We start from the raw sequence: 71,179 nt of genomic DNA, 5'->3' as shown, positions 1-71,179 counted from the left end.
GCGTGGTCTTTAAGCAAAGATGATACAAAGAGTTCTGAAGAAATGAACCCTGATGGCAAACAACTGAAGAAACAGAAGCGTAGGAAGTCTACCACCACTGCAAAAGAAAGTAACAAAGCCGATGATGAAGCAGACATCCCGAGTTGCGTACCGAAGAGACAAGATCAAATCGAAGTACCAACCGAACAATTTGGCAAAGAAGCCAAGGGCACGAAGAAGGAGGCAGAGAACAACTTTGCTCCAGAAAAGAGTGAGTCGAAGAAGGCAGATACACCTAATAAGTGCGAAGTTGAAGAGCACCTCATAATGAGGACTCAAGTTACACGACAGGAGTTCCGTCCAACTGACAGCACGGTCTTGTCTCGAAACACCTCAAGTAAGCCAACATCTGCTGAGTTGAAGACAGAGGAGTTGACAAGCGAGGATGATCTTGATGACTTCTGCACCAGCATGTTCTCCAATTCTCAGCGGGATGTTCAAGGCAGTGGGAAAGAGCTTGAGATGGAGATCGGAGCCGGCCTACAGAAAAAGCCAGATTTACTCGGAGATGTAATTGAAGACACTGAACAACCTCTGACACTTGGGGGAACTCCAGGCCACAAAAACACTGAGGTTCAGCCAAAGGAAGAAGATTCTACAAGAAAAGAGAAAGAAAACGAAAAAGTGGATGATGACAAAGAGGCACCTCCCACTGATGACGCTACCCTGGTCGAGAGCGACCAACCCAGTACCACAGCCAAACGATCTTCCGTCTGGAAGAAGATCACAAAGAAGCCAGCTCTGTTCAAAAAGAAGAAACACCATGCATCTTCAAGCAATTCAGATAAGACTGGTGTAATGTCGAAAACTGATAGTGAGCCAGACTCAACGAATATGTCAACCGCCTCTGAAAATGAAACAGTGACTGACACAGTGGCTGAAAAGGACACAGAGGCAGACGATGGACGGAGTGATGAAATCAATTATCCAGATGATGTCCAAAAAGCAAAGTGCAAGACGCCTCATAAAAAGGAACAGACGAAGCAATCCGCATCGCCAAAGGAAACTGAGAATGAAGCAGGCCAGAATGACATCATCGGCAAGGAATCTCCGTCTCCAAATGCGACAATGAATGACAAGAATGACACCTGTGAGCAGGCGGAGGAATTGAATGACAACAGCACCGAGCAGGAACCCTCAACAAAGCAGGCTAAGAATTTTGAAGGAAAGAAAGAAAAGAAAGAAAAAAAGACCAAGATCAAGATGGAGGAAAAGGAAAGGAAGGAGAAAACGGAGGAAATGACGGAAAAGAAAAAGGAGAAAAAGCTGGCAAAGGAAAAGAAAAAAGAGGAAAAGAAAATGGAGAAAGAGGAAAAGAAAATGGAGAAAGAGGAAAAGAAAATGGAGAAAGAGGAAAAGAAAAAGGAGAAAGCGGAGAAGAAGAAAAAAGCAAAGGAGGAAAAGAAGGAAATGAAAGAAAAGAAAAAGGAGAAAAAGGAGGGACAGAACAAGGAGGAGGAGGAAAAGAACAAGGAAAAAGAGGAAACGAACAAGGAAGAGGAAAAGAACAAGGAAAAAGAGGAGAAGAAACAGGAGAAAGAGGGAAAGAAAAAGGGAAAAGGGAAAAATAAGGAAAAGACAATGGAGGAAAAGGAGGAAATGAAGGAAAAGAAAACACAGAAAAAGGAGGAAAAGAAAAAGAACAAAGAGGAAAAGAAAAAGAACAAAGAGAAAAAGAAAAAGAACAAAGAGGAAAAGAAGGAAATGAAAAAGGAGAAAAAGGTGGAGAAAAAGGAAGAAAAGAAGGAAAAGAATAAAGAAAAGAAGGAGGAAAAGCAGGCAAAGAAGGATAAAAACAAAGTGAAGGAGGAAAAGAAGGAGAAGAAGGAGGAAAAGAAAGAAAAGAAGAAACAAAAGAAGGAAGAAAAAAAGGCAAAGAAACTCATGAAAGGCGATGATGGCGAAATCGCTGATGATGCCAAATCAACACCTGATGGCAAAACGAAGAAGAAAAGAAAAGGACTTGGCAAACTCCTCAAGGGCAAGAAAGTGAAACAGACCCAGAAATCATATCCCACGCCACCGGCATCCGATGTTGAAATACCAGCGGCACAGCCTGTGGTAGCACGGTGCAGAATGGTCGCTCCAGTCCCAGCTACCGACATCAAACATGATCTGCGTTTGCCTGCTGCACTTGTCAACAGTGATTGCGACGCAGAACCAATGGAGCAGGAGACCAGTGGAAAGACAACCTCCATCCCAGCCAGTGCAACTAGTGAGCTGAAACAGAGCAGCCCTGAGATGAAGGCAGCTGATGTGACGGCTGGTTGGTGTGAAGCAGTGACGACCAACAAACACAGGTAAGTATGAACAAAACAATCACTCAAAGATGGAATTAAAGTAAAGAAATATCGCTTGCCACATTACTCATTATGGCTGTTCCACGCAAATCGTATGTACAACCTCAATATTTTAGGTGGGTCAGGTAAAATGCTCCGGATGTAAAGTGTCTTCCTTACAACTGTGCATCTGTATTTTTCTATTTACAGGACAACTGGTGTCCAGCGCACTCTTGATGGCCAGACCGCCATCAAGCATGTGAGGTTTGCTGATGCTACGGGAACCAATGATGTTCAAGATGAGACGAAACAAAATCAAGTGTCTCGTTTTCAGAGTGAGCTAACTGAAGATTCGGATGAGTGGTATGACTCGGATGGAGACACCATAGCAACAGGAAGGTTATTATCTTTCACATCATTATAATTCTTTTCTTAAAACCTTGCAAAAGTTGTTTTATGTTTCAGTCTGAAAGTCATTTCTGGGTTAGAGGCTAAATATGTTTTTTTCTTGAAAAACTCAAACAAAAAAGTACTATTAATACGGTCTTTGTCCAGTTCAATTCAAAACAGCTTAATTTGACAAGACTTCAAGCTCTTATTATTTTGAACTAAAAGACCATACTCATAATCAACCAATTTGGTCAAATGATTTAAAGCTTCATTTCACTCGGCGTGACAGAACCTCCTCCCCCACTTGCAATGTCTTATTGAATGTCCGGTTTCTTGTGTAATCTCGCAGGAAAGAGACCAAATCAACGAAATCCAATTGCTCGTCCTCATCGCTTCGAAGTGATAAGTCCGCATCCCTCCTCGAGCCGAAAGACCACCCAGACAGCAAGAGAGATACAGAGAGACCGATCGTTCCCAATAAGCAGTCACTGGATAGTCACGATGACAGTAGCAGCTGCGCTCGTTTATCACGGCACCAGCAGAGAAAGCAGATGTGGACGGAGATCCTCCAAGAACTCTCCTCACCGGATGAGAGCCCCTCTCAACCCGACAAGGCCCACGACATTCTCAAGTACGACACCGAATCCAAGATGGTCATCCCACCGGGGAACACCCCAGTTCCCTCCAAACCGTTTTGGTTGGAAACTTCCTTGGAAGACCAACCCCAGGTTGACCGGGATGACGATTCGAAGGATGACGGTGTCCTTGAGAAGTCTGCGCTCACTAGCCTGCCTCAGAGTACATCCAAAATTGGCAGGGGCGCCACGATCAAGAACACCCAGCCTTGTCAGATTGAGAGTACAATTATTGAGAGCATCAAGGAGAGGGCGAAGGAGGTATCTGCTCCATCTGCTGAACATGACATCATGAAGCCAAGCCGTGATGAGATTGCGCCGACACCAGCCAAAGTAACTGCCGCTGATACTGTCATCGAAGACATCGAAAACAGCGACTCATGGGACGATGATGATGAAGGAGAAAATATCAAGAAGATCGAAGTGAAGGAAGAGGTTGTGAGCAAACCGCCGTCTGCATCCAAACAACTGGAAACGGATTACAACTCATGGGACGAGGAGTCAGATCAAGAAGAGGAAGATAAAAAGCAGAAGAAAAGTGGAAAAACATCGAAGGAGATTGATATGATGGATGAGCTGCTCAGAGAACTTTCTCCATCTGATGATGAAAATGAATTTGGAGGGCTGGATGGCCGAATGAGTAGAAGTGCCTTCCACAGAACCGATTTTATAATGGACCAAGATGAGGAGACAGACGAGCCTAATGAGAATACTTCTGAGTCAACCAGAAGTAAAACTTCACACAAGCAACAATCACCCAAAAAGTACAAGTCTGATGAGTTGGACACCGTTGACCGAGCGCTCAAGAGCCAAGTGTCATCAAACAGCAAACATGATGCTTGTGTCGATAGCAGCATCTCCACGAAGATAGAAGAAGTGTTGGAAGAAATGGAGAAACATGAAGAACAGGATCTGACAGAGATGGATGCCATTGAGGAGATGTTGCGACATTCTTCTTCGGATGACTTATTTGGGATCGTGGACAAGATGCCACAGTGCAAGACCAGCAAACCTACACTGGCGTCAAAGACAGCTACCTCACCTGCTAAGCAAGAGGAGACCATCTCAGAAACCAAGCAGGAAGCAAATGACAAGGCTTTGGAGGATGGGACTCCGGCTATAACCTCTACAGATGATATTCTTGCAAAACCAGCAGAGCAGATCACCAGAGCTCTACCCCTCACTTCAGAGCCAAAAACCACCGTTTCAGCGACTAAGGAAGAGACAAAGCCGATGGATTCGTCACAAAAAGTGTTGAACTCCAAGACCAACCGTGAAGAAGGTAGCGCAGATTTGGAGGCCAGAACGAGAGATGAGAGTTCTATATCTGATATTGTTGAATCAGCAGACAAGCCAAGTCCACTGGAGGAAACGAGCTCTTTGACACCATCACATGTTCTGGAGTCAGACAAAAATGGTGAAGTGACCAGGAAAAGAAGGATAACTTTCAGCGATGTTCCTCGTGGACCGACGACTCCAGGACAAAGACGAGGTCCGCTGAAGGGGGTCTTGAAATGGAGACCTGGGGAATTTCTTCACGATCTGAAGGAAGCCAAAGCTGACCACAAGTGCGATGTTGTAAATAGAGATGCGCTCTCAGAATTGGCCGATACTAAGTCTCGCCAAGTTATTGTGATCTCAAACGTCAAAGGGGAGGAGAGACTTGCATCGTACGCATCAATTGAGGCTGAGGGACAGTCTTGGCTGACAGAGATGTATCCTGAAAGAACTGATCTCTACTCCCCAAAGACAAATGAGGAGACGCAGAACCGTGAGCAGAGTCCACCAGAATCAGAATCCGAAGATTCTTCGACAACTACCATCGACCTAGATGCGGACATGGATGACATTAAATGGTCCGAGGCCTTCTGCTCAGATGAAGAAGCTGACGTCTCACCTACAAAGAAGGCTGGGACATCAAGAGACCATATTCGAATTCAATCCCTGGAGTCTTCCTCTGAGTCATATGAGGCTCCAAGTTCTTCAACACCTCGTGATCTAGACGGGGGAGAAAGGAAGCTGTCTCGGGCTCTCCTGGATGGCGAAACGGACGTCTTTCCTCCAAAGAATGCTGGGACAGCAAGAGATGATATCCGCAGTCCATCTCTGGAATCTTCTTCCGAGTCCGACGAGGCTCCAAGTCCCCCCGTTCATCTCGATACAACCGCAGAAGAAATGAAGCCGGCTACGAATCTTTTGGACGCAAGAACTCAGGACAGTCTCAGGGACTCCTTGATTCGGGCCGGGAAGCCGGACAGCGCCTCAGCATTCCAAGAGGCTGAGATTCCACGCTACCTGAGAGACGATTTCAGCCCGGCTCCTGAGCAGAAGCCGTTCAAGAGATGGGATCCCATGACCGCTAAGAAAAAGTTGGAGAAGATTACCAAGTCCAAAAAGAAATTACCTGAATCACCCACTCCGCGGTGGCTGAATACAGATTTCAGTCCGGACGGGAGTGCACCGAAGCGAGAGGTCTGGAAAGCCCCGAAGGATAAACCCGTGCTCTGTTCCACTCCAGAAGCGGCTGCTGATAATTCTGAGTTTGATTACGCTTCAATGACTCCAAATGAGAGATACAACGGGAGACAGCAGATCGCGAACGAGTCTCAGAAGATCATAGACTCGATGAGAAATCAGGACAAGTTCCAACAGTCCTCCAAGACGGCGACAACTCCTCCACCTTCAACTCCGTCACAGGATGACAAAGATCTCCCACGCTTCCTGCGGGCTGACTTCAATCCCGCCCCGGACACGAAGCCCTTCAAGAAGTGGAATCCAGTCCAGGCCAAGAAGACATTCACCAAAATTGGCAACAAGGCCAAGCTACGGGATGCTGCAAAGAAGACAGCGAGTCCAGTGTCCGGAACTCAATCGTCTGGTGCGTCTGCTGACACTCCTCGCTGGATGCAGCCGGACTTTGACCCGTCGAAGGCTGCACCTCCAACAGCTAGGCCTCCACCAAAAGAGTCCTACCAAGTACCGCCACCACAGATGAATACCTTGCCCCAGTATGAGTTTGAACCACAGGTACTTTTTAAGCTCCATGTAACGAAATTAATCTTAGCAAAAAATACCTTACTAAGACATCAGTAGCCACAACACGGAGTGAATCATTGAGAAGATCACAAAGTAGCACATCGAGTATTCTTATTACAAAATAAGGCAGTTATCTTCATCAATTGAACTAATCTGGGATAAGTTGGGTTTCAGGAAATAAAGGCTGTTCATAAACCGGTAGATTATTTAAAGACGAAAGCTGAAGAAAACATTCGGACTCAAATATCATGGTAACAAGGTCATACAAATGATGTTTCTTTTCTTCTGGTACCTTCGCCAACAGATTCCCGAAGCAAGTGCAGCCATCGCTTCACAATCAACGATGGATCATCAAAACATCCAACCAGAGGCGGCACTCGACCAGGAGTATAGAGCGGCGATGGCAGATCCTTACGCGGAATATCCCGCTACGAATCACAGCACCGGCCTGGTGGACTATGCCACACCTGCCTGGATGCAGCAGGGATATGATCAACTTGCTCCCGACCAGCACTTGGCTCTGCATCAAGCTGAGAGGTCACCCCGTCAACAACAGGCCCAGGAGCAGAGTGAGGTCGTCGCGCTTGGATCAGCCAGCGTGCCGGCATGGCTACAAAGCCAACCACCCGAGCCTCAGCGGGAATGTTTGGGACGCATGCCTGCACTGCCTGGTATGAAACCAAAGACCCTACCATCGCAGCACCGTGACAAGCAGGCGAGACAGACTGATCAACAGACTCATGAGGTCAAGGGAAATGGGCTGCAACCAACAGCTCCTCCATCGCTTGTGCCCGGGAGGAACTCTGGACCACCTGCTTTCACCCCGAAATGGATGCAGCCCGGCTTGAACTCATCACTCCCTCAAGCCACGAGGCCAAGACATCGACCTCCGCCAAACTTACCCAGTGACGTGCAAGTTCTTGGCTCACCGGGTATATCATCCTGGCCTGAGATCAGCACACCGACTGCCCCACAGAGAACTCTCAACAAAATGCCCGCGCTGCCGGGAGTCCAGGCCAGCAACAGGCGAGCGCAGCGCCGTGAGACTGAAACTGTTGGGACAATTCCGAGTGACTTGACAACCGTTGGTCCGATCGCTACTCAGGGGAGATTCCGAAGTCGCATCGGGCACGCTAACCTCTCAAACAATGCCCAGTCCAACATGGCAGCTCAGGTTTTGCCCGCTGCCCGCACAACAAAGCAGACAGAAAAGCCAGAGGCCAGCCTCTCATCGGGCTCACCCAGCCCGGAGCCCCCTAGGTACAGCTGGATGAAGCCCGAGTACGGCTCGGGCAACACAACGTGGCAAGAATCAGCCACCGAGCGCAGGGCGTTGCTGAACTCCATAGCGAGAACAAGGGCCGCGAGCCGGCCACGTAATGTGTAGAATGATAGAGGCACAACTGAAGTCACAGATGGCTGAGATTCTTAGCCTAATTTCCATAATGTCGTAACGCATTTGTATGGCATTGAACAAAATGTAACTGTATGCAAAAGGTCTGACAATAAAAGGCCGTTAATGTCTGTGATGCAGTCTGCGATCATCGGTAACATAATTTACGACATTACGGAAATTAGGCTTATAACAAAACTGTTTGAATTTTTTACAAGACTCGATCTCTCAAAAATCAAAACATCAATTTCGCATTGTCACTGCTTAGCAATGGACAAATCTGTTACAAGCATTTGCAAAAGCAAAACATTGGCGACGATTGTATGATTTTCATGACAGTTTTGTTCAGAAATTACAAAGCAAGGCAAAAAATACATATTTAAAAAATCTACATAAAAATGGTCCAGGTTGTTTTAATTGAGTTAATATGAAAAAAATCAACAACTTAGTGCGATCCGTTATGTACTGCTCTTCTTTTCTATTAGTTCAACAATCAGAACACTAAAAATTGGGAACAGGATCGAGAAACAAAATATCCAACGACCTTAAAAAATGAATTGATTTTTCTGCTAACGCATGGTTTTAATACCAGCCAATCTGTGACTTCAGTTGAAAAAGAAAGTGTACATAAAGGTGTTTTCAGAATGCTTTGGATAAACAATTACAGTCTATGAAACTGGATAATATGAACGGGTATTGATGCATAATAATAGTTGATATTCAACTTTGTAAATATTGTATTAAAATACAACTGTGATATATACTTAATGAGTATCATTTTAAATCTGTTTTGAAAGTTTAAAAAAAATGTTGACCAACAAAAAAATTACAATGGATTATTTAAACCGAAAAAAAACGTTGTACAATATGCCATGCGATATTGACATAGCTGGAATAATAATTATGCAAAAATTCGGTGGGAAAATATTTTGGCTAGGTAACGATTGCGTCATTATGAACAATTTGTGACGTCACTATTAAAATGGGCGGGATCGCGTATTCAATTACAATGTAGATGGAAAACATAAAACAGGGTAAAGACGTTCTAGACAATTTTGTCAAATGTTTCGTCTACAAAAAAATAACAATAATTAAGATAAACATACAAAAAAATTAAAACAATTTAAAACTGACTGGAATAATGCAAACAATAATGTGTTTTTATACTTTTTATACTTCAACAGAATCGTCACTGCTAAGTGGTGTTTGAAATTTTGCACGAATGGATTCATTTTGTATATTACGCATTACATTTTGTAAATGTGTTCATAAATAGTTGTTATTTATGTTAATATCTTTTTTTTTATTCAGCAAATGACAAAATGCCGATTCAATCATGTACAGATTATATAACAGCAAATTTTGATTCACGAAAGAATATTTAATTTTATGAGGCAAATTGTGAAACAAAAAAAATATGAAATAGGAAAAATCTTAGTGCCACTTAATTAATGCGCTGGGTGGGTGGGATGGCGCATTCACCTCATTCAAATTCGACTGAAGTCAAAACTACCACAGTGAATCTTTGTTAACCATTATTATCATGAAATACTGAAGAAAGATTCTGAATTACATCATGTATAAGAAAACTGGTTTAATGAACTACAAGTCTCTGAACAAGAAAGTCACCTGGTATTTAACAGCCAGCAAACTGGGGACTTGCGTTATTATCATCATTTAAAAAAAAAATTGTTACTTTATAAAAGTTGAAAATAAAAAAGAAAAAAATAATAAAAACACAATTTTAAATATTTACATTAAGTAGTTATGCATTTTGATTATTATTGTTGTGATTCCTCCGAGAAATTACCTCCTTCTTTATCTGATTTGATTTATTAGATTCCCAAATGCGTTAATTTCATTATTTAAGGCTCACTTCAAAAATCGCAAAATAATAAATTCCAATTTAAGAGGTTTAATTTGTTTTCCTGGAGGAGTGCTCTTGAAGATAGCCCCCCCCCCCTTTATTTCCCCAGGGACAACAGTTTGAAATATTTTCTTGTGGACTTGATTGTCAGCTTAAGACTCCGGACCGACAACTTCAGTCTGCAAATCTAAAAAAAAAAAAATCACGATTTTACAGTGGAATAACTTTTTTTCTGTCAACTTACTCATAGGCGGTTGCCGTGTGGTCTGCGGCTTTCCTACTGTAGATGTAGTGGGCTGTTGCGAAGCTACAACTATTGGAAAAATGAGGGTTTTTTTGTTTGTTTAATATGCAACCTTTTCCACTTTTATATGTACTGGATTATTTTCCTCCAACCCCGAGAATTCTGCCCTCGCATCCACCTCCCGGCAAATTCACTCACTGCTCGGAATTGCAGAACTGGAGCAGAACCGAGGTTGGACAAATTAAATTCAGACTCTCTTCGTCTGGGCCCAATTTCACGGCACTGCCAAGACCCCATGTGATTTCCATGCTAAGCAAACAACAGCTGAATTACTAATCACCAGCAAAATACATCACGTAGAGTTTTGGCTGGTAACCTGCTTTTATAAGCCAGACTTTTGTTGTGCTCAGCACATTTTTGTGATTAACAGCGCCGAAGCTGGTCGTCAGCTTTAAGATTCAGCACCAACACTTTAAGCCTTACAATAAAAAAAAACATCAAAATTTTAAAGTGCAAAAACTTCTTTCTGTCAACTTACCCTGACGCGGTGGAAGAGCGGTCTGCAGCTTTCCCGCTTCTGTGGGCTGTTGCGTAGCTACAATTGCGGAGAAAGAAATTTGGGTGAAAAAGTTAGAAAAAAATCGGAATGCTCCTTCCCCCCCCCCCCCATATATACATGTACTGGCGTGTTTTCTTCCAACTCCGAGATTCGGGCTCATACCCGTACAGCCTCCCCGGTAAATTTGTATACTGAACGAAATTGCACAACCGAAACAAGGGCGAGGTTATACAAACACACTACGGGGTGAGTAAAACAAATGTCGGGACTATTGTTTTGAATAAAGTTCTGCGTGTAGCACTTTCAAAATCTAGGATATGAAAGCCCAATTCATAAGCTTTCTTTTAGTACAAGAATCATTCAAATCACTTATGTACTTTTGAAGTTATGGAATTTTTAACACAACCACCGTATTAAGGTTCTGTTCACGGATCAAAAAAAAGTTCAGTGTTCTTTCAGCAAAACGAAAACAAATCACATTGGGATGTGTGTGAAGTGTTTTCGTTTTGCTGAATGAACGCACACTTCTTTTGTGATCCGTGGACAGAACTTCAAAATGGTGGTTGTGTTTAAAACTTCGTAACGCAAATATTCACAATTTCTGTCTAAAATTGATGTATACAAAGTGCAGATATGATTGTAGCGCCAATGTTTACTTTTCCTTTATTTTATTTCGTAACACGGAGCGTGCCATAATAATTACGCTTTATCTATCTGTAATCTGCTAAATCTATGTAATTACAAATTAGCTTTCAGTGGGTAATGATCCACTTCTATGTAAATGTATTGCTGAGATATGTTCTCTGAAAAAAATATTACACGCCAACAGGACAAAGAAGTATAATCGTTGCAATTGGGGCATTTGTTTTTTAGGGGTACATGTTTTTTTTCTAACGATTCCAGAATGTTCCCCGATATGAGCGTTGTATGAGTCAGAGAGGAGAGACGGTTTGCATCAGACATGTCCGAATTGAGGAGGTTCTAGCGAGAACGAATATAACTTAATCTTATATAATAAAAAAGGGCGAATTCCGTAAGTTAGTTTCCTAACAGGGTGGGAGGGGTCACGCTGCGGGATCATGGGGGGGGGTCCCATCAGACCGAGGATCAGGCATTCACGTGTGCAGAGCCACGGTCGGACGCCTGATATAGCCAATTCTAACATGCTATTTGTATGCGACCCCGCGCGCCAGGCCAATCGGAGTCGACTTTAGAAACTGTGACGTCATTTCGATCAGAAACGTGGACTAAGCTGTTGATTGGTGAATGTGGATGCCATGTTTTTGTAATACAACGGATTACTCAAGACACGATGTAGTGTGCGCCGGCTGAACGGTCAGAATTTTGAGGTCAATGCGCAATTTCTTGTTTTGCATAATTAATCGTGGAATCTGCTCACATATCACAGACCTTTGCAAGGAGATATTCTATAGACTGTGATCCGATAGTGCTGGTATGGCGTTTCTATTTCCAAAAAAACGGCTAAATAAAGACAGGCTGATATCACATTCAACAAAATAAACCAAACTAAATCAGACTAATAAACGCAAAGTCAATCATTCTGTGGACTTGCAACACAGAACCTGGCCCAACCACAGAGCGAGTTGTGTGTAATATTCAAAATTATTAAAGTTAAGTAAATTCAAACTTACGCACTGGTGTTTCCGGCACACTACTGTTAGTATTGGTGCCGTTGGTACCGTGCACCGACGTGACGGCTGTAGGTGCACCGAGTGGCGGTCCGGTGGTTGTGACCATGTCTGTCGGGTTAGACGTCACATCTGTAGGGGTTGTTGTAGGCATCCGAGTCTCAAAATTACCATTCACCGACGTGGCAGCTGTAGGCCTGTGGTGGAGGGTCGATAACAGCACGGTTTTTATTACCGCGTCTGCCAGTGTATGGGCAGAAGATGTCGAATTCATAGCAGCAGTTTTGTCCAACAACAGAAAAACGCACAGCAAGCCAAAAAAACGCGAGGAAGTCACATTTTCCATGGCGGCTGGTTTCTTTCAGCAGTTGGAAGTACCAGGTCTCTGGAGTAGACAGTTGATGAATGTTCCGATCAGATTAGACGATTGAAGTTTCCTTGTACGTTGGCACAAGCTTTGCTGCATGAAAAATGCGTTCAACTCTTCGTATAGTTTACAAGAATCAACTGAAGCTGTAGTACCACACGATATACGAGCGCTAAGAATGAATAAACTCTATACGTGCGCAAATAACTCGGTTGCACTAATACCCAATTTCAGCTTCGTATAACATACATTTCGCATGTGCAGATAGAGCAAAACCTTCCTTCGTACAAAACGCAAGTACATCACCGCTTCCAATGCTCCCATTGGCTAATCGATCGACAGCGCGCCGCAGCTGCGATCGCCATTTGACCAATCGGCTTTCCGGGAAACTTGTTTAGCGCGCGAGGCGTGTGCTAGGTTTCACAGACATGTCTTTTCCCAGCGCCTATGCCAGCAGTGCCTAAAACAGGCCAGCCGTGACTCGACTTCAAACTGAAAGGACAATTTCAGAACGAGTCACTTCTCAAGATCAGTGTAAATATTTCTCCTCGCACGCATAAATCACCAGTGTTGATTCCCAGCATTGCATTTTAGAGCCCCGCACCCAACTAATCGGCACAAAGTGCAGTTTATGCAAACAGCATAATGTGGACAATTCGAGGAAACAAAACGATGTTTAATTTCAAAAACAAAAAAACACGAAATTCCCCCGGAAACCTTCGCTTTTAACCATGAAAAATTAGAGACGGGATTAGGACCTTTGGGAATCACAGTAATTACATCCGTTCCTACAATGTCATCCATCTAGATCTATGTCCACAACGGCGGTACAGTGTAGGTAGTAGGTACTAGAATACAATATCCATCATCGTACAAGACAGTACTTTGGTCAAGTCCAAACTGTCCGCCTTTATTTCCGACGAAATGAAAACCGACGGAAAGAGTTTAATTTCCGTGGGGAAAGAGGAAGGGCAAATTCTCGTTCATTATCCCCGCTCGTTTGTTGAAGAGACAACGCTCAGTAAAAAGCTAATTACACATGTAAAAGCCGCTTGACATTTGACGTGAATCTTGTCGGCGAACACACGAGCGACTTTGTAAGAGTAAGGGCAAATGACACCTACAAACTGCCAGTGTAGACGGAATAAAATCAGTTTTACTTTCACCTGTCTCCATAGGCATCAACTTTAAAATATACATGGGGGAAATAATTCAGAGCATCAACACACACACAGACCTTAAGTGCAGAAAAACTTGCAAAACAAAATCGGGCCAACTTTACTCACTCTTTAGCTGACAAAATTCTCCACAATTTTCATGAGGCAAATACAAGGTCCTCAGTATTTCACCAGCCAAGTTTGAAGTCTCAATTCAATTATTAAAGGAGACTTTTCTTCGACATTTTGCACCTGAGAGTGATGCCAAGTGATTTCACTTTGAAGCCGAAGAATGGGACTGGTGCAAGTCCAATTGTTTGGAAAAGACTGACCTCTTCAGGAGTCTGGTGGCAGACTATGGAGAGATGTGTAGAAATACAGACTGGTACCAAATGTTTCTTTTGATACAGTTGACTGATACAGTACCAAAAGGGTGTTGGGACTGATTGTTCATGTGCCAGTCTATTTTCTTTTATTGCATGTTTTTAATATTGTACCTTACGTTTTGGGACTCTTATACACAGCATTGAGGGTCCCAAATTTTCGAACAATCAACCTACACATCAAAATGAGGGTCAATACTTTGCCTTTCCTTTAACTTTTTTGCTGATATCGTTAATAATATTCTACTCACAAATGATCACACTTAATCCACTCTACCCACTAAAAAGGAGTAATTTATTTTAGCTACTTCTGCCCAAAACACTCACATCGACAAAAATATCCCTGCATTATATTCCCACTTTGAATTTTTCGTTCATTTTTTTTTAATATTTACATTTATCTATTTCCTTCAACTGTGACTGACCAACACAAAGGCACTGTTCAAAGGCAAAACTTTGTGAATAGCAACAGTAGATTTCTGTACTGAAAGAAAAAAAAAGTACATACAAATAAGAAAATTCCAAGACATGATGATTCCCTAGAAGAACGGTGGTAAAAATGTGTGTTTGCAAAATCAACTAATGGCACCTCGTTAGGGGGCCGTTTGATTATTTCTGTAAATGTATTCATTGCGTGATACATAAGCTCTAGCAAAACAAAATTGGCAAAAAGGCATAAGCACCCAAACTTGCAAGGTTTATAACTTTGGCAAATTTTTAAAAACCTTGTTATCAATATCAATCTATTTATCAAACTACCCGCCCTAGGTAGACAGCTTTTGGATATTTCTCCTTCAAACTCTGCCACTGCACTATGAGATGATCGGCAAAGTAGTACATGATTTGACCGGACAGAGACACGGTCTGGACGCGGCACATGCTCTCCACGTAGACTTGCTGTACTGCTTTCAGCCCCAGTAACTATAGAAACGATACAAAAGTGGTAAAAATACACAAAGATATGACAGTAGAATGTCAACGAATAATGGTCCTGAAACTCCTGAGCGTATTTTGAATTCTGAATGCAGTTTGAAGTTGCGTTACAATTGTTTTGAAACATGCCAGAGCATGTCGGAGCTATGAGGCATCGGACATATGCGGCCTCGGACCTATGAGGCAGAATAAATAAATTTTTATGCCTCATAAGTCCGACGCCTCAAAAGTCTGAAATTTCGGACTTATGAGGTGTCGGACCTATGAGGCGTCGGATTTATGGGCGGACCCCTATATATGATCTCCTATGTACAGGATATATATATGTAAACTTAAAGACAACTATCATATTTATTATAATGCAATTTTAAAAAAAAGACACACACAAACTACAAGGTTTTAGCAATCATCTAATTTCTGTTCATCAATTTTGCTTTTGTGGTTCGGGAGACACACACGCGCGCACGGTTGCTATGTTATTCTTCGGTTCAGTGCTCGACATCGCGTAGCTGCAATCGGCTGAATGAGAACGTGTCCCAGGCGCTGAATTCGGGCGCAATTCAAAACATGAATCGGCAAATTTGAATTGAAATCAAGATCCTAGAATAGTGTTTTTCTCGGAATATACAGCATTCACTGAGCTAAAACCTCATCAGGTTTGTTGTTTAAGCACCCTTCTTTGGATTTTGAGCACTTTTGTTGCTTCAAACAAACATGAGATTTGAAGGTTTGCATGGTGGAAAGATACTAAGACAAGAAAAGTTTGCGGTAGCACCATGTGAATAAATCTCTTTTGTGAGTATGTGTGGTTCTGAAAAGAACCGGAACAAACATAATGCACAAATTAAAAATGATGGGGGCTACCTTTAAAACATGCTGTTCAAATAAGAGATAAGTAAGATAAATCGTCAAACTTCATACCAAACAAAAACCTGAATGTAATTAAATCAAGCTTCATATGTTCTATCATGTTGTATTCATTAGAAGTTGAAGGCTCTTGTGTGCTTCGGTAGAAACGCACCGAGTGTCCTTACTTTGACTTTGGAGTGACTGATGATAATGGTGGGCCATTAGTCGAGTTAATTAACCAGATCCAAGAAATTGTTCAACTGGTTTAATGGACATGCCTGTTGAGCAAGCAAGTAGTTAATCAATCACACTAATTGAAGAAAAAACAGCCAGGCCATTCTATCAAAGAAAAAAAACTAAAACAAGAGAATATGAGAAACAAAACAATTTTACTTACTCTCATAGAAAATCCAGCTGCACAGATGGGTATACATGTTCCGGGGCCATTGCATAGAATCTATACACACATGCAGTACACAATCAAGATGAGGTTTTTTTTAAATAATGGATGTTAATTTGTCTCCTGGCTAAAGCACTTATCACACAACTACAGAAAATAAACAAACAATCAAACGAAAACAAAAACAATCTAGGTGTTCACTTTTTATAGGGCACAATACGTAGGTCTAAAACAGCCATATTTATATCAATACAGGGTGAGTAAAATAACGCATCCTTAATGGCACGACCAATTTTTGAATGACTTTTTGCCTGTACCACTTTCAAAATCTAGGATATGAAAGCCCAGTCCATTAAGCTTGTTTTTAGTACAAGAATCATTCAAATCACTCATGTACTTTTCAAGTTAGGGAATTTTAAACACAGACACCATTTTAAAGTTCTGTCCAAGGATAACAAAAAAAGAAAGTGTTTTTGTCAGAAAAATGAAAACAATTCTCATAAGGATGCTGTGAATTGTTTTCGTTATGCTGGAAGATCACAAACTTTTTTTGCGATCCGTGGACAGAGCTTTAAAAACAGTGTTTGTGTTCAAAATGCCGTAACTTGAAAAGTACAGGAGTGATTTCAATGATTCTTGTACTCAAAGAAAGCTCATTGATTTGGGCTTATCCTAGATTTTGAAATTGCTACAGGCAAAACTTCTTTCAAAAATTGGTCCTACCATTTTGGATTGGTTTTTTTTTTTTTTTTTCTCACCCTGTATTTCAATTTTTGAAGGAGTTTTAATTTTTTTTTTTTTTTTTTTGGGGGGGGGGGGGGGGCAGGGGGAGCGTAAGATGGGGTGGGGTGGGGGGGGGGGGGGGTGTTTCGGGGTTTCCAACACGATCCCATCCATGCTTTACCTGGACTTAGTTCTACTCATATGAACACTAACAAATTAACCAATAGTATGGAGACAGCAGTTGAGGGGTGCGATAATCAACCACTCCAAGTAGTTTGAAATGAGTAACTCATTTACCAAGTCTGGGGAATGCCTGAAGACTAACGGGAAGGAGTAGAGGGCAGCATACAGGGTGGAGGCAACGCTGGTGATGTAGGACTGCCTGACTTCACGACTCCGGGGAATTCTTTCCAGGCTGAACTGTTGAGAAAAAGTAAAATGTAACCATTTCTGTGCTTTAAACCTCCATTCGATTTACCCATGAAATTGGAGTCTAACCTAGTCCGAAAAATGTGGGGCTCTCAATACTGTGTGTGAGAGTCCCAAAACTTAAGATAGTAAATACATGCATGGGGTTTACTGCTCAATCCAACAGGACCAAGCGGTCGTTTAAAATAGTCAGATCCTTTTGGATTGAGCAGGGTTAGGGCTAAATTTTGGAGAATTTTGTTGGCTAAACAGTGATTCAAATTGACCGGATTTTGTTTTGCATGTTTTTTACGCACTTGAGGTCACAGTCTGGGTCTTACCCAAGATTTACATGTAATCAATGATTTATGTTGAGTAGAGTTTAAATTGATGTTGCCTGAAATAGTGAAATAATTTAAAGATTTGTGTGTTCAGTAATATGAACCCTAATAACATCAGCACTGCAAAATAAAAAACAAACTCAAAGTAAAGAGGGTAATTAAAATGCTATAATCAGTCTTAAAGTTGTAAGATGTTGCTGTGTAACAAATCTGAAATTTAAAATTTTTCCCATACATTTCTTCTCCTAAAAAAATTGTCGGTGTTATTTCTGTTTTCAACATAACTCTGCGGGAAATATCCACCCTGTTTAATAAACGTTTCCATTTTAAATAACGGATTTAAGTTTCAGACAGCATACCTCAGAATTTCTTCCGTCCTTCTCCCTTCCGGCTTCGAATGTTCGAATCTTCTCTTCGCTCATCTTATCCGTGTCTGCTAGGACGTAGACCCTCGGTGAGTAAGCGTCGCTGAGGCTGCCGAGTAGCCTCAGAATCTCAGTTGTGTGTCCCCCTGGGAGAAGATTAATGAGTTTTTCTTGAATTTAAAGATCGTGTTTGTGTTTCTTTCTCAGGAAATAACATTCAATCAGTCCCTCCGGCTGGTAAAGCCAGGTAAAAACAATTTCAGTTGATCGTCTGGGTTTCTACGAGGGGCTTTATATATTTTTTTTTTTCAAGATGGCCGCAACGTATTTAAATAAAAATGGCTGCCAACTTTTCAGTTCAAAATGACCTCGACCTTTTTATTAGCTATCCTACTAGTAAGAAAAGTCAAAATATTTATGTTAAACAATGTTCAACGTACTTTACCCAATTTATGTAAGTTTTATGCATGATAAAAATAGCTTTTTGAGATGAGGAAAAAAAATTTAAAATAAAATAAAAGGATCTTCTTCAAAAAAGGATGTGGGCAGGAATGATCAACTGATGTTCTTTTTTTTCTTGGCCTAACAGACAGGGTAGGAAGACATGGTGGTTGTATTGACATTTCAAGTAGTTTAGTTGTGTTTTGGGGATTTTGAAAGAAATTTTCTTTAAAAATCAAATTTGGATAGAAAAGAATGTTGCAACGTGGAACCACTGTTGTCTTCATATATCATCTCAATGAAGGTCATTCATTGCAAAAATGATGATAAGACATGAATCTGGGACTGAGAAACATTTCCAATTTTGTTTGGAAATACTTAGAAAATTTTCTTGACTCTCCATAGACTTTGTACACAATCGCTGAAAAAAGCGTCAGGCTGCAACACTCTTTCCATTGGATATTGTCAGAAAGTACACTGAACAAATCAGAGATTTTGTCACAGATTAGCGTATTTTTAATTGATTATTTGGAAAGAATTCCATGCATGGCCATCACTAATTTTTCCCTGCAGTGACTTATCAGCCATCAGAAAGCAACATGTCCTGAAAAGTCAAATTTGGCAGGGAAAAGATTGAAACTTTTACTGAGAAAACACTTAATTTTTCAGGCCAGTCTCATAGGGTTTGTGCACATGGTGTCAAGTGATGTCCAGGTATGGAACTCCTTCTGATTAATTTTTTAATTCATAGAGTACAAAGTTCTGTTTGTATAAACACTAATTCATAATATTTCACAAAAACTTGCAAGTTGCATGATTTAATGGAAAATAATTCAAAAACTAAATGCCAAAACGCTGATCAATAGGCCTAATATTAATAAATAGGGTTTTTTTTACAATCGAATTTGCAAAATACAGAAATCGAGACTCATTGGTCACTTAAATGAACCAAAAACCCCTAAATCATCACATTCACAGTCCGCAACCAAGTAAACAGCGCCCTCATTAATTACGCCCGCACGGTAACGCTTATGCTCAGGCAGGTTGTCCGACTGAACAAGGAAATGATTCACACGGCCAGTTTACCTGATCCTGCGATAACCAAGACTTTCAATCTCGTCCCATTGCTTCCTCGACTCAACTTCCCTCTGCCGAGGCTCCTCAGAATGATTACTAGTCTCAGGAAAAGTAACAGCACGATGAAAACTGCTCCTCCCAAAGCAAGCGTTGTTCCGCTCATGGAGGCCGCCATTTTGATGACCTTTGACCCCAAATGGGAAGTAATCGTCGTGTTCCCAATGTACCAGCATACGTTTTATACACAAGTTCGCGCCACGTTTATTTTGGTGTCAGACTATCGTTCGATGCCGATAACAATTTTGTCGATGGTGCTTGGCACTTGAAATTTACATAATCACAACGCCTTTTTGTTTGTGTTACGTAATTTAGGCCAGCCCTTGGCCAGTTGTTCATCAGTGGTCAGAAGTTTTACGTCACTCTGGCTGTAAAAGTTGCAGGTAGGCAACTACGTTTTGTAAAAATACCCCACAACAAAGTCACATGAACACAGCGTGCGATATCTGTGGTCGCAGCGCTAGCACTCGGCAGTATTGTGCACGATCGGTTGCCCAGGTCGCCCATCGACTTAAATCATTGCGTGAGCCTGAGGATTACGGAGCGTTGTAAGATATTTGATAAATATATGGGATTTATATTTATAACGGCGTTATATTAAACATCTATCTAATGAATAATGAAACTTGTACTTGTCAGTCTTTGTCTTTGATAAAAAGGCTGGAGACTGCGTAGAGTAGACAATTGAGTCTTATTTAAACAGTTTTTGTTTTGTTTGTTAATCACCCACGTGTCTGTATTCCACATTTCATGTGATGATGTGCAGATTATTGAAGAGAATGAGACATGTGAAATGGACATGTGCGACTGCTTCTTAGCGGACCAACTCTTCGGAAGGTTATGAACAATCGCTGATGCTTATTGACTGAAATACCAGAGGGCTTCCTTCTTTCGTGGTGCAAGAATTGTAGCATCCTGTAGATAAGATAGAGTCTTCAAGATAACCGGACTTCGGGCAGCAGTTGTCGTCAGTTTTTATCATCTGGTGATTCAAGTACATTTGCCCTTCAGGGTGATTTAAACAATAATGGAAAGCCCCAATGCTACCGAGCACCAACATCCGTGGGAATTCTCATCGGAGTATCTCCCGGCGTTGTTTGCCAGTTTTCTCTTCTTCTTCACCCTCATGTTCTTAGTGAGCCCTCTTTTGTCGGCCAAGTACTCGCGGACCTACAAAGGAATGAGCAGCTTCGATAAAGCTAACTGGAACACAAGGTTTGAAATTTCTTGAAACATAATTGTCATGATTGTAGATCCCCCCCCCCCTCAAATCTCGGCCATTGAGTGACGAAACATTATGAAACTGGGCCATGTATAGAAGTTAGAACAACTTTATACAAACATACCCACAAAATTAGATGACTATAGGTCAAAGGGTTTTGGAATTATGGCTAATTAATTATTCATATGCACCAATGATAATTCTGCTTTGTGTACACTACATATGGGGAAATTCAGTTTTCAGACGAGCAGCGATGAAAAATTGTTTGTTGCGCGGTAACCCATGGTTGGAATTTTATGTTTTTGGCATCAAAAGATGCGCAAGACTCAATGTTAAAAAGTCAGGAAAGGGTGTCGCAGAAAAAAGTGTGGGGAGCCCCCCCCCCCCCCCCCCCCCCCGCCCTTTTAGGGTTAAAGCGCGCGAAGCAAAACTGATCAAAACGACTGAAATGAAAGGGATCATAGAAAACGTAGGTTTATCACAACATATACATTGATACTTTCAGTATGAATTTTGGGCTAATATTATAAAATTGTAAAAACTTATTATAAAATTAGTAGCCGGAGATGTACAGAGACCATCTAAAAATTAATTGTATTGATTTCCTTCTGTTAATTGTCCGTTCTCTCTTAAGGACGGTCTCCAACATCAATGCAGTAATTGTGAGCGTCCTGAGCATTTATCTTCTAGTCACAGATGACTCAATCAGCTCTGATAAAGTCTGGTAAGAAAATCAGTGTAAAGTCTGGTAAGAAATCAGTGTACTTTGTGCTAAGCACCAACCAAACCATATTCTACGTAATAGACCATGGCAAAAGCCATGGTCTTTAACATTTGAGCAGATTCGAAGATTAATTATGCAAGACAACCGCATCTTGACCTCTAGATTTTTACCAATCAGCAGGCGCTTTCTATATCGGGACTTCGGTCATTCACCATTGTCGCGTCATAGACTTGGATTTATATAAAAAAATACCCTAGACACACCAAAGGTTGTGGTCACGCGCTCTGTATTATGTTACGCGATACGTGCCCGGCTGCTGTTGTATTACAAAAACACCGCATTCGAATTGACCAATCACACGTTTAGTCCTGATTGGGGAATGAAATGACTTCACAATTTAGTAAAGTCAACTCCGATCGGCTGAGGCGCGAATCGCATAAATCGTATCAAAAGAAAAATCTGGGATTTATCTTCTTCAATCCTGTAACAGCATTAAAAAAAAAAAAAACAAACACAAACTTTTAGATTTTCAACACAAGCTCGATCAGAAATATCTTGGAAGCTGTGGGCCAACAAAATGAACAAATTTGTGTTCATGATTAAATCTTCACATTTACTTTCTGCAAGGAGTAGTGTTTTGAGAAAAAAAAATCAGGTTTTTGACCACAGACAGTGAACCCATGATTGGAAAATTAGCGTCAATTGTCTTCGTTTTTCATCACTGCAGGGGTACAAGCCAGCTAGCCAGATGGAATGTCTGCATCATCTGTGGTTTTCTAATCGCCGGTGGGTGGATAATTACGTCTAAATTAAATCACCTATTTATTTACTCTTTTAGAAGTCTGTCTTCTCCCTCTCTGTGTGAATTTTTTTGAGGGTATTTCATTTTTGTATTCATTAGAGATCTCTCTATCAATGTCGTGAAGTATTTGCCCCTGTACTTAAATTACAAATTCATTACGACAGTAGAGCGTGCAAGTTTCGCCAGTTCATGTCTTTGTATAAACACTGGCAATCGTGGAACCCCAGTTGCACCTTATCCTCATTCCTTTGTTTGTACTGAAACTTTTTAGCAACAGCTCTCATTGGTTTTGTTCACGAATTTCAATCGACGACGTTCGGTCAATCGTGGACATATTGTTTGTGCCCTAACCCTTTGGTCGTGGGTCCACGATTGCCAGTGTTTACATACTATTCACTTTTCATTTTAACATCTGAGTACCAAACACTCGCTAGTCTATATTGATTTATTGGCTTGCAGATTTATAAAAAAATCCAAATTTTAAAAAAATCCAAATTTTAAAACTTAAAGGGAATATACATCATTGGCTTTTGCTGCAATTTTCAGAAATGAACTATTTGAGGGGTTAGTGTAATAGATCAAATATTGTTTAACTGACAAGTTTGAAGTTTTGTGTTATGAAAATGCTTGAAAAACCAAGAAAAACAAAAATATTTAAGTAGTCTGGTTCCCTGACTCCACTAAAGATAAAATGGATCAATTTATAGATGTCAGAAAATTGTAAGGTAAGGGAACCAGTCTAGCTGGCCTGCACCCGATCATGAACATGTAACCAATAGCAAACAAAATTTGGACCGAGAAAAATTGTAAATTTGGAGCAGTAGTTGAAAAATAGTTAGGTTTTTCTAACGGTGGTCAGCCGACCACCGTTGGAAATGTATACAAAAATACAATTTTCTTGAAAATGACTTGACACCAGGTGCCATAATTTTAAAGGATGCTTTAGGCTGGCATTTACCAACATCCTAGTAAGGTATTTCGTAAAAACTTGGTAGTTATATTTTTCGATGTTTGCAAATGTTGTATATTCCCTTTAACTGCCGAAGTGAACAGTTGTTACCAGATGTTTCATATACGTGTTTTTAATCATTCCCCATTTTTCTGTTTTTTCTTTTCAGACCTGATAGTCATGCTGAGGTGGTTTCCCCTGAGTGAATCCTGGCAATATCTCATTCATCACTTCGTTGTTCTCTACCCTTTTCTGAACAACGTGGTAGGTTTCACAACTTATTAAATATCAAACATTTACAGAAAAAAAAGCAGATAGGGTAATATGCCTGCCCCGATGTCCAGAGCCAAGGGCGAATTCAGAACACCATTTTTGGGGGTTCCAAACTATTACGGCGTGGGGTTCCGGGCCCGTTTCAAGGGCCCCAAATTTTGTTGGGATTCTAGATGCTCTGTGGTGCGATCTGAGGCAATTTCTGACCACTTTAACCACATTTGTTTGAGGAAAAGATGGTGTTGTATGCAGTGCCTGCCTTTATTGCAACGTTACTTAAAAAAAAAATTGGGTTCGGTTTTTTTTGGAGGGGGGGCATGGCACCCGTTGCCCCCTCTTCCCCCCCCCCCCCATCCCGGATCCGCCCTTGTCCAGAGCCGGATACAAATGGCTGAAGTTTAAAAAGAGAACAAGATGAACATTCAAAACTATGATATTAATATCCTTCACACGGACTAAAGTACATTTTTTCTTTCCTGTTACTTCTCTCGATTGTACAGGTCTATGGAGTGCTGACCTTCTTTGCAAATTATCGAATCACGACCGAGTGCTCTACCCTTTTTGTCAACCTACGGTGAGTTATTTTCGAAATTTTGTTTGTTCTTTTTACAGTTTTCGTGGCATAAAACAGCTGAGAATTGTTCTGTTCCCTGTGGATAATATGCTAGCCCAAAACAGCTTTTTTCAAAATTCATGACAAAACTGGTGCACATTTGAACCCCAGAGTAAAGAGAGACAAGTGGAGGTAAAGCAGGTTGCCCAAGGACACAACTTATGGCATGCAGCTAGACTCCAACCTCAGACTCTCTGATGAGAAATCGCAGTCGTCACAAATCGGCACACTTCTCCTTTTGGGGGAAATAACAAGGGACAATTACATTTTGGGTCATTACACAGTTATACTTCATACAAAATTTTGAGCCAAAAAGCTTCTTTAATTCGTCCATTTTTTAGCGGATCGGGAAGTAAAAGCAGCTAACTTTTTCTTTTTCAGCATGCTTACTCACAGCCAGTTGGTAGTACTAAGGAAGTAGTATCCTTGGGTTAGATCCTAGACTTCCAACTTTGCGACAGTAGCAATTGAAAGTCAGGTCGTTTGTGGTACCATGCTAAATCCTACCTTGCTTTGCATTTGTATGGCTGCAATCACCTGTCATCTTTAAACCAGTGTTTTCTCGTTAATTTCCCTCAAAACAGTGTGTATTGGAACATAAGTAACCTACAGTTACATGTTTTTTGGGACAGAGGGGCCTAGTGGTTAGGGTTTGTGACCCACGATCAGAGGGTCAGGGGTTCAAATCCATTTTTTCTTTTCTGCGACTTCTCTCGATTGTATATGCTGGCCATATGTCGTGTCCTTGGGCAAGCCACTTCACCCCCACTTGCCTCTCACCACCCAGGAGTATATATGGGTACCGGCATTAGCCGGGGAGTAACCTGCGATGGACTAGCATCCCATCCAGGAGTAAAAGAAATATTCTCTGCCGTTTCGTGCCAAGGAAACCGGAGATAAATGCGGGCCTGATGAGCTCCATTGGCTCATGACAGACTTTACTTACTTGATGTGTTTCAGATGGTTCATGTCGGTCCACGAGTACAAATCCAACAAGTGGTACGTCATCAACGGCCTCATGATGACCGCGACTTTCTTCCTGTGCCGCATTGCCTTCATTCCCTTGTATTACGTCTTCGTCTATCACGACGTGTCCCGAGCCGTCGCTACGCTTCCGCTCTCCTTCATCATCGCTTGGCTTCCCAGCGGCATGATTATGGACGTCCTCAACTTCTACTGGTGTGGCAAGATGTACAATGGGGCCAGAAAGGCCCTCTGGGGAACGTCAAAACCCAAAGGGGCGCCCGTCCGAAATCGGGTCAAGGGCGAATAGATAACCACTGCTACTTTTCTTTTGGGGGGGGGGGGGGTGTGTTAATTTTTTGTTCTTCAGCAGTTTTGATGCGGGTAAAATTTCCTTGGAAAGTATTCTGTATTTCAGTATAATAGCTGTATTTATTTCAGACAGTCGCATATGGTTTGCACCTGGTTCATAGAGGGCGCTGTTTATCTTCACTAGAAGGCACTAGAGGACACAATTTTTTCTACAACTTGACAAAAATGATCACAACTATGTCCAGCAAACGTAACAAATAGTCTTGGCAATATTTAGAGCTCGTGTTGTTAATTTTTCATCCACAATTTTGTAGTCTTCATATCCTTGATTGGTTTTTTAATATATTTTATTTCATTGGTCATTGGTTTATTGCAAAAGTCTGACACAGGCATCAGTGGTTAAAATATACCGCGGTGATAGATTTTTGTTTCTCCCAACGTATGTCTTCCTTAGTTACATTGCACATATCACTACGCAGTTGAAACAGCTTTTTACAAATGGTACGGTCTTTTCCACCCGTTGTACATTTTTGCTGTTACAATTCGTAGTTTAAGTTTTTAGTGATGTATTACAGGAAGCAGTTTAGAAATAAAAACTCCAAACTCCGACATTGCAATAAAAAGAAATGGCCTAATTTTTTTTAATTTTTTTTAATTGATCAAATATTGGACTTTTTTGAGAATCAATATAATTAATGCGAAGGATTGTTTTATTCCTTATGAGAATGCAAAATATTGTAATCTAATTTATTTAGTCGGAACTTTGCATGCCCAAAGTTGTTTTTCTGCATGAAAAGGATGTGATTCGGAGAGTTTAATGATAGTTATATTTTCTCTTAAAAGTGACGGAACAAATATTTTGTATAAAAAATGTGATGTGTGCCTTGTAAATTTTGCTCAATTCTGTGGAGTGCACGTGCATGCAGACCTATATACCTTGACATGGAGTGTATATAAATGATTTGAACTTCTACTGACATTTTTCAGGTGCTGTTAGTGTATTTAATATTAAAATTTACCATTGTATATTTCGTGGGGTTCTTATGATGTCTCCTGAGATTTGATCACAGATAACATTATTAATGATAAAATTAACTTTTGTTGTCGGTTGCAAAAATTATTGTGTAATGGAAGCCTAAAACCGTTCATCCGCGAGTGCATTTTTAGTTTTTGTGTCTGTTCCGTAAAATTAGTTTATATTATATTAATCAGCAGTATTTAGCAGTTTTATTCATTTTTATATTTTAATCGGATATTTTTTCCTATCCATAAATACCAAAAAAGAATTTGAACAATCGTCTTGAACATTCTTACAAATTTTTATTATTTATTTATAACTACCTTAGACAGTTTACCCATTCCTAATGGCCGAGAGCCCATCACGTGGCCCGTTTTAAATGGCTGATAAAGACATGGCTGGCTGGTCTTAAACACTTTTCCAGTATCGCATGAAATTTGGACTCCTATGAAATGCGTTGCAAGCACCGTTTTATTGGTTGAATGTTCACAATCCTCATGTTAGCATGCGCAATACTACGAGTCAGTATTCCATAGTCCTAAATTCACACAACATGCAGTACGTACGCGCGACACACGCGCCAATCTCCATTTAAGGAGCTGTTTACCAGAGGGCCTTTGAGGGGTGTTTTGTTGACTTGTTTACTTTTTTTACTCTTGTGGACCGAAGAGTTTTGATTTTTTAATTTTTTTTTTTGACCGAAAAGATATTTATGAATTCGGCTCGGGTAATTATCATCATCCAGACTCCAACTGGTCTTAAATACAGTGTTTAATACCTCCCAATTACACATTTATTCCCCTATTTTGGTGGCTTCTTTCTACTTTTTAAAAATTGTTAAAATTGCAATTTTTTTTAATGAGACTAATGTGATACCTGAATATGTATTGTAATTAAAATGTGTGGTTAATAACACATATCATGGTTTTGTTTGTGCCTAATGACAGTAAATGTTCAAATACTGGCCACAAAAATGTATAATTTTGCTTCGTTTGATCAATCACTTCATCTTGGCTCTGGATGGATTTCAGGGAATTAAATATTGGGTCTCGCCCCTTGTTCTGTCTGTTCACAAAAGTAATTTTCATGGAGTGCAGCCTGTTATATTTTATTCGAACCAGCCAGCCGACCTACTAGTCTGGTAAGACATCTGCACTAGTCAATTGGAGGTTGTGGGTTCGAGTCCCACCCGAGTACACTTGTGAACTTGTAAGTTCTCGGAAAGCACCGAGCAATGAGAGCATACAGTGCTTTTACAGTGAATGGCCGGCAAAACAACATGTTGAAATTTTCAACTTCTTGATTACCTAATGGATTAACTATGTACAGCGGAGTATCAATCCTATGGCCAACAGTCAAGTGTTAATAGAAATACTCTGAGGCCTTTGATCAGATTAAAAGGGATTGCTTTTGCTGTAATTTTCAGAAATGGATGGATTTGGGGGCTAGTAGCAAATATTGTTACGCTGACCAGTTTCGAGTTTTGTGTTCAAAGATGCTGGAAAAACCAAGAAAAAAATTATGTTCTTGTAATCTGGTTCCCTAACCCTAATTCAGAGACCAGACAAAACGAAGCAATTTAGAGACGTCAGGGAATTGTCGGGTAAGGGAACCAGACTAGCTGGTTTGCACCCGTTCACAGATATGTAACCGATTGGAAACAAAATGTGGACCAACTAAATTTGGTAAATTAAGGGAAGTATTTGAAAGTATTTGTTTTTTCCAACGATGGTCAGCCAACCATCGTTGGAAATTGATACAAACGTTCCATTTTTCTTGAAAATGACAGTACACCAGGTGCCGTGATTCCACAGGTTGCTCGAGACTATTATTGACTTACAGTCAAGTAAGGCACTTTATCACAATTTGGTAGTTTGCTTTTGGATGTTTGCAAATGTTGTATATTGCCTTTAAGCCAATGCAATAGTTCATATCTATTTCCGCTTGAACAAACATTCTTATCATGCATGAACTCGTAAACTTTGATCTCAACTAAACAAAATAGCAAATATGCAACTGCAGACTCATCTTTCTGGGTGAATGAACTTCTTTTGAACTCTTGGAAGAAACTTTGTTAGCAAAAAAAGTAGGAAAAAGTTTGGGTTTTCTAGCTAAAAGGAAAGTAACTATGAAACAGTGAGGTCTCACATGGGCCCTTATTCCATTCATTGCTTGGCACAGTCTTTTATCACGAACAGTGGATCTCGGCCAATATTTGCTTATTAGATATGCTAAGCAATCTTGTTCCGCTTAGCAGCCCATATGGTTTGCACTCAGTGTTTACGCTTAGCGTTGGGAGGTGGTTGCCTGTTATCCAGCTTTCTCTTGAGCTCGCCGACTGTCTGCCGCAGCGACAAAACCTCCCTCTCCGACGCAGCCTGGGCATTCAGCATTTTCTGTAAAGAGATTGGAAAACTTCGAAATGAGCATACTCAACCCTCACAAAACAATGTTTGTCCTTCTTTTTAAATTCTCAATGCTGAAGTGGGAGGGGGGCAGGCAGACCCCTCCCCCCTTCAGTCTCAGTCACTCAGTGGAAAATGTACCCAAGAAAGATCAAATTGTTAAAGGTAGCGTCCATCATTTGTCATTCGTGCATTGTGTTCGTTTGAAGCAACAAAAGTGCTCAAAATCTAAAGAAGGGTGCTGAACAACTAACCTGATGAAGTTTCAGCTCAGTGAATGCTGTGTATTCGGAAAAAAATATTATTTATAGGATCAATCTGAATGCTGCCATACTTTACGCACCTCCCTGAAGATGAGGCTACTGGCTGAGCTGGGCTTGTCACTGCTGCGTTGGAGACTACTCCTAGCACTCTGTAACTTCAGGAGTTTGGCGTCATACTGCGAAGTCACATATAGTCATCATAAATCATCACAAGTACAATCACAAACCATCACAAGTAAATCACAAGTCAGTCACAAGTCATCACAAGTCAATCACAAGTCATCACAAGTCATCACAAGTCAACCACAGGTCAATCACAAGCCAATCACAAGTCAATCCCAAGTACAATCACAAGTACAATCATAAGTCAATCACAAGTCAATCATAAGTTAATCACAAGTTGTCATAAGTCAATTACAAGTTATCACAAGTACAATCAAAAGTTAATTACAAGCCATATCAATAGTCAATCACAAGTCATCACAAGTACTCACAGGTCAATCACAAGTCAATCACAAGTTGTCATAAGGCATCATAAATGACCACAAATCATCACAAGTACTCACAGTCAATTATAAGTCAATTACAAGTCATCGGAAGTTGTCACAGGTCATCACAAGTCATCACAAGTATCAACTAAAACTCAATCCCAAGTCAATCATGAAAAATCACAAGTTTCAACAAGTCATTACAAATCATCACAACTTATCGCAAGTCATCACAAGTCATCACCAATCCATCACAAGTCCATCCAGGCCATAGTCCACTCACAAGCCACTCAAGTGTCCCGTGACACAAGCATTACTTTGGTCATTTTTCATCATGAACCTAACTTTTAATATGGCTAGAGATTTTAACTCAGGTATGACTAATTTCAAGACACCCCCCCCCCCATAAAAAGTTTTTGAAGGGATTAATTTTCAACATACTCAAAAGTATCACTAGTGCGTCAACTTTACAAAATCCAAAGTTTCTTCAAGAGTTTCTGTCTACTAGTCTTACCTCCAGTCTGAGTTTGACTATGTCTGTCTGTCGGTGCTTCTCAGCCTCAGCCAGCTGTTGTTGCAGCTGCTTGATCTCGGCCGACTTGTCTCTCACCGCCTGCTGAAGGGCCCTAGCTTGCTCCTCCACTGCAGGTGAATAGGAGAAAGAGCACCTAGGCTGCTAATTATCGGACCCTTTTAAAATGAGCCAGGTCGCACGACCCCTATCCTCTCACAATACTCACACACCCCTATACTTGTTTTGTACTTGTGGGGACACCATAAAAATTTGTCTGTATTGAAGACCAAACTTGTGTTTCAAAAGTGCCCAACACTCTGGAAAGATGCTCCCAAAATTAAAATACCTTAAGATATTGTTGCTCTTTTTTCATTTTTTTACCATTGAGTGATGCTCATCAGGACACAGAGTCAATATCTAGCCATAGAAATGTCAGATTTTTAAGCATGTTTAAGATGAGACTGTGGGTATCTCACTTTGCTTGACTTGCTTGTGATGAGCCTCTTGCATCTGCATCTTGTCTTCCGAGTGGACTTGCTCCAAGCGTGCCTCAACTTCAACGAGAGCTGTCTGGCCTTCCTGAATATATGATAAACATAAATAATCCTTGCAAGGGCGGATCCAGAACACAATTTTGGAGGGGGCCAAAAAAAATTTTGGTCCCCCCAAAAAGTGGGTCAAAAAAATTACGGCGTGGGTTTCGGGGCCCGCTTAAGGGCCCCGAAAATTTTTTGGATTCTAGATGCTCTGTGGTGCGATCTGAGGCAATTTCTGACCACTTTAACCAATGTTTTTTTGAGGAAAAGATGGTGGTGTACTCATTGCCTGCCTTTATTGCGATGTCACATAAAAAAAAAAAAAATTGGTTTCGTTTTGGGGGGGGCCATGGCCCCCTTTGGCCCCCCCCCTGGATCCGCCCTTGAATCCTTGCAATAAACAATGTCAACCATAATTACCCCAGGCCGATTAGTTCTCTATAATATATATCAAAGAAGATCAAGGAAGAGGAAAGTTCACTGTGGCAACGTGACAACTCTGTCAGAAATCTTTAAGCATTTCCATTAAATAGAGAAAACTGAAATTAAAGTGTATGCCTTCTTTTGGAGGAAATTAGTTTGGCAACCGTTGTCCAGGATATTGTTTAAAAAAATTATTGGATAGTAAATACCCCAAAACCTCGGCCAACCCCCCCCCCCCCTCCCCCTTCCTTCCCTCCACCCCCTCCCTTCGAAACAAAAAAGGAGGGCGATCACTTGAAGATAATGCATGACATTCATGGTCAAACAATGACAAATTCTAGAGCATATATGGAACAAAAATCTCTTGTCTCTGTAATAATCTTCTACCCACCTCTTTCAGGGTTTTGACTTTCTCCTCCATTCTGTCAACTTTTTCTTTAAGACTCTTGTTTTCATCTGCAAAAACAAATATGCCTTTTCAACGATGACAAATAACAAAATCAAAAGAAAGTGTTTTTTTTTAATTGAAGTAATTCTTATTATTTTTTTATAAAATACACCTGGGCTACCTTCTAAGTCACATCTCTGGGCCAAGGTGTCTTGCAGGCTGCCTATGATCCCACGGAGCTGCTTCAGCTCTGCACAGAAAAAAAAGACAAATATCATGGAAAAAAATATAACATAGGGCCTGTTTAATATCCACGTGAGAATGAAAAGAGTAATCATGCTTAAAACTCACACCAAGAACAAAACTATCCAGCTAGGGGTAAATAAGAACTTGTATTATTCTGTAAGAATCAATTAGAGACAAAAGAAACCAAAATAAAATATTTCTAATGAAATGGGAAACTAAGGTCTATGAAGGAAGAGTTACCGTCCTCGGTAGCTTTTGTTGCTATCCTGTCCTGTTCTCGTTGATCTAGCAGGTCCTTCAATTCCTGGTTCAAGTTGCTGTTTTGGAGGACCAAATCTTGGTGCTTCTGAAAAATTGTTACCATGGTGAGGTTACATCAATCATCACAAGATTTATTCAAATTTGTTACGTATTATATTGTCCCGAGAAATTCCCAAAATATCCATATTTATGTAACAAGTACTTTCTTTCCCCAAGATTCCAATTTAATACCTTTGGGGGGGGGGGGGGAATTAAGGCGGGAGTTATACTAAGTAGGGTTTGTTTAGAACTTAGAAGTTCTTGAACTCTTATGCTGCTCATTAAATCATTTCGAGATTGTAAGTGGAAGGTCTCCAACCCCAAATTTCGAACATGTCGAAAGTCCAAAGAATATAAACAAACCGTGACAAAATTTGTAGCCACGTTCACGTGTGTAAATAGCCTACGGCCTACCGAAACCGAGTCTAATTTTAAAATTAAAAAAAAAACCATTAAACTTTAACAAACCCCTTGCCACTTCGTGAAGTCCTTCGTAAGCTGGTCCAGATCCACCTGCCTATTCCTCCGCAGTGTTTCCGAAGTCATCGCTGATTACGTGGGGGTGAAATTATCTGTCGAACTTTGCCTACTTGTCAACAAAAATGGTGGTAAAATCTTACGCCAGTCGCAAACCAGTGAACGGCGTCCATTCGCCAAAAGTTTGGTCGCGGGCAGTGAAACTATTGAGGGCGCTGTACACGTTTTACTGCGTCCGCGAGAGGACGGGATTATGATGAAATAATTCCGTTAGTGTCACACTTTACTTTTATTCTCACAGTTATTTCGTTGATTACATAAAACATGCAGCGATATGACATCTGTTTGTCTATCAGTGTATTTCAATTTTCGCTTAGAACAACGACGCATGCAGCATTAAATAAGATAATGTAATAAAAACAAACATAATTTGTGCACAATACATTAATTTCAGTTCAATACAAGATTTACAATTTTATACAATACAACTTAGTATGTTATTTACAAGGGTTTTGTTGTGTCTATTGTGTTATTTCAGTGCAAAAACTCACATTGCATTACCTAAAACACTGGACTCAAGATTGCAAAGATTTTTCTCGATTTTTTTCCCCATGCATGAGAGGCATAAAGGGCCTTACGATGAATTATTCTTAGAAACATATTTTGTGCAACTTTCTACTCCTCTTAAATGTATGAAAATTATTTGACATCCCTTTTCGGTTAATTCTATTGAAAAGTGCACGTTTTAAACATTTCACAGTTTACGTGCTTGTCCAAACAATAGAGGTCGCTGTTGCTGTGATGTCATTTCAGGAGGGCACTGCTCAGTTTAGGGGTTTTCTGTTCGAATTGTGAACCTAGCAATTGCTCATTGAAAACATTTGTGAAAAAGGTTTGCTTATTGGCTTACTGCCACGTACTGACACAACAACGAGTCACCGAAGAAAAGGTAATTTATGACAGCAAAATATCCACATTCTAGCAACATTTTTGGTGCTTAGATAGCTGTAACATTGAGGTTTCTGCACAGAATGACATCACAGTTTTGCTCATGAATATCAAAATTCGCATTATAAGCATTAAAACCAAACAGGCACCACAGAATACCTTTGAAAATGGCCAAACGAAACTTGAAAATAAGGTTAAACGGGACACAAAGGTGCATTTTCAATGACTCCATTAAACACTTGAATTACATTACATGGGCCCCTTAAATAGGTCAAGGGTTAGACCTTAGCATAACTTACATCACAAGGGTGCAATACAACAAATTCTACTTATGCTTGGCTGAAATTGATTAATTTGGTAAAAAAAACTACACATTTGAAGTCGCACCTATTGTAAGGCTGAGCAGAGTTAGACCAAATTCTGGTGTAGCTTACTTTCCTCGCCTTCCACCGCTGTGACCCGGGTTCGAATCCCGCCTGGGCCAATATGTGGATTTGGTTTTCAGTCCCTGCCTGATTCCGTGGGTTTTCCCTCAGAACATTATGCTTCTGGGGTTTTCCTCCCACCTTGAAAACTGTAATTTCTTCTCAATGTCTTCTCTCTACAGGTTTTTGCAGGCTTACGAGCTACAGTGCCTAGGGCACTTTTGAGGAATCCTTGGTTTCATTACCAGAAATAAATAATAATACAACAATGTATTTATAACCAAATTTACAAAACAACAACATTAATTTGGCAGTAACAGTCAAGTGGTTACCACTAAAATGCTGTAGCTGATCGATTGAAACAACACTGAAGCTATAGAACCAAAGTTCGGGAAATGCACTTAGAAATAACGCCACACGTAAAACTGACGAGGCTTAAGTAAAGGAATCCCTGCGTTCTCATGAAGGTCTTTGCCAAAGGCCATCAGTCTGGGGGTTTGGTCGGTATCAAAATGAGGGAATAATGCTTCAGTTATTGTGATTTTTGACAAAGTTATGCTGATTTGTTGTTGGAAAATAATGTGAGCATTGCAGATGTGGCAGCTTTTGGGATGCTATCACTTTTTTAAACAATGGCAGCCAAAACATGATTGTTATCACATAATTTAATCCGGTAACAAGCACATTGGCGGCCATTTTGAAAAAATAAATCAAAACTGATAACACTCAACAAACTGCCACCACTCAAAGATATCACACATTTTCCAACTGTTGATGTGCAAAAAATTGCCACAAATCGCTATGAGCATTGCTCATTTCGTTCATTTGATACGGTGGCCAAATGTTTGGACCGAAGCTGATAACCTTCTTGTCATATTTGAAGAATTCAAACAGTCGCTCCGATCCGGTGGGGCGAGTTGGCAGAGGAGAGGGACATGTTCCGCGTGTTCACCGCGCTCCAGTACGTCGACTGCTGGCTGATGCGCCGCCTGCCCTGCCCTTGCTTACCCCCCATACACGTGCGTAGAGCCAGCATGAACCCTTCCCGGAAACTCTCCGACATGAAGGCGTAGATGAACGGGTTCAGGCAGCTGTTGGCGTAGGCCAGGAGGTGCAGGGCCAGGCTGATTTTCCAGAGTTGGTCGCTGTAGCCCGGGACTCCGGAGAGGCCGGCCCGGTGCAGGACGGCGAAGGTGAAGAAGGGACCCCAGCAGAGGAGGAACACGACCACCACCACGATGAGCATGGCTACGATGCGCTGATAAGAGGAGGAGGTGAAAAAAATGAAGAATTGATTGGCCGATTAAAGACTAGGGAGCAAGGGCGGATCCAGGGGGGGGGGGGGGGCCAAAGGGGGCCATGGCCCCCCCCCCCAAAAAACGAAACCAATTTTTTTTTTATGTGACATCGCAAAAAAAGGCAGGCAATGAGTACACCACCATCTTTTCCTCAAAAAAACATTGGTTAAAGTGGTCAGAAGTTGCCTCAGATCGCACCACAGAGCATCTAGAATCCAAAAAATTTTCGGGGCCCTTAAGCGGGCCCCGAACCCCACGCCGTAATTTCTTTGACCCACTTTTTTGGAGGACCAAATTTTTTTTGGCCCCCCAAAAATTGTGTTCTGGATCCGCCCTTGCTAGGGAGTGGACCTTATTTGAATCTGAGGGCGCTCTTTTTCGAATTTCATTTCTTTTGTCTCTCACTCTCTCTTCTGAAATGTAAAAATGTTTGGACAACCGGAGAGGGTCAAGGGTGACACGCATTATTAAAATGTCAATGGTCTTCACTCTTGGAGTTTAATTACTAAAAATTGAAACTTGTTTTATGCAGGGTTGGGGTAGGCCTACGTTGCCCCCCCCCCCCCCCCCTCCCCAACCGCCTTTAAAAAAAACCTCCCCGATCCGCCTTTTTATTTCCTGATATGTGACATGCGAATTCAACACACCTGAAGTTTCTGCGTTTCAGTCCTCTGTTTCCGCTGAGGGCGCCCTGTAGGTACCGCGGAGTAGCCACCGCACCGCTTTCCCTCCACAGAGCCGTGACGACCGTCACCCTCGTCGTCCGACCCGGGGCAGTCCACCGTCTCCTCCCTGGTCACCGACGTGGGAGCGCCCCCTCCCACCGGCATCCGTTGTAAGGGGACGTTGGCCGCCGACAACGGCCTCATGTGCCGCGTCAGACGCTTGCCCGTGAACAGACGAACGATGATCAAGATGTAACAGACGGCTATGATCAGGATTGGGACACCGAACAGCAGCACGCAGATGTAGATGGTGTAGCCCATGGTGACCGCGTCGGTGGGCCAGCCGTCGCCGCAGACGGTCCACTCGAGGCCACCTCGGATCAATTCCCAGATTTTCTAAAAGTGAAAGAATGGTGAACAAATGGGCCCAATTGGTACATCAGTCGATGTGCTTAAAGTTGGTGTTTACATGCTTTTTAGGTGTGGCATCTTAAAAAAATAGATTTTCAAACTGAAATGATAAATTTCTAGCATTACATTAGTTATGAGCTTTCCAATGAGACAACAAAAATCGGCCCATGACAAGACAGTAAGTAACTTCTTAATATCAACTTTAGAATTAAGAAAAGTGCAACGCTCCTAATTCGTTCTGAACTTGAATAGTGTGCGCAATGTTTGAACTGGAGCGCGCCATTTAAAACTAATTTTTACAACTGTATAAAGGCCTGCAAAAACAAACAGGCAAATTTATTTGTTTACAGGACATTATATTCCTTTAAATTTCGTTCGGAAAAGAAAATCGAAATTTAACAGTCTTCACATTATTTGTGTACTGTAAATTTTGACAGAGGTGTATGAGTGTTCACCAGTTTTTGCCTTTAGAAATGTCTTGCCCTTTATTTTATTAGAAACAAATAATGATCAACATGCCATCGACAGACAAGATGTTCCAGTGGTCGAATGATATAACCATTACACAAGAGTCCAGGCATTTCAATGAAAGTTTTCGGGCCACTAAATGGTTTTATTAACAACACTAAAATCCAAAAACGACAATTGATGAGCTCAACAAATTATTAGGACAGCCCAGAGCAATCATCTTTAAGCGGCCCTATTTGACCTTGAAGCTGTCCAATCTTTTACACTTGAAATGATCTCACAGAAGAGGAAAGCAATGAAGTGCTGTATAAGTAGTGCGAAATTAGAAATAATTATTTTTTTTAGGATTACAGTTAATTTGCGTAGCCTTGTTCTGGCTGTGCACCGTCAGCTGTTTTAGGCTAAGTGTGATTTTCTGCTCGAACGGCGACTAATAAAATCAAAGATTTTCGAAAAGTGTTAAGAAGCTAATTAATCGATTTTCCAGCTTGCGTGTTAAACTAACACTCTACAACTTAACAAGGTCGGGTTTAGTGCTTGCAATTACCTACATTAATTTTTAAGCCGAGCCGTTTTTGGATGAATTGTTTTTTATTTGGAAGTCTCGAAGGCCCCATCGTAGAGCACGGGCGCCCTCTGTTGGTCTTATTTTCAAGCCCATCTTTCGTGCACAATCGAAGCTTATACATGTACATCGATCGTAAAATATATTTTTTGGTCAAAAAGAGCTGTTAATGAAACACCACTGATTTACTCGCTGATAATACTCTACATTATTTTTTTCCCCCTATGATTTCGTGTAATATTCTTTTGCAATTAAAAGTGAAACTGCTATTAGCAGTTTGTTTTTAAGATTTCGGCTATAATTGGTTGGGTTTTTTTTACGTTTTCGTGAGAAAATTGAAAAAGTGGCTCGTCAGAGTTTGGACTCGAGCCTAGCCCATCCGACGTCAAGACTAAAGCATTCATCACTCCGATTTATTTGACTGCATGGTCATTCTTCATGATTAGCGCTAAAAGAGTGTAAGCCCCAAATCCTCTACAATTAAGGGACTAGAAATAAATTAGAATCACACTTCGTCTCCTATTTTTGACTTAAGCGGAATGATGGAACACTTGGGACTCGCTGACGAAGATGAAAGAAGAACTCCCCAGCGAAAAAAACAGTGCACGATCCTCCGACGCGCCGGCGCTCGGCCGGGGACGGTGGAGGTATTAGGTCGCGGGGCCGCACTGGTAAACGACAGGGTAGAAAGGACTTTAGGGAAGTATTGATGAATGAGAACCGCGAGCAACCTCGGCGATAATAACCGAGACGCGGAAAATTGAGAGGCGGAGCAGTCGTTGACAAGCAAAAAGATGAAGGTGGCCCTTAATTGATTAATATGAAGCGATGCTCGCACCCTGTGCACTATAATTCAGCAGACGTTGGTGTAAAATGATGAATTTAGGTGAAAATTGGGAATGCAAAGTCCATAAATGTTTACAAATCGTTAGCTTGAAAGGTACTTGACATAGCACGACACCAGAAATAATTATGAAATCAGCTGTTTTTCATTACTTGGGACGTACAAAATAAGTACGACCCTTATGGAGAGATTGGATTTCAGCCGTTTCCAAAAAAAAAAAAATACAGCAAAGCAAGCACAAGGCAGTTCAGCGGATCTAGGATGGGGTGTTGGTGGGGTTTAACACCCTCCTCCCCTCCCCCAACGCTCCCGGTCAGCCGCAGACTAATGTTATGACACTAGTAAAATGTGGCCAAAAACAATAGACCTAAATGGAATGCTAAAGTTCCGTAAATTTCAAACTCTTCCCAGGGGACAAGTCCCACGACCCCCTAACAAGGCTTCACTCAACAACAGCCCCCTTCATATCAATACCCCTCCCCCTCCCAGTTCCTGAAGATAGGTCCACCCCAAGTTTTGACCCGGGAAAGTGTCAATTTTGACCCGGAAAAGTGTCATTTTGACCCACAAGAGTGTACATTTTGACACTTTCCCGGGTCAAAATTTACAATTTGCTGGGTCGAATTGACACTTTTCCGGATCAAAATTGACACTTTCCCGGGTCAAAATTTCCACTTTTCTGAGTCAAAATTTAGAATTTTCTGGGTCGAATTGACACTTTTCCGGATCAAACGTGACACTTTCCCGGGTCAAAATTGACACTTTCCCGGGCTCAATTACACTTTATGTGTAAAAATTTACACTTTCCCGGGTCCAAATTGAAACTTTCCTGGGTCAGATCTGACACTATTCCGGGTCAAAATAAACACTTTCCTAGAACAAAATTGACACTTTACCGGGTTAAAATTGACACTATCTCGGGTCAAAAGACACTTTTCCGGGTCAAAATTGACATTTTCTCGAATCAAAACGACATTTTCCAGGTCAAAGCTGACACTTTTCCGGGTCAATATTGACACTTCTCTGAATCAATCTACGAGCCATATAGTTTTGACCCGGAGACCTTTGCAAAAGTGTCATTTTGACACAGAAATGTATTAATCCAAATAGAACCCCGGTCAAATCTGAACAGAGACTCTTTAGAGTGTAGAGAACGGACGGTCGTTCGCCGCTAAAAGGCCAAGGGTATTTTGTTCTTTCGAGACGAGAAACGTTACCTTTGAGAAGAAGGCTGGGACGCACATGACTAGCGAGAAGAGCCAGATGACGAGGATAGCTATGCGCGTACGGCCCATGGTAATGACAGACTTGGTCTCCAATGGAAACAGCACGGCGTAACATCTGTACCAGAAAAGAAGAAGCAAATTTCGGTAACAAACACCTGTTCAGAAAGCTGATGGGTTGATTTTGTTCTTGGTGGTAGCTTGCTCTTTGTTTGTTTAGTTGAGTTTATTTGTCTATATTGACACACCGAAACCTTCTTTTTGATCACTTTTGAACTTTTTTAAAAGGGATATTGTTTTTTACAAGATCTGAAGATTTCATCAAAGATCAAAATAAAGGAACAAATAGCTAAAATAACAATGCTTGGAGATCTGTTGAAGAAAATCCTTACATAAGCCCCATCTTAATTACACGTCCTGTCTAAAAGGTCTGAAATTTTGCCTGAATTTGTGAATGCCAATAAGACGATGTAATGACGAGTTAAAAATTAGCTCATTGAAAAAAAATACCAAAAAGTATCTGCACAAAAAGTGACCTTTCTCCCTCCGACTTAACAACGAGATGTTAAATTGAATTTTCCCAACGAGCAAGTTACTTGAGCAAAGCAATTACCAACGTGGTTACAGTCGGTGTTGGATTTCACACGCACGTGTTGGATTTCATACGTCATCGCAGTCGGGCGTTCGCCCGAGTCCCGCGCCATATTAGAATAGTGAAAAAAGGTCAACCTTTGCAGGACGTACTTTTGAAAAACCGGGGGGGGGAGGTGAGCCGTACGTGCGTGGGTTACCGCGTCCTGTGAATGAAAGATTTATCTATCTGATCTACGAACACTACCTGTCTCACATTCAACCATTTTGTCCATCATTCTTCAGTCATTTTTCCCCTGCTGGTCAAATACAATTTTTTCAATCAGTGTGTGTCCATTGGAAGCTTTTGCAGGTTTGTATACAGAAGACAACGCGGACTGCGTCAGCATGGCGTGGCTATTCATAGAATGGGTAAAACAAAATCCTGGTTTATGGTACAAACAGGAATTAAGGTATTTACCTATACCGAAATGATGGATCACTCCGCAAAGACTGCAAATATATTTCAGGAGCACCATTAGTAAACCTAAAGGATGAAATTTCAACCTACTAGAATTTCAATCCCGCAGTCAGATTCTTAAAAAAAAAATCCATTTTTGTTTTCCTGTCTTATTTCAGTATTAGCAATCGTATACAAGTAATACCCGACCCAACGGAATCTGAAACCTGACCTGATTATTCCATTCCGAACGAATGTCAAAAATAAGTCAGATGAACACAATGGCCTCCTTTTTTTACGTTTTTATTCTCGGTCCAATAAACGAGAAATGTCATAACTGGTGCGTCGTAATGCATTATTGATTCGGCACTCTTGGGTTCGGGTCGCGGATTCTTTTTATCGCCCCGACGATGGTCACTACCTGCCATCGATGAACCAGAAAAAGAAAGAATCGAAGCAGGTGGCAAATCAGTCTCGATTGGCCTCACACAACAACGACACCTCACACCGCCCTCTTGGGGATACCAAACGCTATCTACCCCCGATAAGTGATGAACTACCCGGGGCCAGCTGGGTCGCGCGGGGAAACTGACAAGAGTACGAATGCCTCGCCGCCTGTCATTAAGCATCGCCAATAATCTTGGTCGTCATATCAAATGGGTTTTCCCAAATTGAAAAAAAGTCTATGACTATTAAAAATCGGAGTGGCTTATTAGTCGGTCATTTAGGCGTGGATTCGTTCCTGACCGGCAAATCAGACGTGATGCCTCGTTGCGAATGGTCTTTGACAGTCGCCAACTTCCAATGCAGTATGATAAAAAAATAAAATAATCAGGTTTAACAGCAGCTGCATTGAGACTGAAGAGTATTTTTATGACCGTTCCCTGTGTTCTAAAGAGAAATTAAGAGGATGTTATAGTTTGTGGCAGAGAATTTGACGAATAAAAGTTTTGCTACATACAAATGAAAGTGCAGGATCTGTTTTATAAAAAGCAAAGCGGTTTTGAAATGCTTGTGGGTAGTAGTTTATTTATTTTTGTGGTAATAAAAACAAGACGTTTTTTTTAAATGCCCAAGCACTGTGAAATAGCTCGAAAGCCTTGAGAAACCAAGAGGAAGAAGACGATGAAGAAAATTCATTTTTTAAGGTCAGAACTCTTTTAGGGAGAACTCTGGAACGTTTTCTATAAGAGCTCCTGTAGGTTTCACATTGGAACAGAAATCCCAATCCTCGGCCTGGGTAGGATTCGAACCCGGGCCTCGGAGATAGAAGGCAAGGAAATGGCCACTGCTCCAACTTGACTACTCTTTTAGAGAGATTCTTTCACTTTAAATATCTTACAAAAGAATCGAGATAAACAAACGAGTATTTAGTGGTAACAAAGTGCAAGGCAGTTGTGAGGTTCAGTGTCTGGTATATTTGTTTCCAGCATCGATGCAGCCTAGAGTTTGTCTTACTCCTTCCGTAAATCTTGCCGTTATGAAACTGCAGGGCTCCGAGGGATACCGTCATGAAAATGGATCTGTTTGTGACAGGTATGAATGTGATTTAAACAAAAACACCAGCAATTGCTTGTTAGATATGGCATTTATACGCACTTTAATAGCCCGGATTGGTGATAAAAATCCTTTACGGGGTAATAGTCCCTGTGGCGATAAACGGCCTACACGAGCTGTGCATGTGGCGGACATTGAACTATTTCTCTTCACGGAACCCTCCAGAGAGAGTCCACAGCGCCGCGTGCTTCGAAGTAAACATCTTCTCCGAACATATTACATTCGAAATGAATGTGTTAAAAAGCTGTCAAAAGAAAATGACAAAAGCATTAACCGTACATTCATCCTAAAGCTTGATTAAGCGCATTGCACTGTAGTTCTCTCTCAAATTGCACATTCTTTAATAGTAGGCCTATATCGTTACATTCCGATAACATATTATGTCCTCCCGTAGAGATTTTTTGGACGAACAACCGGTTTACAAGGCCTTGCCGCAAAAGCTTGCATAAGTACCTAATCGACGTTTCGATCACATGTGCAGGGCCATCTTCGGGCATTGGCTTGTATTTGACACAACTACAGGGTGAATAAAACCAAAAGGAAACCCAAATGACAGGACCATTTTTGTAATACAGTTCTGCATGTAGCACTTTCAAAACCTAGGATATAGAAGCCCAATTCATAAGCTTTCTTTTAGTACACAACTCATTCAAATCACTCATGTAATTTTTAAGCTACGGAGTTTCAAACACAACCACCGTTTTAAAGTTCTGTCCACGGATCGCAAGGTGCGAGCTCTTTCAGCAAAAACGAAAACAATTCACGCACAAACAAGCGTGTATACTCGAAAACGAACGCGCACTTTAAAACTACGATGTCTGAGTTAAAACTGACCGCTGCTTCGCCCTCTTCAAAAATTAGATTCCCGCTACTCCGTTAATGAATGATTTCACTTCGAATGACCACAGGCCATCTCAGCACACGCGCCCCGATATCTCATTAAAAATCATCTCCGATTTCACTGTCTCTTTTTTCCGCTGTAATTTTGTCTCATCCCGAGTTATCCGGGAACATGCCAGCCCGTCTGCTCTAGGAGACGGGACGATGTTCATCTGCTTCTTTTCTTTCGCTTACGGCGTGTTAAAATGTAGGAGGCAATATCCATACCTAAAATAAAATACTTGATGAAACTCTGCAAAAGACTATAACGACCCATTTATTTCTCAAAGAATACTGACAAAAATCTGACTTTTTAATTATATTATATTTTTATCTGACGGAAAAGTCTCGAAATTAATATATTTATTTGTTCTAGACAAAATTTCCTTAAGTGTTTTTAAAGATATGTTTATGTTTCACCGAAGCTGATTCGAATATTTCGGAAAACTGTAAAGTCTGCTTAAAATTCTATGAAACATTAATATAGGGAGAAATAATTACTCGACTCCTTTTGAGTTTGAGTTTTTCATCGGAAACAAGTCTGATTTTTTTCAGGTTGAATGTTTGTAATTTTGCATAATTTCGATGAATATTTATTTTGACTGCGTCTGATGCAAATAAAATATTATTTCAATGACATTATAATTTTCTTTGCAATAGAATATTATTATCAACAAAATTTGATGGACTTTTTTTTTCAATTCGGTGAAAACAAATCCAGTACTTTTGTCCTTGAAATTCGGAAATCTTTCAAAAAACCCATTCCGTTTTGACCTTTAATTTCAAAGTCACTTTTTTTTTCTGCAGTGTAAAACTAGCGCTAAAAAAATCAGCTACACAAGACTTTCAAGTGTCCTTGGCGATTGGGAGAGCATTACGCGGACCAACCCAGGCGTGCAATGCCGGATATTCGCGAAATCTCCAATATACCGAAGAAACAAAAAAATTACCAAGACATTTCGGGAGCTATACACTTGCAATTTGTTTTGATTGAGTTACGTACGGCAAGGTTATGTGAAATTGCTCCTTGGGGGACAATTCAGCAACTTTGTTATCTTCTGCGCGTTTATTCTCCCCGTGCTGCGTGCAACAACAAGCCTGCTGGTGCGAGCTATTTCGAGGGAAATGTCTGCGTCAGGTTCGCCTGACAATTTGATACCCTATTAAAGTTTTGCCAGATACCGTGGGGAAAACTTTCTTCAAATTTCGGCTTCGGTTGCAGATTTCGGATTCGGCTCTGGCTTAGGAGCCTAATTCGTCAGCCTTTAATGTTCCACCAAGTGAACCAAAATATTTTTTTTCTTAATGTAGAGTTATCCAGCAGGTCCCAATTGAGACATAGCTAAAAAGCATCTTGAGTGCCCCTTTAACCCTGGTTGAACTTTTGACCCAGAATTTTGGAGGCAAATACCAGACCCAGGCCAACTCCCATATAGGATGTGTATTGTCCAGCTCCAACCAAAAGGCTTGTGAAGTGTAGCTGCTGTTATCACAAGGCCATCAATCATCCTGTCATTAGGCCAAGTTTTGAAGCCTGGAAACAGGTGGTCCTCTTCCTTTATAGCTATATACATGTAGCCTCAGGCCGTTGTAGTGGGTGACTTCTGAGCTTTGAGCAGTGCCAAAACTTAGTTGATTCATGGAGAAATAAAACACATTGAACTAAGAAATACTGGCTGCATGTTTTGTCTACTTTGGAGAAGCCTCATCGAAGATAGATCGCTTGTGTCCAGCAGCTATCTTGAAGGTTTGTTTTGTTTACATTAATTAGATTTTTTTTAATGAAACCAGGGATTCCTCAAAAGCGCAGGTACTGTAGCTAGCAAGCCTGAAGAAACTTGTGGAGAGGAGACAGTTGCAGTTTTAGCGGTAGGAGAAAACCTCCAGAAGAATATTCTAAGGAAAACCCACCGAATCAGGTAGGGCTGAAAACCCAATCCACATGTGGACCCGGGGCTGGAATCGAACCTTGACCACAGCGGTGGAAGGCGAGGAAAGTAACGCTACGCCAACCGGACTCCCCTTCAATGAACAAGAGGCCTACTTATGCTTATCCCTGTTGAACAACAGCACACACCTCAAAGATGGCTGCTGTGCCAACTGTCTATAGCTTCATCGGAAATGAAACAGCTATAAACCAAAACTGAACCCATAGTTTCCAGAATGGTGTCGCTATGCTCGACCAAAACGGCAGTCAGCAGGCAACAAAGTGCACGCGCGACCAACAGTACAGCGTCAAGTCAACTATGGCATTCTCACGTCCGCGGTAAAAACAAAATGCCTCGTCCATGCATATTAAAATTCGTCACAAACTCAACTCATGAATTTGCAAATTAATTCCTATAGCTTATTCCCCCGGAGTTACCCTTGGGCGATGGCGAGAGGTTTTTGGACCCAACTTTTTTTTGGTCAGGCCTTGTCCGTCTGGGCTGATCTGAAGGCGGATGTATGCACGAGATTAGGCGAGAATGGACCCGTAATCCCGATGTTGATGCCGTCCCATTTAATGTGGGGAAAAAAGGGAATTCCAATAGTCAGATAGCATTATTCAGAGATCTAAGGATATTTGTAGAATACCAATAAGATGCTTTAGGGACTGCGGATTATAGATACGCCATCACGCAGAACATGGTATCAAGTGAATTCTTATGGCGGCCCGACCAGATGAATATGGATGTTCACACAGTCGCTCATATTTTTTTTTTCGTAAGGGTGTGCATCAAAATCGCTCAAAAACTACCTGTTTGGAATGGGTAATGTACCATTTAGAGAATTTGAAGGACAGGGGTTCAGATAAAACGCCCGAGACACGGTGAAAAATAACTCGGGGCTAAGATCTGAGATATCTTGCAAGGCCATGCACCAGAATTGGGACTCGACTCATGACCGAGACGTGTCTGAAGACCAAAAAAGAATGCAGTGAGAAAAAGCAGTTCCTGGATTTAATAATGAATTGGATTTTAAGTCATTCACAAGTCAAATTCCAAATTGAGGTCGCTGGTATAACAGGGGATGGACGACAACTGAATGCCCTTGTCACACTAGATCGTTTGCACTGCCTGTTGGAGGTAGGTGCATGTGTGTTTTTGTTCAACAGGTTCAACAACTGCAAACTCCTCCAATTGGCCTCATGGAAAATATCATATGTAGCCTCAATCCTGCAAATTCCTCCATTGTGTCTTGAATGGTCCGTGGAGGGGTGACCACTGCCTGAATCCTGCAAAATCCTCCATAATTTCTTGAATATGGTCCGTGTATGGAGGGGTGACCACTGCCTGAATCCTGCAAAATCCTGTGGCAGTGACTGTCAATATGTTGAGGCTTGGCCACTGACATCACGGAGCAGTACGGAGGATTTCAAGCTTAATCCAGGCCCATAGTTATGCATGGCTGAGCAAAAACAACACAAGGTCCGACTCAAGACCTTGACAAAGTGCATCCTACGGAATCTAACACGCTTTTGCCATGTAGCCTCAATCCTCCAAATTCCTCCACTTTGTCAAAGAGGATTTTGAAGGATTCAGGGCAGTTAGGGTTTTAACTACAGGATTTACATAACAAACCACGCCTGAAAGCAATCGATTCAGTCATTTGAATAGCTCAGGTATCATCACACACACACACAATCTTAATATGCTTTTTTTTTTTAATTTAGCTAACTGCAGTCTGCCAAATTTATGTTTTGTAATATTGCACTCCTAAAAAAATAGTAGGCCTACAAAAGTTACTAACATAGCAACTTTCCTTTTGTGGGACGCACGGTCACGTGCATCGAACATCCACTGACTTTCATCGCCTGAAATGTCAGTACAGACAGCACTCTGTCAATGCTAACCAGCGATCCCCGTGGGCCTCGCCTGCGTGTTCGAAACATGCCAACTCGCCGCGAAACCATAAGAGATTTCATTCAGATTGAAAGAAATCTCTGTCCTGTCAAATTCTGTGGCACGCCGTGTACCCTTCGGCGTCTGCACTGGTGTGTCTCTATGCATGAGAAATCTTTCAAATCTTGTCCAAAACACCGTTAACCCTCGGAGGCCAATATTCAGAGGGTGCAACCGGCCAGTGCAATATAAATTCATAAGAATCCATAAAAATGTATCTTTCTGTCCAATTACATGTTACTTTGGTGTTCATTCATCGCATTGTCATTGTTACCAATGCTTCTCTGACTTTTTGAGCTTTATGCTAATGAATTTACATATTCATGAGCAAAATAGTGATGTCATCAGAGCAACTTGTTAAGTACATCATTTTCAGCATCGCAGATCGCCAGATTTTTCCCCTGTTGATTTAATACATGACAGTCAATCGGTACGCCGTTTTTGCACAAACGTTGAAAGAGAGCTTCAAATGATTCATGTACAGAAATCGCTGATTGTTAAACGAAATGACCGCAAGCCTAACAGCGCCCTCTGTTGTCAGGAAATGGCAGTGAAAAATAGTATTGCAATCAATGACAAAACAATGTGATGTCTCGTCAATTCAATGGATATCTGCTCAACAATTGTGCGCATATCATGAACTCTACGATCCCTTTAACATGATTTTTTTTTTAATTGCAGTGTTTACACCAATCCGAACAACACTGCGCCCTCTCGCGACTCAACTTTTCTCGACCAAACCGGGCGCATTCAACGATCTCACGGGAGTCTTTCGATCGCTGCTTGTAGTTTTTATTGGCTTTCACCACTTTTGTTTTAAACGCACCCGGCCATTTCACGCAAACTACATAATCGATTCCGTGTGAAATCCAAACCCCAATCTGTGAGAGTCGGTGAACGGCCGTTCGGAGGGGCCCCAATTAAGTGCGCTCCCGTGTGTCTCGCGGGAGGGGTTCCCCCGGGCTCAAGCTGCGAGGGATATTTCACCACTCAAAGATGCGGGGAGGGTATGAGCACAAGAAGCGAGCCATATCGTCCTGATCAGCTGTCGAGTTAGGCAACCGTGGACTGGTCGCTCTTTGGATTCGAGGAAGCCATCATCTCGAGCGCAGAATTTTACGGTCTTTCCAAAAATCAGTCGTGTGGACAAAGCAAAATAGAACTATAAAATTCCAAACAGAATTGTGGACTCCTCAACTAAAGGATCTGGAAAGTTCGGAGATGGTAGTCTAGGCCGGATCGGCATCAGTAATTGATCTTCCGGGGTCCTTCGCTTGCTGAGGAGGAACGGTAAGTCTTACAGTGATTATTATATAAAATTACCGAAAATGTGGTATTTTTTGGTCGAGTCCCGAGTCACGCATGTTGAGTCAAAGTCCGCAGGGTTGCGTCCGAGTCCGAGTTATTTGTCATCGTGATTCGAGTCCGAGTCCGAGTTGAGGTGTATGGGACTCGATTCGGACTCAGGTCCGAGTCCGAGTCATACAAGTCTGACTTGGGTCTGAGGGAGACACCAACATTTTATCATAATGACCAAAGTCTCCCCAATGTAAAATGACGTACTATAGTGTTTCCTATATATATTGTTAGATAATACTTAAATTTGTCAATTATTCTTGGGTACATATTTCTGGTACGAAACCCAAGTGCACTTTCATTGTTCAAGTGTCTGCAGAAATGTAAAGAAAGAAGACGATCCGGAATTGTGTTCAGTTTTAGCAGAGGGAGGAAAACTCCTGAAAGCAGCAAAATCACAGTGTCAGGTGGGGACTGAAAACCCGATCCACAGCTTGGGGGTGGATTAATTCGAACCAACGGTCAAATGGAATTCAGACTACCATGAACGGGTCTCTTTTACCTTATATGGACCTGAACTCTCACACGTGACCTGTCTTTCTCCTAATTATCTCATCATTTAGACATGCGCAATACAACCAAGTAGTCCGTATTTCATAAGAGTCCAAATTTCACCCTATATTTACATCGGGTCACAGGGGTGGAACACGATGCGAGTTCTACTCCGACTGCACGACCCGACTCGAGCAAGATGCCCATGCCGGTCTCTCGGATTTGCCTCCGCGGGCAAAGCGTGTTTATTTGCCCTTCATCTGCAGGGAAGCTGACGGTAAACTGGCTACTCCCAATGGGACTTACAGATTCCATCTCTTGAATTTCGGAATGCCCAACTGCCGCCACTGTTTGCCTCTCTCATTTTCCACAGCTGGATCTTATGGACACAAGTTCTCCTCGCTCGAGAATAAACAGGGATCGAGTTAATCACCTTTAGTTTTTTTTATTTTGATATAATGCATATGTAGGCTTATATGTATTATGCAAAATCCTTTAAATGCTAAGTAGTTGGTATTTTTTCATAATTCAACGACCATTCTTTTAAGATGCAAAACAAATCCACGCTGCTTATAAAACGTGAGCGTTTAAAGGGTCCATGAGCATTGAGTTTTCTGCCTAAAACAATATCACACATTTTGCTCAGAAATATGGAAAACTCGCTTTTTTTAAAACAAAAAAAGCACCAAAATGCCCTTGAAAATGGCAACACGAAAACTGAAAATAAGGTAAAATGGGCACAAAGGTGCATTCTAAGGACTGCATCAATAACATTCATTGCTGGTCCCTTTAATAATACACTATTTTATCGCATTTAACATCAAAGTGCGGAAATGTCTGACCATGCCCTTCAAATCCCTTTGACTTTTAACCAATATCCATTGGATTATCTGGCATTATTTTTTCCCGGCGTTGGATTTGACTTATGCATATCCTGAAGAGGATTTAGAAAAAAGGATCCCATCGCGTGAAAAAAAAATCAGATATCCCGTATCGGCGAGACGATCTTTATTGAACATGCTCAACAACAATGTTCGTGTTTTGTCAAACTTATTGGAGCTTTGGTTTTAGGCGGAAGATAAGCGAAGCAAATTTGTTCACGGTACGATTTTGTGAAGTGCTTATAAAAGATCTTTGATTCTAATTCATTCTTTTACTTCTTCAAGCCTTTCTGGTAATAAGGGCTTTATATAAAAGTGCAGTGCAAGGCAGCTATAAATAGAGAAAGCGTTTAAAAAAATACCCAGCTTTTCGGGAAAAAATAATGATGTAGCCTACTCCAAGGAAAGTTAAGGAATATTTTTCTGGTTTTAACATTCAATACTCAGGAAATTCTAGACACGAAGCCGAGTCTGCAAAGAAAAAGGCCATATAATGTAGAAAGCCTACCCGCGCATGCGCACTGCACGAAATACAGTCTCGTCACGGCAACAAGTTGAGCACGCCGTGCCAACTTCGATCTTCGACCATACTTCAAAAAAGCTGGAAACTGGCTGCATCATTTCATGTTCGGGCAGGGAACATGTCGCGCTCGTATAATTGCGAAAACACCTGCCGCTACCAACCAAAAGAATATGTTCCTTTAAAACCTTCAGACTTCAGAAATCAAATTGGACTGGATAGCGCTGACTCAATCATGAAAAGCGATGTGAATTAATATCTCTTTTTGTGTCCACTCACCCCGGGAATTGACGGGTCGTGGGGATCGTTAACGCAGTCAAGGGTGACATGTAACGATCGTTAGCTGCGCGACCTGCAAATGAAGGCCGTGATTAACCTTAACTTTATAGGCCTAGAAGGGCAAACTTGATTAAAAACCAAAAAATGCCTCGATGGATAGGCAAGGTTTTTCGAGAGACTTCCATTTTTCTGCTACAGTGCAGCTCTTCCTTTTAAGAAAGAACGGTTAAGCATTGTTCATAAATATCCGAGACCATTTACCAATTCCTATTGGTTGAGAGCCCATCGTGTGGGTGGTTTTAAACCGCCGGTAAAACACCGCTGCGTTCTGCGCCACATCGCGCCAATTTCCATATAAGGAGATTCTTAGCACTATACGCGCGAGAGTCACGTACCATAGAGGGGTGTTTCGTTGGAAACTTGTAAATTTTTTACTTGTTTGGACTTTTTTTTAAACAGGCCTTTGTTTAAAACCTGCCAGGGTCCTGGACGGAGCTAACTACCCTCACCCCTAGCCGGTTTTAAAACGAAGACCTACTTTTCAAAACCGGCCAAGCACATATTTATTTCCCTATTTGTAACCCAGAAGTTAAACTAGCAAGACGTTAATGTGCAACACGGCACATCTCGTTCGTTGGTACCCACCGCTATTCTGACGTCACATATATTTGAGTTCTGATTGGATAGATTTTTGTTCGACAAGTGACCCAGGTCAACACTTCTGCGTGCGCACGTGTTGTGCATTGATTATGATCGTACTCTTCCCATAAATGCTTAGTGCTGCAACCATTACAGTGACATGGGCCTAATATCCTTACCAGAGCCCTGGGTCAAGTAACGATGTGCTTACTTTTGTTGAAACCCAAGCAAAAAATGGTTTAGATATTTCACAGGAATACATGGAATGTTGGCTTGCAGGCATGCGCACATCCCGTTACTAAGGAGCCTGCCTGTGTACCGCGGCCCGGGATTTGTACGCCTGGTTTTTTAATTGCGGAATGGTAACCATATGCTCAAAATTCATCGGTTTTTTAGAACCGTGAAATTGGGCTGTTCAAAATAGCCATGATCCGAGAGAAAGCAAATGTGACTGAAAATATAAATTCCACACGTGTCATGTCGACGATTTAGTCCGAGCCAGCGATGCCCGAGGGACTCGCCGATGTAGCTATCACGGCCGTTATCTATCTGATAGCGATGCCCACCCCACCCCCTCTCCTCCCCCGCTCACATATGGCAAATCAAGTCTCATCCTGGCATTGTATGACGATCCCAGGTCTCGACGAAAATATGGCCAGGGTTCTCCCCCTGGGGAAATGAACAGGACATTAGTTTTCGGTGATTGAACATCGATCGGAAAGTTCATCTTTACAGCCTGGGGGTCCATAAACCCGACAAGGCGAGCAGGTCGCGCACCGTGAGCATACCGTATACATGAAGAATCGCTTTAGAGAGTAGTCGAGCAGGAAAAACTGAAAGGAAAAAAAAAAGATAAATGTGTGTGGATGGTTGCTGCGGGGTGTGCTGTGTATCATCTCTTCGGTTATTTAAACTGTTGATGCCGACAACTGGCGTTGATAACACACAGCCCGTGGCATTTGGACTTTTCCTTTGTACGATGCATGTTCTGTAAACACTCTATAGTTAAATTTGACTACAAATCGGTCAAACGTACACCCAGCTGACCCTTGAGGGCGTCAGCTGGGTGCAAGTTCGACTGTTGTCTAGTCAAATCAATCTAGTTGTTTGTACAGTGTGACGTCATCAGTGTACACCATAGACACAACTCTATGCAGATGAGATAAATTTCCCCAATTTACAGTTGAACAGAACCCATAACGAGCAAAGTTGTAGTGATTTTACGTTCACCATAAAACAGCATATGCCGAACCACAGGTGGCGAGTGAAATTGGAATTTTCCAATAACCTCATTCAAACATCAAAATAGGTTTGTATATTTTACACCAGTTGCTCTAAAAATGTCCCCCCAAATCAATTTGTATATGCATGCATGATCGCCCCCACACACGCGCGTATACACATATCGGTATTTAATATGAGCTTGGCCGGTTTCAAACAAGCACGTTTAAAACCGGCTATATGGGGCCTGACGCGGATAATGGCTACTGCTGAAAATCCCATTCATAAATACCTTTCTGTCAAAAAGTCAAAATAAGTCAAAAATTCACAAATTTCCAACGATTTTGTTCAACAATTTTATTTCATATTTTGTGAAACACCACTCTAGCTGTGTTTACGGTGTGTGCATCGTTCGAGTAGTACAACAAAATTCCTTATGAAGAGATTGGCGCGCTGCCGGACCGTACTGCTCGATGTGGCGCAGAACGCAGCGGTGTTTTATTGGCGGTTTGAATTTGAAACCACCCACGTGGTGGGCTCTCGACCAATAGGAATGAGTAAACTGTCTCAGGTATTTATGAATTACGTATAAAATGCAACTACACGAGGCAAGCATAGTAAAGGTTGTCTCAGAGCGCTCTCAACCATGAGGCGCCCTTTATGACCTTATTGGGAAACAAATAATTAGGCCTACAGAAGAAAAACAACAGATGTAGGACCAAACAAATAGGACGAAACAAATAAATATAGGACGAAACAAATAAATATAGGGCGTAATAAAGTCATAAATTGCGCCTCATAGTATACTTTATATTCAATTATGGATTCATAGTGGGTAATTATTAGAAGTCTTTTGTGCATCTTGTCCGCTCCACAATATAGGCAGGATACAGCCATTTACTGGCTTTAAGGTGTAATTCTACACAACAGCATTACCCAGCTCGATCTTAGCAAGTGACAATCAAAGAGTCAGTGATATCGGAGCAGAGAGGACACTAAGCCAGCCCTCTGGGACCAGCACAAAATGTTTCCATGCGCGATCGAAGACGAAAATAACTCGGACACAAAATTACCAGCTAGTCTGTCAATTCTCGGGCGGAAGTGAAATTATAGTTCTCGGAAACACTGTCACGGCTTAGCTCAGCCAACTGAGACATCGTCGAGTCAGCATCTTCAAGACACGACCCGGTGATACCCTAGCTTTGACACCTCGTTAATCCCATTTCCCTCCTCCTGCTATCCTCCTTCGCCTGACACTGTGAGGAGAGCCCAAATCACTCATCAGTTTCTCCCTACCTCCCCTCAACGGCAGACACAATAACACCTATGCCGTGAACAGCAACTGTCTCGAGCCTAGCCCGGCTCGGGGATTCACGGGCGGCATAGTCGAGACTGCGCCGCTGGGTCATTTTGTAACCGCGTTTGTCACGTCTGCTTTGACCCCGTTTTGTTCGGATGGATTCCAAATCGGTCGCGATGTCGACACGGGGCAGCTTTATCCCAGAAGGACCCCCGTTTTAAATTATTTCCTGGGCACGCATTAACACCCTCCCTTCTAACACAGAACCGTAAATCAGCTGGATAGTGCATTATTGACGACACTGTTTTGACACAGTTCGGAGTGTCAAGTTACATTTCAACCATGTGCGTATCATTAATGTTCTGACCGATCTCATCGAAAACAAAATCGCAGCCGTTTGAAGATGAACATCAAAACAAACGGGAGTGTCAAATATAACAAATGAAGCTGGTTCTTACTTCAAATTGGGGTGCTGTGGTCCAATGGTTACGGTGTTCGATTCGTGTGCCGTGGTACATGGGTTCGAATCCTGACCGTGGGGACATGGTGATTGTGCTCTTGAGCAAGGCACTTTACCATTATTGCTTCGTCCTTCGGATGGGGCGTAAAGCCGTAGGTCCTGTGTGTTGTGTAATGCACGTTTAAAAAACCCAGTGACACTTATCGCTAAGAGAAGAGGTTTTCCCCGGTGTTTCTGGCAGTGGCTGCAATATGCGCCGCAGCACCTTAAAAGGTGCAACATAATGGGTCTCATATTTCTCATATACTTTATTTACCTTTCTATAATAATAGACATTATTTCCAGCGCCTTGAGTACCTAATTGTTGGTAGAAACGTGCGCTATATAAGACTCCGTTGTTATTATTATTATTATTATTAAATAAATTATCATTTTAAAATATCTTCCTTATTTTTGAGATGGTTCGTTTTGACACATTATGTTCACAAAGTGTAATGATTATCGTTCATTGTTAATGAACAATAAAATGAAAATGCACACTCTGAACCCGATAACATTTTGTCGCATAATTCGTTAAATGACAAATTCCAATGTTTATGTTGTGTACACTTCACACCTTTCAAAGGCTCTTAATCATACTGGTACGCAGTTTCATCTGCACAACCGCAATCCAAAAATTGGGATTCCCCTAAAACAAACCCTATTACACAACGCAAACAAAATGCTTTCATTTTTCAGAATTTTCTCCATTTTTTTTCGAGGAGTCATTGATGAAACAAAGGTCGATACTTTCATCTGTCAATCATTTACTCAGTGTCCTGCGGTCGCTTCTTCCAGCCCGTAGCATCTACCGGCTTCGCATCCGCTCAACAGAGATTATCACTCTACGATAACTACTTTCTGCACACCTTGCTAATATTAACGAGTATTTGTTCAACTGTAATTACCGTCGTTTATAAGCTGGTAGATTTTTTTTCAGCACGTAAGAATGCTTGAATCACATGTTACTCAATAACATCGGCGGCCATGCATATACACACTAATTTGAAAGGGAAATTTTCGTTAATTTTTGCCTATAAAATTCGGTTCATACATAGTCTGAGTATCACCCGTTATCCACGGAGCCCAGTCTCCTGTATAACGTCTGATATATCTAAGCATGCAGATTTATGCGATCCCGCGCCTCAGCCAATCGGAGTCTGCTTTACTAAATCGTGACGTCATTTCATTCCCAAATCAGAACTAACTGTCTGATTGGTCAATTCGGATGCATTGTTTTGTAATACAACAATTACGGCCGGTCATATAGATCGATAAAACCTAGACAAACTTGCGCGTATCGCGTAACATTAAGAGCGCGTGACCACAGCCTTTGTCAAAATCTAGAGGTCAAGAGGCGGTTGTCTTGCATAATTAATCAGCGAATCTGCTCACATTATTATAGACCATGGTCTACTCGGTGTGAGCGCGAACGCAAACGCGAACTTGTGACGTCGAGGCAGGTTCGGGTGTTCGCGCTGTGAAATTGAAACCATTCCAGCTCTGACGAATTTCGCAGGGGATAATTCCTGACGTCATATTGGTCTCGCAATCGCAATCACGTGAAATATGACCCGGCATTCAGGCCAGCAGACAGAAAATCATCGGCCTACAGAAAACTCGATGCAAATTCATTTGAAACAAAAAAACCGTACATAAACATCCCATTAATAACCACAATTGAGACAATCCGGCGCCATTGTATACGATGAGGCTAGTATGAACACCATTGCCCAAAAGTTTCCACATTCAACACACAAAAAACCGAAGAGAAACTGATTGTTTCCAATTCCTTTTTGTTTTATTTACTTTGAGACTGACCATGCATATCGTCCGGAAGGAATTTATTCGTATTCTGTCTGCTATATTCTGCATCATTTATGAGTCAAGTTGCCTCCACAAGTCGATTAGGTTGGTTCTCATAAATCATTAAGGGTCGCAGTTGTTCTAGATCCGTCATCGTCACGCGGCCCAGAAAGGAAAGATATCATCCGCCGCCCGGCCGCCTCCCTCCCCCCCCCCCCCACCCACCCACCTTCTCCACGATGTATTTAAAAGCCCAGATCGGCGCGGCTGGCTACTTTGTAATGACGAGACGTTCTTTCACGTCCGACTTAACGTGTAGTGATTGCATCGGCACGTGTGCCCGGGCGTGATGAGGGGTCGTGATCGGTCAGAAGGAGAGTGAGACTAATGGAGATTGCGAAGACGTAGAGACGAAGATGTCGGTCATGTGGAACGCGGACATGCCAGCTGTCGGACCGTGTCAAGCTGACCGATTCCTTGACCGGAAAGACGGCCGTGACTGTCCCGTTGACCGAGCTCGGTGATCGTGGTGCGAGTGCGTTTGACTTAGCCGGAAATATAGCGAAATAATTTTACTTCCAAGACAACAAAAATTATCTGAGAATCGGTCACAAGTATCAACGACCAACAACATGGATCATATAGGTGCGGAAGCCGCAGTAATTAATCAACATAATGAACAAAAACAAACAACCGGCAGAAATAATACCAACATCAAAACAGCACACTTACGTCTAAGGTAAGCCATGTCTGAATTGCTTGGCTACGGCTTGAAATTGCACACGGGTCTATGTGAAGTGGCTGCAGCCACTACCGTAGACTCGTGTGTAATTTGAAGTCGTAGCCAAGTAATTCGGACACAGCCATACAGTAATGACATGAAAGGTGCTCGGTGCCCTTACCTCTCTAGTGCGATGGCCGTCATGGTGTATATGGAACATGTCGGGGACACGACGCTGATGAAGGGCATGATTCGGCACACGGCTCCACCCAAAGGCCAGTGGTCCAGAATCTCCACCACCAGTTTGATGGGAAGCAGCAACAGGACCAAGAGAAGGTCCGCCAGGGCCAGGTTGGCCAGGAGAAGGCTGGTGGCCGTGTGGAGCCGCCGGCAGCGATGGACGGCGAAGATGACCATGGCGTTCCCGGTCAGCCCCAGCAGGAAGATCAGAGCGTACGCCCCGGTGGCCGGCCCCATGGTCGTCCAGTCGATCTCCTGGACGTAGTCGGCAGAACTGTAGGAGTAAGACGCGGACTCCGAGTCTGGGGTCCAGTTACCGGCGGCGGAGGCGGTGCCAGCGTCACTCTCTCCCCCGGGGCCCGAAGGGGAGGCCCTGGGTTCCTCTCCCGCCATTCCGCGGAAAGTTTTAGCTCACCCCTCCGTGGAAACGTCTCAGGAAACAAGGCGAGACCGTCTCAGCCTGTCATACTCACTGGGAGAGATGCACCGATCCGACAGGCAAGTCGTCATGAACGTCTGGCCGGCCTCCTTACTGAAGCCGAACGCTCCTCTCCTCTTCCTTCTACTGCCTCCTTGGACGCTATTGCATCTGCGACAGAAGCATAACAATCATGAAAATACCAAAAGCTATCCATCTTACCACCCAACAGCCGGACGCTAGCCGCAAAGGCAAACACCGCATCCAATCCCCTGAAATTAGAACCCAAATCTCCATGAACTTTCGTTTGCGGTCGTTGATTAGTAATATCCTTCAAACGGAACAGGACACACATACCACGCCGACGCTTTTTGTATGGAATAAAATAAAAAAATGTTTCCATTCGGGTGTTACTTATTAACCCTAAGTAGTTTGTAATTTATCGGACCGATCTGTTACTCTGTCGCATCCAATTATCCAATTTCGCGTCGGATGAGATTTCTCCCGTGCCCGTTGAGCCGAAAGAAATGGAATGTGTTCAGTCCCAATCTAATTATCTCGGTAACATGGGACCAGAAGATCAGATCGTTCTCCGCATGGATGCCCCCATCAAAAAAAAATCAGCTAACTGACTCGATTCAGCTATCCAAATTCGGTTAACCAAAACGATTTTCGTTATGAAATCCGTTCAGCAGACAGACTCGATTCAGTTAACTGGCTTCATTCAGCCAAGCTAAACAACTCGATTAAGTTGACTTCGTTCAGCTAAGCAACTCGATTTAGCTATAACTAACTTGGTTTAGGTAAGCAGCTCGATGTAGCTATGACTAACTTGGTTTAGCTAATCAACACGAATCGGCTAACCAACTCAGTTCAGCTAAACCAACTCCATTTTGCTCAGCCAACTCGAGTAAACTTTAACGATGTAAATAACTTGGTTTAGGTAACCAACGCCAACCAACTGACCACCTGGATTAGGCAAGACCAACTCGAGCTAATTAATCAACTCGATTTACCTAACCAACTCGATGAAACTTGCACGATATAACTAACTGGGTTTAGTTAACTAACGCGAATTATCAGCTAACCAACTCGATTTAGCTAACCACTTCGATTAAACTTACACGATATAACTAACTTTGTTTAGTTCACCAACACGAATGAGCTAACCAACTGGATTCTGCTAAACCAAATCGATTCAGCTAAACCAAGTCGATTTAGCTAACCAATTCGATTAAACGTACACGATATAACTTACTTGGTTTAGTTAACCAACACAAATCAGCTAACCAACTCGATTTAGCTGACCAACGCGATTCACCAACTCGATGAGGTCCTAACGCCCTCCACACACAAGCTGGACAACCACGACAACTAATATAGCTTTTGCAAGCTGTATGTTAAAATACTTTCACATACAATGTTTGCAACAAAATGCTTTCGATGACGTTTGAATTTAATGTTTAACATTCTCGGTCTATTTTGGGTGTTTTCTTTGTTAATGTGAACAATGTATAATTCGTTAGTGTTCCTGGAATGCCAAACTTGTAAGTTATCTGGTATTTCACACTAGATGACACGAAGGTCCAAGATTCTGTGTTTGGAGTGCTATTTGAAGGGTTTTGTGGTTTAAAATACGACGGTGTTGGACGGAGCAATGATAAATGTCTGTCTGTACGTAATAGCAAACCTCTTATAGAGGGTGAAAGTACAAGAGTTGCGTAAGTGCGGTTAAACCTTCACAGCAAACTTTCAAAATAAATATGATTAATATGCGATACAAACACCCATGCTACACCACAGACGAAACGTAGATTGATTTCGAAGGGATTCGAAGGGATTTTATCTGATGAGCGTTTGTACAGAAAATCAAAGTTCACATTAATATGTATTACCCCTGCTCGCCTGGCCTATAAAAAATGGTGAGTATGCAGCTCGAAGCTGCCATTTTGGGGCAACCAGATTATCATACCATAACAATCTCTTCGGGTACCCATTTTAAGCAAATCACGATAAAACGTCCTGCTTGAGGACACACTACCATACTCGTTGCAAGGCCGGACTGGAAACAATAATCCACAGAGTGATCAATTATGGTTTAGAGTTCAAAGCACCAAAACAAAATGACAAACCTGCCAAGTTTTGAAGAAAAAAACAAAGCAAAGAAAAACATTAATAATTAAAAACAAAAAATAAGTGCGAGTGCACAATAAGCATGAAATCGATCAAAACGATCCCTGCCAGAGCTGAAAAATGCGACGCCGAAAATGTTACGCCGATGGCACATGTGAAACACCATACTTTTGGGCAATTTTGAGGACAATCAGACCGACCGCCACCAATTAGTGCCTACCAGAGCTTAAAACAGCCATGAGGCAAAATGTCGTGCGATACATATTGCTCAAGTTGTAACTAGTTCTCACATTCATTTTGCTTAGCACATAAACTCGCTCCATAAACATCCACATAGACCTTCTGCTTAGCACTGCATCAAATTGGAACCAGACCACAAACCCATAGCACTGCCCCATACCAACATACCACTCAAGACATCTGGAGCAAAACAGTATTAAAGCACATGAAGGAGATGCAATTGCTTTTTCGACTCGGGACGAATCATATTTGTAGAAGTATCAATTCGTATTGAGTCGTGACGCCAGACGAACACACTGGATGCGTCAAAGAGACCCATAGGGACATGGTGTACCCTGATGTGATTGAACACACTTCAACATCATCTTAATAATTAATGAACGTTTCAGTTTTCCCGAAGTTTCATATTCATCCATGTACAGTGGCGTTGCAAGGTCATTTTTTATTGGGGGTGGGGATGGGGTTGGGGTGGGAGGGGGCTGGGGCAGGGGGTAAGACGTGAGAAAGGGCACTCCTCCATCCGTGCTGAAATGTTTAGACAGGTTGTTTTTTCACGGTCACTTAGCCTCCGTAAAATCAAAAAGTGTGTGGTGGGTGGGGGGGGGGGCTGATACCATCTTCCTATGGGGGCGCTGTTCAGACCGGACGATCATGGGCACAATCGGACAATAGGTTGCACTTTTCAGGGCGGCACAAATGCCGACGTTCGCGCAAATTTCCAAAAAGGGCACTCGTAAAAGATCGCTGGTAAAAAAGGCACTTGTGTTAAAAAAAGGCACTCTTTAGAAAATATAAGGGGGGTACTGCAAGTGAAAAAAAGAGACATGGGTACAGAATGGTACTGTTAACCTACCCCCCCCCCCCCCATCCGCCCCCCCCCCCCGGCTTCGCCCCTGATGTACCACGCACTTAAATTAGAACTGAGAGCCACGATTGTGTCAAAATTAAATAAAGCCTAAATTCGAAAAATTAAATTCAAATTTCCTGCCCCGCCCACCACCCCACATCACCCCACCCCCACCCCACATCACCCCACCCCCACCCCACCCCACTCCACCCCCACCCCCATACCACTCCACCCCACTCCACCCCATCCCCAGCACCAAAAATATATGTAGAGAAATACATAAAGGTTTCTTCCCGCATGCCAAGATATGTAAGACACGAAAGGTATCAATATCTTCCTTTTTTCCCCAAAATGTCTTTCATCGTGTTCAGCGCCTCATCTCAACGGCACTGGGTATCTAAGTAGCCAATATGATCCCTGCTTTATGCTTTTCAACACGAGACCCTTTGCCCATAAGACAGCAATTTCATTGTACGATCTTTCCGTGCAACCGCACGGTAACTGCGCGCTATAAGCCACTGGCAAACGAATTCCTCACTTGCCAAGGATAACCGAGAACATCTTCTTACAAACTGAGGCGTTAAAACGGTAGCCGAGTAATTTTCTTTCAAAATTTCCATCCGGACATCGAATGATTTCCGGGTCAAAAATTTACTAAGGATTGAAAAAATGCATGCAACATCGCTCGTTGTCTAAAAATAGGTCTCGACGCAACGTGCGCGCGGTCCACTACTGTTCAATTAAATTTGTTTTTACAGATATACAATTATTACCCTCGTGCCTACGGCTGGAATTCCCGTACTGATATAACAATGATACCTTATGCTAATTGGTGCACGCGTGGAACAATTCGGCCCTTCTACCGTGAGAATCGAATTGCATTTTCCCGGTAATCAGAGGAAGAAGGTGACACGGTTGCGCAGTGTCATCACAATTGCACGCATTCTCAGTCTGTTGCTTTATTTTGCCATTTTTCATGCTTGGGCTGAGGACTCTAAAATTAAAGGGTCCGTGAAATGAATTCTTTGGAGCCTTGGAGGAACACATTTTGTGCAACTTTCTACTCCTTTTAAATGTATGAAAACTATTTGACATCCTTTTTTTGTTGTGATGTCATTTCAGGAAAGACACTGTTCAGTTCAGTGGTTTTCTGTTCAAATTGTGAACCCAAAAAAAATATTCTCATTGAAATTTGTGAGAAAAGTTTGCTCACTGGCTTACTGCCATGTACCGACACAACAACGAATCACAACAGAAAAGAAAATTTAGAACAGGAAAATATCCACATTTTGCGGCAACTTTTGGTGCTGAAATAGCTTTAAATCGAGGTTTTTGTCTAAATGACATCACACTTTTGCTCATGAATATGGATATTTGCATTAGCACATAATCAATAAGGCACCAAAATACCTTTGAAAAAGGCAAAACAAAAATTGAAAATGGGATACAAAGGTGCATTTTCAAGGAATGCTTTTGAAAAAAATTACATTGCATTAGCCCTTTATGTGACACAAAACACTCCCGTTTAAGAGCATTTTTGCAACAAATTAAAGCCTTTTTTGTACATAGCATAGACGTGCGTTAAGGCGGAACTGCAGGAAAAGCTTTGGTATTGCTTTAACAGGCACGACTAAACGTTTTATTCTAAATCATAGTAACGAAGAACACCCTTTGATGTGATACCTCAGGTCAATCACGACGTTGAATAATAGTATTAAAACGTGCAAATCCAATAATTAAACATGTATCTAATTTTGGCATGATCCTACCAAAACATTCAAGTGAACTTTAAAAACAGATTTACGACTCACAAACCAACAACAGCAACCATAAAAATACTACAGCTATAGATATGGGGAGAGGCTACTCTTAAAGACATCACACTCTATCCCTTAAAAACGAATAATGATTTTAAGGTTATTTTGTCCAAGCTCCGTACCAAACGGCGCGGTACAAAGTTACCGACCATCGATTTCCAATGGTCCGTAGAATGTCACAATGAAGATGCAACACAGACGAAGTAAATTAATTGAAAATGCTGCGCGTCAAGCACGTCGGGCGCACATTACTCAAAGCAAATTGCATTCACGTATGGTTTTCCCGCGTTTTTTTCTCCTGGATTGGGGGGATGGGGAGGTCTAGAAGTTGGTGACGTCACCCGAACCAATCACATATGTGCATCTATCGACATGAGCGTTTCGCGCGCAGCACTCTCTCACACATCATGCCAGGCCTGCTCTGTGTATTATTACAGACAGGCGCTAGACACAAGATACAACCGGTCGTAAATCCGGCGATGACTGACGATTTCTTTGATGTTCTGGTTTTTGGGAATGACATTCGCAGGAGCCGAAAGTGGCGGATTGGACAAGCTTTACATCCGAGCGAGTCTGGAGACACGGTGCAAGGCCGGGGATGAATGAATAGAACTAAGACTCCTTCAAAATCTGACGTCTTCGTGGTGCACTTTTGCTGTAAGTATGTTGCATATTCATTGTGATTTGTAGAAAACTTCGAGTCCATCACAGGTCCCTGCAAGTCCATAACAAGTCCTCTAGTCCCAATTCAACTCACAAGCTATTCAAATGAGCTTTGACAAAGACATTACTTTTTTATTGTTCATCCACTGTTTCCTGTGACTGGACTTGTGGTTGACTCGAAAACATCCCCAAGTTTGTAGGCCAGTTTTGTAAGCATTGGTTTGATCTTACTTAAGCCCATAATCCCCGTTTGCTAATTCCTCACTTATTGTCCTTTTGTCATGTCTTAGACAAATCCCTTGCCCAGATTTCTTGGCAATAATAGCTATGCATGAATGACAAATGTCAATTCATCAAAATCGTGTCATATAAATGCATGATTTGGAATAAAACATAGTCTGCCTAGTCTGTTTTATCCGGTTAGCTTAAGGCTAACAGAAAAAAACATCTTTCCCTAAACAAAAATCTAATATAAGCTATATATAGTCAACACATTTGGTTTTCATAAATGTAGGTGGAATATTTAAATTGCTTCCGAGAAAGCTTGATTGTCATTTTCTTTTACATTTTCGGATTACAAATCAAGGACTTTTCCCCACGCCATCTGTGAATAACATTTGAGTTTAATAAGCCACGAATCCACTCCCTTTGGTGAGCGCACTATTCATGACGCTAACCACCAATCTTGATGTCTTAATCATACATGAATAAAAAAAGCGCTGGCGAGAGTCGTTGCATCCGTTTGCAAGTCAACGAGGCGGTGGTGTCCTCAGCCGAAACGGTATCGCTTTTCTTGAATTGCCGCTTACCCAATACCCCCCCCCCCCGCCTGCAATCGGGGACCCCCTATTGTCCCTCTTTTGTTTATACTCTTAACTTTTTAGGAAGACCTCCCATATGTTTTGTACGCGAATTCAAATCGGGGACCTCTCGGGAATTGGGGACCCTATTAACCTCTTTTGTTCAACGTCCCCTATTGAATGCAGAAACAAACTCACACCCACACACACACCCACGTTTGTTTATGGTGTAAATCGAGAATTTTCTTTTGTTCCTCTTCCCTTTTCCTTTGTTTATACTCAAACTTTTTCGCAACAGCTCTCATTGGTTTTGCAAAACTTTTCCAACCGAGGAGTCCTCGATTCGGTTTCTGACCTCGATTTATCGATGATGTTGCACGTGTGGGTCCTCGATTTACTGTGTGAACAAGCAAACCCCCTCCTTCACCACCAGTGGCGTGCCTGGGGTCCAATTCGCAGGGTAGGGACATTTAGAGACACCTCATTTCCAGAGGCGGAACTTGTTTTGTTCCCAAAATGCTCAGATTTGTCATCCACAACGGGTTTGGGATAGGAGAGGGTTACCTCGAGCGAGGGGAACCGTGTTGCCTCCCTCGTGTCCCCCATGCCACCCCCCCTCAGTCCCCCATCCCCTACCTCCCAGTTACGCCACTACCCCAGTTATAAAATGCTTCAGTAGTTTGTTACTACAGCCTTAGACAGGCCTACGAGCGCACTTTAAAAACCTCTTGCGTTTTCTTCAAACCTCGGTTTCATTTAGACTCCAGATAATTTACTGCATGAGTCCAGTGGATCCACCCTAAACCTTGGCCCCAAATTTTGATGCTCCATATGCAGAGCACAGAGCTTCACTAAAAGCCAGAATGTTTGGGTTGGCGGGGGCGGGGTGGGAGCTAGAAATCTCAAAAAGCCATACCTGAAATGACGCCGTGGTTTGTAGACACACAAACTTGTTTCGCGCGTGGAACGTCCTAGCGACTGGGAATCGAAAAATATCAGCCTCCACGTCTTGCACAAGCATCAGCACGGACAACACAAGTGGCGCATATTGTGGAGCTTAGTATTTCACCTTTTTTTTTAGAATGCTTCAAAATTTCAAATATTCATATCTGAAAGATATCTAGATTACGTTTAGTGTAATTACATATCGACATATGCTTGCAGCAAGATAGTAAAGCCACAACCCCTAATTGTATTTAGCAAAAAAAAGTTTTAAAAAAGAAGAAAGATATCTGCACTGTCACAGATAACGTTCATTTTCGTCTTGGGATTCAGCCGCGGGAGTGTTTGTTTTTACTGTCAGGACTAATGGGCCCTAATCGCTTATTGCGGCGGCAATTAGTGCGTTAATTGCGGGCAGGCAAAACCTCGTTGTCAGTCGTGTGTGACTGCATCGGTAGCATCGGCCTATAGCCAAGACAGATGCCAATTTCCATGAGTTCACCCGTAATGATTACGGACGGCGGCTGCTAGCGCTTGAAATGGGTTTCAACTTGTCCTATTGGGACGAGCAAAAGTTGTTAAGACAAAGGTTATCTTTGATTGGCTCTGCTCTTCAAGATCATTACAATGTGTCAACCCATCTGCGTTATGACCACAATTTGGACCGACATCGTTGCAATTTCCCGTTATAGGGGAAATGTGTTCATTATCAGTGGCACCATACACCACATCATATATTCATGCATGCATGCATGCATGCATGCGTGGGTATATCACATTAATATTACATTAATGTATCACATTAATAAGGGAATAAATGTGTGCTCCGGAGGTTTTTATCACTCTGTTTAAGGCTGTTTAGAGTCTGGGTGCTGATAATTACCCGAGCCGGAGGCGAGGGTAATTATCAGCACCCAGACTCTAAGCAGTCTTAAACAGAGTGATAAATACCGACCGAGCACATATTTATTCCCATTCATAAATACCTTTTCGGTAAAAACAAATATCAAATAATTCGTTCAAAAAATCCCGATTTTGTGCAACAAGTTCACTTTATGCTTTTTGAAACATCCCTCTAGCAAAATAATGGAGTGTTCAGCTGGCGAGTAAGATGTAAACAACCCTTTTATGGAGATTGACGCGCGCGTAGCACGTTCTGCGCGATGTCGCGCAGAACGCACCTGGGGGGTTGCGTTTTGAATTTAGAACTATAAAATTTTGACTCGCTGGTAGTGTTGCGCATGCCTACGTGAGGATTGTGAACGTTGAACCAATGAAACGGAAAGAGGAACAGGATTTTTAGGAGTCCACATTTTATTATGACACTGGAAAAGTGTTTAAGACCAGCTAGCCATGTCTTTATCATCCGTTTAAGACCGGCCACGTGACGGGCTCTCGACCAATAGGAATAGCTAAACTGTCTGAGGTATTTATGAATGTATTTTTGTATGTGTAGTTTCCATAGTTGGCTACAGGTAGCTACGCATCTGAACTGCACAAATTATTAACCGAGATACCTGGTTGGATTTTTTACCGGTTTGCTTACTGACCAGCTGTTTTGTCCAAAATCAACAAAGAAAACACAGCAAAAATGGGAACTGACCACACCAAATGCCAATTGTATTTGTAAGCAGCTGTAAATACTGAGGCTTCGCCTTAAATGACGTCAGTATTTTTGCTCATGAATATGTAAATTAGCATTCGCAAACCGGTCCCGATAATCCCCTATAGAAATGGCAACAACAAAAACTGAATGGTAAAAGATGTGCATTTTAAGAATTGCAATAACTCCATGCTTTCTTTAAAGAATTAATTAAAACTGATTTTCACAATTATTCATATTCATACTCTTAATATGGGGGAGTGTGGCCTAATGGTTAGGGTTTGTGACTCATGATCAGGGGTTCGAATCCTGCCGCTGGCCATACGTTGTGTCCTTGGGCAAGCCACTTTATCCCACTTGCCTCTCTCCACCCAGGAGTATAAATGGGTACTGGCATTAGCTGGGGGGTAACCTGCGATGGACTAGCATCCCATCCAGGGGAGTAGAAATATTAATCGTGCTACTGAAACCGGAGATAAACGCCGGCCTGATGGGCCACATTGGCTCGTGACAGACTTTACTTACCTAACTACTCTGAATATAATGTTGCATATTAATAACCATATGCGTTGTTCTTTAAGCAGACGCCGCGGCACACGGTAAGTGAAAGTTCTTTACACGTTTACTCTCGATGATCCATAACAAACAAAACGGCTGCTACCTCACACAAATTTCAACCAGTAAGGTAGACTTAGCCTACATCTGCCCATCTGCAGTATTTACATTCAATTTACAAGAAGGAAGACGTCCAAATTTCCACAAAAAACTTGAAAATGCACAATGGTTAGCAACAATTGTACCATACGGTGCTCTCAGAAATGTTCTGTACTGTTCCTGTGAGCAATCATCCGGCCACAAATTACCTTAATATGGGTCTATCCGAATAAGATATTGGAAATATACAAAGCTATTCTGGAAATTGTTACGGGAAATATAATACCACCGAGCTATATTGTTTCAAATAGTGGCGTATTGACACATATCGATTTGCTATAGCAGGGAACTGAGTCAACACAACAGATGCGCTGAATTGACACGTGACACGCGCGAATGTTTTCAAAGTGAAAGTGTTTTGCGACGCCTATTAGAGATAAATAGGTTGTTCAAATACAGCCGACGTGTCGTGTCGCGTATTGTTGAGGGTGATTGAGCTTTGTGACACTGGCACGTGATGTGGACAAAAAAAATGGCACACAACGGTAAACTACATGCTCTAGATTATAAGTAACAAGATTTTTTTTTAAATCTTTCAAAAAACTTAAGAAATTATGAAAAGTTTATGACTGAGGCGAATTTCTACACAATAATGTATACTGCAAAAGTACCGTAACAGATTGAATTTGCTCTATTTAAACACGAACTTTATGTTGAGTTTCAATCGTCATTCAGTTACTGAAAAAAGTACTCAAGATTTGCTGTGAAACGCGTCAATCTATTGCAGATTGGACTTTGTAGTATTTGTATTCGCAACGACCTTTTCCGCTAAACATGCAATATTACAATATTATTTTTTAAAGTAACTGATATCTCTCGGCATTCTTGGCACTGCTCATTTTAAAGCACGGTTCGTTGTGATTGCCAGATGGACTTGCTTTCAGGAGCTCAATTCTTTTAATGTCACTTGAGTTTAAGACTCGTGTGCCCAAGAACAAGACTAATAACGCAAAGAACATGACGATCACAGATCAGTTTCATAAGTTTGTATTTAGTGATTGATCTTACTTTCCATATAACTCATACCAGTTTGATGAAGAAAAAAAAACCTCATCAGATTTCTCTCCGATAACATATCGATTTAATATTTGAAACTTCAATATCAAAGTCTGCTAACTGCGTCCACGTGGTAAGATAATCTAGAGCGACCGCGGGCCCGGTGTGGGGCCAAACAAATTGACTTTCGGCACCGGCAAGAAATAAATTTAATGAAAGATTCGCTACTGGCGAATCTTCGTTTGTGGGTCGTGGGTGACATGTGGAGATACTATAAAGGGGAATGTTGTTTTAATGACAAGTATACTCAGAGTGATGGGCGCATAATGCGACATGATTAAGGCCAATGTTGTTTACTGGTTTTGAAAAGAAAAACGTGGAGAGAGTTTATCAAACTCTCATCAGCATCACCACGGTTGGTAGACCAAAGGCTTCTGACATCTGATAATCCAATCTGGGCCGCGCCAGCCGACATATGCCACTTCTAATCATCGTCATTCTCTCAAAGGATCTTCTTGCATTACGAGGCCCCATATTTGGGCAAAATCATACATCTCTCCAAGACAAATCAACAAATCTTGAGACCACTCCAGCCTCCGTGAATGCAATAATGTCCCGCGGAAGTATCTGTTTATCGTGCGTGCCCAAGATGCGCCGAGTCATCAACACGGTAATGAAAAGTGGATTGATGTCATTCCAAATCAATAAGTAATTTACTCTCAATCTTTCACTCTTTTTTATTTTTGGTTGCAGAAATGTTCTTCGACAAGCCACTGAAGTATAATCTTACCTACACTAGGAAGTATTCTCTACGGCTTGATTTGACAAAGTAAGAAAGGCATTAAACAAAACGCAAAAAAACAAGGTGCAAACCTTTTTTTCTAATCCACTTAAATTGAAAACACGGCAGTTAATCAACCGGCTTTTGAGGGATAGGACTGCCTTCTTTACACCACAAGAATTCTTGTTCTTTAATTGTGCACAATTCTAATGCAAAGGTATTTTTTTATAGTTCCTATGATATCATCGTCCGTTTAATCAAAGCTGCGAGATTGAGTGCACGAATAATTAGCGAGCTTCTGCACACTAGTGTAGATGTCTTACTAGCACCAATCATCGAGTTTGACAAGACTACATTTTGAGCTGTCCCGCCGGAAACTCCAGGAAAAAAAACATTGAATTCTGCGGCTGTTTTATCCGAATGAGAACCGGTACTGTCCGTCCATATTGCGAAATACGGTGGTACAGTCTGTTATGAAAGTTCCGTCGGTAACGGGTTCTGTCTGAAAAATATTGGCCCAGTTTTCGCTCTCCACGGAACTATTGTCTTAGATCGAGGGCAGTTTATATAATTAGCCTCCCGCTCTCGATTGCTACTATGCAACCAGGTCGTAATGGTCATATCGACATAATGGTCGCAAGGCGCGTCTTAAGGACTTTGGCCTTAAATAGCCGTTTTACGACTGAAATCTACTTAATGATAGCCTGGCGACCACTCTAATGAATTTTTTTCCGCGAATTGACCGCTTAGAAAACTTCTTTCTAAGCCTCTAAATCTGTGCTCTTCAGAAGAAAACTCATTGAACGGATTGCTCTCAGCTGACGAATCAAGGAAGAAAAGCGTAATTTTAAACGAAACATTACTAAATGTACTCCGCTCACTATATTTGACCTTTAAAAAAATATTGTTTTCATTGTGTACGTCACGTTTAGATTTATATGCTTTACTATTAACAGAAATTAGAAAGTGGCCCATTTTATTACTTGAATTAAATTTGAGCTTCGTGTTTTTACGTTTATTATTCCCAATGTTTGTTCATGCAATGGCTTATATTGGAAAGCTAAAATAATATCTTAGAAGAAGCTAAAAAAAACAATAGAAATCTAAAAATGAAAAATGAATTTTTCGGGATACCACACCCGTAAAAAGCACTGATATCTAATTTAAAAGAATAAAACCTGGGTGATTATAATATCATGGCCCTCTTGCGAGTTGTCGTAAACAACTCCTTATAGGGAGCTTGGCGCGCACGTTGTGCGTACTGCGCGATGTGGCGCATAACGCAGCTGTGCCGGTGTAGTTCAGATTTAGGACTATGAAATACGGACTCATTGGTAGTATTGCGCATGTCTAACCGAGGATTTTTGTGACACTTGAAAAGCCATCCGGTGTTTCATCAACGGTTTTATCAGGCCGGCCTCTCGACCAATAGGAATGGGTAAACTGTCTTAGGTATTTATGAATATAATTATATATATATTAAACTGTGTTTAATGTCCTGTGGTTGTTTGTAGAAAGGCATGGAACACATATCTTGTTGCCAAACAACATAGATATAGACAACAAAGTAAGAGGAAATAGCATGCACCGTTACACTTCACTGCTGCAGTTCTACAATAACAATAACGCGATAGTGCCTCAATAAAAAGGACGAGGTCAACGGTGTCAAACCTATGTTGAAAAGAACTAGAACAGTATTTTGGTTGATTCAGCTTACCAGTTACTTTTTCAGCAGTCATTTCCTGACGGAGCCAAACTCCCACAGCCATGACCGCAATCACTGTCAGGAACGTGTTCAATACCATTTCCCGTACTCGGTAAAATCAGGCGCATCGTTTCCTCGAAAAACTGGACACGCTGTATCGAATTGTAACGGGTGTACTTTGACACCAACACTTGAAACTTGGACTCGGAAGGGGAAACTGTTAGCGTGGCGACACGGATTAGAATAAATCTGCTCTCCCCAAGCGACGTGATTATCTCTCGTTTCACATAGGCCTTACGGGGAGCCAAGGTGGAGCCACGACCAGCTATAGCTACGGATGACGCCGTGTTGATGTAAGGTAGGGTCTCGTTAACTTCATTCCCAACTGAAAATGCACTGACACTTGAAATAAAGTTGTACTACTGACACTTGACATAAAGGTGCACTGCCATGTTGGATTTTACTGTTTCTGTTACGGTCTCTTGGTGGCGCTATAACACTGATTTAAAATACGTCATCATCGTCTACACTTCCGGGGTTGAAAATGTCTTTGCAGTGGGTTTTTTTGGTCAAAATTATAACCGGGATTACTTACTCAGTCCTATCGCTGTATTTTCAGATTTAGAGTATTCTGAGATTTATTTGACTTTTATTCTTTGGAACATAAAAATCACGGTGAAATCTGTCTTCGTTCAGTATAGGCATATCTGACAACTGTGGGGAACGACGATATTACCATATTGCAGACCAGGTGTTATTGACTAAATAACATTTCCTCAGTTTTGTTTTCTATATTATCAATAATGCCCCATATTTGATGCTCCATGTTTTATTTAATGCGTGGCAATGTTTGTGAAAAGA

The 71,179-nt window shown here is 41.7% G+C and overlaps 5 protein-coding genes across 7 annotated transcripts in view; 2 read left to right on the top strand and 3 right to left on the bottom strand.

Annotated features, from left to right (window-relative positions):
- Positions 1–6,436, top strand: part of LOC119722261 (titin homolog) — a 9,018-nt gene extending 2,582 nt beyond the window's left edge. Inside the window, exons 1-3 of the mRNA XM_038192303.1 lie at positions 1–2,339; positions 2,529–2,717; positions 3,058–6,436. The exon at positions 1–2,339 is cut by the window's left edge and continues 2,582 nt beyond it. Coding sequence (XP_038048231.1) covers positions 1–2,339; positions 2,529–2,717; positions 3,058–6,436 — 5,907 coding nt within the window. The remainder of the gene's footprint in view (positions 2,340–2,528; positions 2,718–3,057) is intronic.
- Positions 6,437–13,594: 7,158 nt separating this feature from the next.
- Positions 13,595–19,801, bottom strand: LOC119722460 (UDP-N-acetylglucosamine transferase subunit ALG14 homolog). Its single transcript, XM_038192591.1, has 5 exons — positions 19,545–19,801; positions 18,012–18,163; positions 17,201–17,323; positions 16,178–16,237; positions 13,595–14,919 (listed from the first exon to the last, which is right to left on the bottom strand). The coding sequence occupies exons 1-5, from the start codon at positions 19,708–19,710 to the stop codon at positions 14,749–14,751; spliced, it is 672 nt and encodes a 223-aa protein (XP_038048519.1). The 5' UTR covers positions 19,711–19,801; the 3' UTR covers positions 13,595–14,748.
- Positions 19,802–19,839: 38 nt separating this feature from the next.
- LOC119722459 (TLC domain-containing protein 4-A-like) lies at positions 19,840–26,746 on the top strand. 2 transcript variants are annotated; one of them, XM_038192589.1, is made up of 7 exons: positions 19,840–19,975; positions 20,359–20,807; positions 21,449–21,538; positions 22,266–22,324; positions 23,459–23,553; positions 24,063–24,136; positions 25,136–26,746. In XM_038192589.1, exons 2-7 carry the CDS (start codon positions 20,620–20,622, stop codon positions 25,446–25,448), a joined length of 819 nt encoding a protein of 272 aa, XP_038048517.1. In that variant the 5' UTR covers positions 19,840–19,975; positions 20,359–20,619; the 3' UTR covers positions 25,449–26,746. The 2 variants fall into 2 exon arrangements, with proteins under 2 accessions (XP_038048517.1, XP_038048518.1); XM_038192590.1 differs by lacking the exon at positions 19,840–19,975 and adding an exon at positions 20,032–20,140.
- A 1,373-nt stretch (positions 26,747–28,119) lies between these two features.
- LOC119722458 (paramyosin-like) lies at positions 28,120–32,719 on the bottom strand. 2 transcript variants are annotated; one of them, XM_038192588.1, is made up of 8 exons: positions 32,500–32,719; positions 31,972–32,074; positions 31,667–31,735; positions 31,489–31,553; positions 30,615–30,717; positions 30,139–30,266; positions 29,217–29,312; positions 28,120–28,864 (listed from the first exon to the last, which is right to left on the bottom strand). In XM_038192588.1, the coding sequence occupies exons 1-8, from the start codon at positions 32,575–32,577 to the stop codon at positions 28,742–28,744; spliced, it is 765 nt and encodes a 254-aa protein (XP_038048516.1). In that variant the 5' UTR covers positions 32,578–32,719; the 3' UTR covers positions 28,120–28,741. The 2 variants fall into 2 exon arrangements, with proteins under 2 accessions (XP_038048516.1, XP_038048515.1); XM_038192587.1 differs by having other exon boundaries at positions 28,125–28,864; positions 31,972–32,077.
- Positions 32,720–34,163: 1,444 nt separating this feature from the next.
- LOC119722457 (somatostatin receptor type 5-like) lies at positions 34,164–70,768 on the bottom strand. Its single transcript, XM_038192585.1, has 5 exons — positions 70,331–70,768; positions 56,601–57,248; positions 39,350–39,473; positions 35,827–36,240; positions 34,164–35,139 (listed from the first exon to the last, which is right to left on the bottom strand). The coding sequence occupies exons 2-5, from the start codon at positions 57,050–57,052 to the stop codon at positions 34,768–34,770; spliced, it is 1,362 nt and encodes a 453-aa protein (XP_038048513.1). The 5' UTR covers positions 57,053–57,248; positions 70,331–70,768; the 3' UTR covers positions 34,164–34,767.
- Between the last annotated feature and the right edge of the window lie 411 nt (positions 70,769–71,179).

The sequence above is a fragment of the Patiria miniata genome, unplaced genomic scaffold, assembly GCF_015706575.1.
Source record: "Patiria miniata isolate m_02_andy unplaced genomic scaffold, ASM1570657v1 HiC_scaffold_15, whole genome shotgun sequence".
Classification (NCBI taxonomy): Eukaryota; Metazoa; Echinodermata; class Asteroidea; order Valvatida; family Asterinidae; genus Patiria; species Patiria miniata.
Note: the sequence above shows the minus strand (reverse complement) of the source record. Positions and strands in the feature narration are given on the sequence as shown.

Excerpts from the sequence above, each read along its gene's own strand:
- LOC119722460 (XM_038192591.1), bottom strand. The coding sequence starts at position 19,710 with ATGGCGGCCTCCATGAGCGGAACAACGCTTGCTTTGGGAGGAGCAGTT. Across the intron at positions 18,164-19,544 it reads CTTGGTTATCGCAGGATCAG|GGGGACACACAACTGAGATT; the intron begins GTAAACTGGCCG and ends ATCTTCTCCCAG. Across the intron at positions 14,920-16,177 it reads CAGCTGGATTTTCTATGAGA|TTACTGGGGCTGAAAGCAGT; the intron begins GTAAGTAAAATT and ends TCGTTTCTATAG.
- LOC119722457 (XM_038192585.1), bottom strand. The coding sequence starts at position 57,052 with ATGGCGGGAGAGGAACCCAGGGCCTCCCCTTCGGGCCCCGGGGGAGAG. Across the intron at positions 39,474-56,600 it reads ACGGCCATCGCACTAGAGAG|ATGTTACGCCGTGCTGTTTC; the intron begins GTAAGGGCACCG and ends TTTCTGGTACAG. Across the intron at positions 36,241-39,349 it reads TCCCAGCCTTCTTCTCAAAG|AAAATCTGGGAATTGATCCG; the intron begins GTAACGTTTCTC and ends TTTCACTTTTAG.
- LOC119722458 (XM_038192587.1), bottom strand. The coding sequence starts at position 32,577 with ATGACTTCGGAAACACTGCGGAGGAATAGGCAGGTGGATCTGGACCAG. Across the intron at positions 32,078-32,499 it reads ACTTCACGAAGTGGCAAGGG|AAGCACCAAGATTTGGTCCT; the intron begins GTTTGTTAAAGT and ends ACAATTTTTCAG. Across the intron at positions 28,865-29,216 it reads GTAGCCTCATCTTCAGGGAG|AAAATGCTGAATGCCCAGGC; the intron begins GTGCGTAAAGTA and ends ATCTCTTTACAG.
- LOC119722459 (XM_038192589.1), top strand. The coding sequence starts at position 20,620 with ATGGAAAGCCCCAATGCTACCGAGCACCAACATCCGTGGGAATTCTCA. Across the intron at positions 21,539-22,265 it reads ATCAGCTCTGATAAAGTCTG|GGGTACAAGCCAGCTAGCCA; the intron begins GTAAGAAAATCA and ends TCATCACTGCAG. Across the intron at positions 23,554-24,062 it reads ACCCTTTTCTGAACAACGTG|GTCTATGGAGTGCTGACCTT; the intron begins GTAGGTTTCACA and ends TCGATTGTACAG.